A 59,627-nucleotide genomic window follows, 5' to 3' on the forward strand; every position below is an offset into this window, starting at 1 on the left:
TAAAATAGCTGAAAAACTATAGAAAGTCTTCCGAATTCATAATCAAGTTCATAAGACTACAAGATACAATTCTTTCATTTTATTTAAAATAAATCTATATTGATTCAGAATGATACTTATTGTTGTTAAAAAAACGAAGAGATCTATTCTAATGTTACTAACAAAATGTACTTGCTGGCTATTAGAAAACTCTGCCGGCTATCCTAAGGTGATCGATTGGTAGAACCAACTCTGATCTGCAGCAATCCTGATATATTGAAAATTATTTTATAAATTAATATTAAATCGACTATATATTTTATAACGTTAAATTTTAGTGCAAATTGTAGCTTTGATTAATGTTTTTATGAATTGTCAAAGTCTTAATAATATGTAAGTAATTAGGGATTGTTGTTGTAATTTCTGGTGTTTTAGAATATAATACAATATTATATTTTTCTACTGAATTGAGAAAGTTGGAACCTTGGAAAATGAATATTTGAATTCCAAAGCTTCAAATAAAACATAATTTATAATCAATTTATATCTACATTCTTAATATTACTATTAAAATAATTATTTTCGATGATTAAACTAAGGCTATTCTGAAAAGGAATTGTTTTTTGTTTTATTAATAAATATATGGTTGATTTATTATTGATTTATCAAATAATGTCATTATGTTAAGGTTGCTGTAGGTCAGAGTCGGCGCTACCAACCACCTACAGGTGGTTCGCCATATTATGATTAGCCAATAAGTATTTGTTTCTAAATAAAAAATATTTTTCTAAGGAAATTGATCAAAAATATAGATCTATTGATTGTATAAACTTGACTAATAACTACTTTTTTTCGAGATCAAGAAAGAAAAAGAAAAGAAATGTTTGAATACTTCTTATATTACTATGTTATAAAGTCTTAATACAAAAAAATACTATTATAATGTAAAAAGAATAAGAATTTCATAAACTCGATAAATCTTCCTAAAAGTTAAAAAGAACATTCAATTCTTTTCATTACTAGGTATTGTTGAAGGAACACAGATTTATCATCAGAGCATCTCTGAGATTTTTTATGATGAAGATATAAGTAAATTCGAAAGGATCTCGTTTCATTTATCAAAATAGTCAAGATTTACATTTGTATGATTGCGTTCCTTCTGATTTCAAATTAAAAAATTTAAAAAAATTAAAAATTGACTATTTGCATAATTGAAATGATTGAACGTTAGGTCTGGAAAAAGATTGGATTTTAGATTCAAATTTTGTTTACAACAATTAACAACAAGTTCTAGATTGTAGAGTTCTGGAACCTACTCGCCACACTCCTTCTATTTTTCAACCCTTTTATTATAAAATTAATAATTATTTAATATTACATTATTTATCAAGAAAAATTTAATATCCTATTAATAAATAAAATTGGTTCTTATATTTAAATGATATCCTCTGATTTAAATATTGATCTTTTGATAAAAAATCTAAACTCCATCAGATTTATCTTTTTTTAGAATATTGGTGATTTATATTTCAATTTTCGAATAGAAATAAATATAAACGATAGTTTTTTTGGGTTCTTCTTTATCTATTATCATAATTTGTCAATTGGATTGAGATTTGGAGAAAAGGGAGGTTAATTGAAACCTTATATAAAACACTCTAATTGAACTAGTTTAGTATACTTAAAATGAGTTTTCAATTTATTTCTTATGAAAATAAAAAAGGGATCTGATTCATTGAATAATAGAAAAACAATAATTTTAAATATTTGATTATAATATATTGAACTTATAATACCCTTCATATTTGATTCTTTTCTTAGAAAAACTAATAAGGATTTATAGTTTTAATTGATTAAATTCTACATTATAATAAATGTTTTTTTAATCAATATATTGATTTAATATAAAAGAAATAGCTCTTTTTCTTTATTTTTCTTATAATTCCAATTCTTTTAATTCTTTTTTATTCAAAGAAGTTTTTACTTAATTATATAATCTTTTTTAATTTCTTTTTTTAGCCTAATAATGATAATATTATCAATTTCTTATTATTAATAGATATATACAAAATCTAATCTATTTTTTATTTACTGCCTCGAAATAAAAGACTTACAATATACTGTATAATATTTATAATTATATTAATACAATTTTCAATAAGTGGTATATGTCAACGTTTTCATTTTTAATATATTTCAAATCTATTTAAAAATCTTTTTTTTTTTTTTTCAATTTTTATTTAAATGTCTTGTAATATATTGTATCTTTTTGGTTTTTATTGAAAACAATCAATGTATTTTCATTTTGAATGTAATTCTATAATTCAGGTTTAATTATACCTTTTATTATATTTCAAAATATATCTGAATATTTTTTTATTCAATTTTAGGATGTTCCAATATTATATATTTAAAATATTCTACTTTGATAAAGAGTATTCCAATTTTGATATAATATCTGAGAATCATTTTTCTTATTGGATTAAACTAACATTGTGGAGCTGATTTGGAAAAATAATGATTTCTAAATTTTTGATTGAATATTCATAATAATATATCGAATATAAGGTGGCTGGGAAGACCTCCCTTAAATTTTTGGTGACAAGCTTTCAGAACTCTTATAGTAAATGAATCTCATACTATTGAAAGTCTAAAATACTGTTTCTACATTATCAAAATCATCTTTAATTGCCATATATATTATTCAGATTTTAACTTCTAAATATAGATTGTAGTTTTCCAATATCAATCCTAGCTTTATAGTAAGAACCCAGCTTTCGAATTTTATGAATTCTAATTCTAAAAATCAAAAATTTTAATCTTACAATCATAGAGTCTAAATACAAAAGTAATTTTAGAATAATATCAGTAGCACGAAAATAAACAAATTGTCTTTTAATAGCGTTAAAATATTTTCCTATGGATTATATTCAAGTAATAAAACTTATTTGCTATATCTTTAATACTATTAATAAAAGATTAAGAACTAAATCTAAAAGTTGGATATAGTACATAATATATTCATATCAACAAATAATTAGAATATCAATTAATACTAGTCCAGGAACTTTTATCAATATGTTTTATAATATGAGGGTTAGTCATTGGAAAAAGAATTCGGAGTTGATGAAATTGTAGAAATTTAAAATATTTTAATAGTTGATAATAAAAAAGAAATTCTGTGAAACTGTAGTTTGAAAAAAAAAAGAATCCTCGATGAGTATTATTCAATCAAGAAAAGATTGTGGATTTTTGAAGTATTTATATTAGAATGGAAAGAATTCTTTTACTAATTATATTTGAATAAATTAAATTACATACAGGTGCTTTATATTCAGAATAATATTAAGTCTTTATGAATGAGTTTGATATATATAATATTTTTGTTTAAAATTAATATAGTAGCTAATGAAATTTATTAAAAAAAGTTTACAGTAATGAATGTAATAAAGTGTATTAATATGATTATGGATATAGAATTATTGTAACTAATAAAAAGAAAGATATATAAAGTGTAGCTCATTATTGATTAAACATAGACTTTTCTTATACCTATTATCTGTTCCTTCATTTCTCAAAATTATTGAATTAATAATATGTCATCTCTAGTTTCATTGATAGTTATTATATCACCTGTATGTTACTATTGATACTACAAAGAAATCAGTTAACATTTACATTAAATTGAATTAGACTTATATTATAAAATTCTTGATTTCCTTTTTCTCCTTACCTACATTCTTTTTATTAAAACTATTTTAAAGGAACAAATAGGAATCCGGTATAGTACCCCTATAGTATACAATACTATACAGTACTCAATCAGGATATAACGTTTGAGCTATACTTCTGTCTAAATATAGTATATATACTTTTGATATAATAGAAATATTATTAAAGTATAATTTATTAATTCCCATAGTTAGTTTCTGTGGATTATAAAATAATAATCTCAAACCTTTATAGCTATACCTCATTCATTCTATAATCTAAATTTAGAAGAAAATTAAAAAAGGTTTATGAATTCAAAGTGAAGAATGATTAGTAATCTTTTAAAATGAATTCTATAAAAAAAAGCTATTATTATAAAAAAAACAAAAAACAAAATTAAAAAGTCAAATAAAATCATACTACTATTTAAACATTATATTATACGGGAATATAATATACCAAGACTTTATTGGACATACAATAAATTTATAAATTCGAAATCATTATAAAAATATGTTTTCACAATTATATATATTTTAATCTTCGAAATGTCTAGAAATATATATTAATCTTTGAAAAAATATCATAAACCAAATTGCAGGGGTATAAAATGATTCTGAAACAAAACATGATCTTTTCTATTTTTCGATTGATATTATAAGATATATAACGTTTTAATAATATAATTGCTTTAAAACATACATTATATTATGTACTTTACCAAATTCGAATTGAAATAGACTTTTATAAAAATCTTTTTTCCTTTAAGTTCCTGATTGAGTATAGTACTAGTACTATACAGGGGTCCAAGTATCATTCAGGATTTCGAATACCATAAAAATACCACTCCATTAGTACTAGTACCGTACTTCCACCATTTTGTATCCCTATTTGTTCCGTTCAGATATCTTGATTTTAATGATAACTCGATAAATAACAATTGATGAATTACTTCATAAAATAATAAAATGAATTATTAAAATAAAAATAACAATAAATCAATTAAATATAACATAGCAGAAAGACTTTCCATTATCCTTCATAAAATATAAAAGTCTCATATTTTATAACTATTTGTAAGCTAATGTTGATCTGAAGTAAATTCGAAGGACTAACACATGTCTCCTTTAGCTCTACGCAATTCGAATGTGACAATTAGCTATTAGATTCTTTCACGAGAATTTTATCTAATGTTATAGGATATCTAAATATCTAGATATCAATTTCAATTATTATTATAAATAAAACGAAATCTTTCTCTATATTATTAATCCTATCAAATCTTAAAGATTCTGTAATGAATAGTTATGTTGATTATCTATTTATTTGATTATTAATATGAAAGACATCGAATACTTTTTATAGTTGTTAGAAAAGATTTTGAAATTTATAAAATTTCTTTCTTTGACTAGTTTTTGTGTTAATATTCACCTCTGATGTTTAGCATACTCGATATATCTCCTGTCTATTTGTTTCTCTTCTTCTTCTAATATTTTAATTAAATATTTTTTCTGATTATTTATACTAAAGATTTTTAGATTGAATATGTTTATTGATTTTTGATTTCAGTTTATTTTTTACAAGGTATACATTTTTAGCTGGGAATATCTTATTAGCTGGGAATTCTGAATAGTACCCCCTTTCTACTCTTATACTATATGGTTTTCAATCAGAATACAATATCTGAGCTGTATTCTCAGTCAAATATTATATATTTCCTTAATATAATGAAAGTATTGTTAAAATATAGCTAATCAGTTTCTATAGCTATATTCTATACATCCTAAAATCTTAAACGTAGCTCTTTATAGTTAACTCTTATGATTAGTTTCTATAAGCTCTATAATATAAGCTTTGAAAAATATCTAGAGGCTTATAATATATAATGATTAGTAATATATCAAAGTAGTTCAATCAAAAAACCCTATTATTTAAATTCCAAAATTATGTTTGGAAAATCTTAAGAAATCGAAATGTTAATTAAGTTTTATACAATATTACCACATGTTATATCAGGACTCTAATGAAAATATAATGAATTTGATAAATCTGAAGTTATTATATGAGTAATGTTTTATCAATATATAATTTGTAGTATTTTACCAACTTGAATCGTATATATTAATTCCTGAGATAATCTTGTAAATCGAATCACAGGGGTACAAAATCATCAAATACTATATTACAATTTTTTTAAAAATTTCGACTAATATCATAAGATTTAAAATATTATAATTATATCAAAGCTTTAATTCTCTCTAATACTATTTGAATATAATATTATAAAGAGCTTTTTTTCTCAGTTCTTGAGTGGATACAGTATCAGTATTATATAGGGGTTCGGGAATCATAGAAATCTTACTCCATTAGTATAAGTACTACTAGAATCATCAAAATACTACTCTACCATCACTAGTATTGTACTTCCACATCTTTATATCCCTGCTTGTCCCGTTAAGGTAATTAATCTCTTAATTATCTGTTTTTTTAATGAATATAAGTATTGTTCTACAATTATGTATATCCATTTCAGATAAAATAGAAAGGTTGTACTTGAGGAGTTGTAGATAGATTTTTTATGAATTAGAGATTATAGTACTATAATAGTACTAGGCTATTTATTATTTGACGACTGGAATTCACTCAAAGTTTATTTTCAATCATTTTAATATATATTTAATTAGTAAATCAATCTTTTAGCACTTTTACTTTGAACTTAGATGTGATCGAAATATTAGTATGCCTCTCAATATACATGAAATCTGTTCAGGTATATATTATAACTTAATCCTGTGATATTCAATATGCTAGTTCTCTGTTGTAATAAAAATCTTAATTTCATGCTTTATATTAACTTTCAAATTCATAAATGATTTGTTACTTGATATATCCTAAACTATTTGTAAAACACTTTTTAATCTTTACTTAATATAATTCAATCAACTTTTATTTATAATAATATCAAAAACCATTTCAAAAATGATTGTTTTTGAATACTCTTATAGATATGTAGATACTTTATAAAACGAACATCAGAATTTTAAGAAAATTAAAAATGAATTGAAGAAGTAACTTACAATGAAGGTTATTATAGTATCTTCTTCATCGGAGAAAATGAAAACATTCTGCCATATAAATTAATACCTCCTGTTCAATTATTTTTATAAAACAAACTATTTCATTATTGAAAATCTCAAAATAAGAATTAATACTCTGTTAAACAATTTCATTCTCGAAATGTCTATCTATCATATATAATTTGTCTCTTCTGATATTATAAAATCTTTTTATATTATAGATAGTTTTTATATTCTTATATATGGAATAGATTTCAACCATTTCCTATTTCCATATCCAAGCTAAAATATACAATACCCATTCCTACTTTTTTTCCCTTTGTTTTACAAAGCATTTGTTCAATCAAAAAATTAAGCTTCATTCTTTCCTTATTTCTTTCCTTTAATTCATGTTTCAAACTAGCCTTTTAATGACGTATTCTCCATAAATTTGATTTTCTCCTTGGACTTTCTAATCAATTATACTATACCACTCAAAAAATCTTTTTAACAATTGTAACACTAAATTCAAAGCTATACACTTTAATAATTCTTTTATAAATAGATTTCGAAAACTGTCCAACATAATATAACAAGTATTATTTATCTTATTCAATATATAATCTCTTTTGCACTTTATGTACTAAAAACTTATTATCATTATGCATTTAATTTTATTAAAAAAAAGTACAATAAAATAGAGAATTTCCAAATTCCCGCAATTAATAGAATTTTTAACATCCCTTCTTACATTCCTACTATTTTTCAAAAATTATATATACTGAAATAATTCCCAAATACATCTTTATACATAATTTACCTGCAGGAGAAATAATTTCAATTTATATTCAAAATTATAATAATAAGAATGTAAAAAGAAACTATGTCCTTCTTTTACAGAAACATGTTTTGATTAACATAAATGCACGGTTACTATACTTAATTATTAAAAACCTTTGGTTGAATATATCCCGGTTTCTTTTATTTACCCGGAGATTACAGGATACAGATCTTTAATCTATACCCACAAGATGAAAATCAGTATTATTATTGTTACTATTGTTACTAGATCAATCAAACTTGATAATATTCGTTATAAATATCTAATATGTTATAAGAGATTGTGAGACATCTAGTCATTGGGTCTATAACTCATAATATATCAATAATTCAAAATTTGTTCTTACTACGAAGAAAACGATGATTAGATTTCAGAAAACAAAAATAAAAATTAATATCTTTTTTGACAGTTTATAAGTAGTTGATCAAGTTTTTATTTGCAGTTCAACTCTCATTACTTAAAGTCTTATTGATGAGATTTGTTAGATTTATTGAATCTGTTAAATTTATTACATTTACTGGATTTGTTAGATTTATTAGATTTTTTAGATTCGTTAGATTATTGGATTTATTGAATTTGAACGATTTGTTGGATTTGAAAAGGTTATTTCTCAAATAACGATAATTGTGATATATATTTCTACTAATTCAATTGAAGATTATTTAAACTTTCTGTTTTTGAATTGAGTCAGTTTGATTAGAATTAATATGAGCTTTTTTTCTCATAAAAATGTTAGTTTTTTAATTGTTCTTGAAGGTGTTTGATATGCAAAAGTTCATCAAAAGATATACTATAAATTAGAACAAATATTTTGAACATTACTTTTTATAAAGAGACGAATAGCTATCTTTAAATAGTGAATAAATAAGACTATATATATCATAACGGGATAAGCAGGAATATGAAACGGTGGAAGTACCGTACTAGTACTAATAGAGTGGTGTTTCTACAGTACCCGAACCCCTAAGCGGTATTTAAACTCCTATATAGTATTAATACTATATCCAATTAGGAACTTAGAGAAAAAAAAAGCTTTTTTAAATTATATTTAAATTAATATTTAATCAATTATTTAATAGAATATATATTTTAGAGCTTTTGTATTATTAATATATTATATGTTTTATAATATTATAAAAAATATATAAAAAACTATACTTTATTTAATAATAATTTTATATCCTTATAATTTGAATTATAATATTATTTTAGGAATTGATGTATAATTTGGATTTTTTAAATACTATAAATTATATATTTATAAGATTATACTTCTATAATAATTTTGAATTTATAAAATTTATGATATTTGAAATAAATTTTAATATAAAGAATAAGAATATAATATAAAGCTTAATTTTTAATTAAAATTTATCTCAAATTTTTGATATAATAATTCTTTTTTTTATTATAACTCTTTTTTTATTAAAATTTATTTGAAAAGATAAGTAATTAATTTACATTCTAGTTTTTTTAAATTGGATAATATAAATCTTAAAGAAATTAGTTAAAGAGCTTAAAGGAATTAGCTATAGAAGTCTAAACCTATTATTTCAGGGTTTATAAAAACTGATTATAGGGGTTGATTAGTTGTACTTTGATAATGCTTTTATTATACTAGGAGTGTGTATATCATATTCAATCAAGAGTATAGTTTATATACTATATCCCGATTGGGTATTGTATAGTGTGGGGTACTGTATGGGTACTGTATAGAATTCCCACTTGTCCCCTTAAGGTATCAATCGGGAGTATACTGTTATACTTTTATCACGTGTAGTTACTAATTAGCTTAGCTCAGATTAGCTAATCTTGGGCCAATATCTTAGCCCTGAGTACTATTCTAATTCTATATCCTTTATTCTATGTATAAACTTTACAAATGATAGCAAATTCCGTTTTAAATATAAAAATAGATTATTAATATTTATATTAGGTTATTTTCTTTTTTTATATTATTTTTTTTATAATCAAATTTTTATTTAAATCTTTTTTAAATTATTAAAAAAAGAACTTATTTATAGTATTTGATTGAATATGTTTATAATAATAATACTACTTAATAATTTAATTACTAAATTGAAAATTTAATGAAATATATTTTTTATTAAAATTATTACAAAAGCGAAACTACTCGATTGTTGTTTTATTTAATGGCTCAAAGTTTATAATAAACTATCGATTCAATAATAAAATATAATCATTTGGTTTCTATTAAATGTAAATCTAAATCATTAAATAATATTTGTTTTTTTATAAGAATCCTTATTAAACAATATCTTTTTATTATCCAATAATCTTTAATAAATAATTTATATATCTACTAATTAGTTTGATAACTATAGTTAAATGATTGAGGTAATTTAAGATATTATTGATCTTTTATTTATTCTATAGATTTTAAAACAAGATTACTCTTTTATAATATCTAATATATTTCTATTAATATAATCTTTATTTATGATCTATAGAATAAATAATATTATAATAGATAAGATGAGATTTTTAATTGCAATTTTTATTATAAAACAATTTTAATAGTTATTATGTATTATATAGATTTCTATATAATAAAACCTAATATTAATAGTTATTTTATATTTCCGCTTTCAAAATCTGAATTATTTTTAATTAAATAATGAAAGAGGTATGTTTATTAGAATTATAAATAATATCTCTATTTTCTATAATATATATTTATTCATTATTCATATAAAAATCAAGTTTTTAAATATTATTAAAAAATTATTTGTTATTTATCTTATTGTTTTCTAATTTAATTAATATTTATAAATAAAAAACTATAATATCTCAACAAAATATCTAATACGATACAAATTGAATTAAAAACTAAACTTGAGAATTAATATATTAAAATTAAAACTTGTTTTTGTATACTATTAAATATAGTTCTTTAAGAAATTTGAAAAACTCAAATATATTATTAGAAATGTATACTGATATAAGAATTTCAAGAAATTTATTTAAAATATTATAATATTTAATTAGAATATAGGTATTATTAAATCTAAATATATTCAAATACTAATTGCTTATCAATACTTAGCTATAAAGCTTTATATTTATATATCTGTTTTTATAATAGAAATAAATCTATTAACCTTTATAAAACAAATTGATTAAAAGAAAAATAATTAATTTGATATTTACTATTTCAATTTCTTAGATAATCATTTATTTAATCAATATAATAATAAGCGTTTTTCTTCTAATAAACTATAATATTAAAATAATTGTAGATTTATTTATTTTTCTTTATTTTCTAAGAGTTCTTTTGATTTTTATAAAAAATATAATATTAATAAAATAAAAATTAATATTAAATAAGATATTTTCTTATTGAATAGAAAACTATATTAAAAACAAAATTCCAAACAGAATTAAAAGATTGGTAAAGCAAGAATTTATAATATTAAAAAGAATTTAAAAGAAGCTATTAATATGAATAAAGGAATAAAAAAGTATAAAAATTGTATATATAATTAAATTTATTATTAAGAATTGAAAAGTTATTATAAGAATTCGAATTCCAATTCTGATATCAATAATGAGGAAATAAAATAAAATATATTCATTTGATGTAAAACCTTATTCTAATTCCATTTAAATTTTTATATTCTTATATATTAATTAATATAAAATCCAAAACTATATATTAAAAGATATTCAAGGTTTTTGTTTTAGTAAAAGAAATCAAAAATCAAGGCTTATCCTTTTGAATTCTAATTTCAAATATATACATTAAGTAATATTAGAGTATTTCAAGATATTAGAATTTATAAAATTAAACATTAATATTATAATTTTCAAAGAGTTCTTTAAAAAAATTCTAAATTTCTTAAAGAATAATTTCAATCAATTACAAATATATAAGCAAAATATAGTAATTTAAATAAAGATTTCTATAATTTCCATAAAACAGACTTTATAATAGAAATTATATATATAATAATAATTATTATTAATATTAAGAAATATAATAAAAACAAATTAATATAATCAAATAATCAGGAATAAACTTTAATAATAATATATGGAAATAAAAAGAATAAAACTATTCACTTATTTCTAATAATTTAAAAATAGATACATTTTTTTAATTGATATATCAGAATTAATCTTTTTATAAACTAAGTTATTCAATCTATATCAAATAAATAGATAAATAATAAAACAAGTTTAAAATAATTAAAATATTTCAATAAATAATATAATTTATCAGTGGATCGATTATATCTGTTGGTTCGAGTAGGATACGAAAGACGTAGCACCCACGTGTTCGTAGGTCCTGTATATCTAATTGTATTCTATCTAAAGAGCTAGTTATATAGGAAAGTAGTAGGCCTTATATAAATATTATTAAAAAAGCTAATCTCTTTTGCATTTATTTAATTCCTTTAATGTCACGGGAGAATTAAGCCTATATAAACCTAATTAGCCTAAGGCTATTGGTGGCATCACTTTTAGTGTGATAGTTATGAGCCTAATATACGTTTATAACGCAATAATACAATTCTTTACTTTATTGTACTCTTTTATAGAGTTTAATAGATTTATTTATAAGAGAGTATTTTAATAGACCTATATTAGTTATCTAATTTTAGTTTATTAGAATTAATATAAGGATTCTGCTCTATTGCCCCGCTATATCCACACAATCTATTAAAATCTAGTTGTATCCAAAAAGAGAACCTAGATTTGGCAGTACAAGAATATAGTAAAGATTTGCGTATATATGATTCAATGAGGTTAGTATAAAGAGATTACTATCTATAACCAGCTAATCAGTAATCTCGGGGGTGTGTCACGGGGAGAATTAAGCCTATATAAACCCAATTAGCCTAAGGCTATTGGTGGCGTCACTTTAACGTGACATTAATATAATAGTTATTATATAAAGTCATTTCTTTGAATCATTTCTTTAAAGTGAATATTCTTATTTATATATTCAAACTCTTTTTTATAATCTTTAATATATATAATTAAAAAGAAATTTATAAAGTTATAAAAATTCTTTGTTTATTAATTAAAATCCCTAATCTTTTATTAATAAAATTATTCCCTTCCTTAATCCTTTTTTATTTATTTTATTACTGTAATATCAATTTTATTCATATTAATTAAATCAATAAAAACTTAATATAACTTTCCCTTTATTATTATGTTGATTAAATCAGTTAAAACCATCAATCTATATAATTTCAATAATCTCTCCTTTTTATAAAATTAATATAATATTATGATATCAATTATTAATTCTTTTTTATTAATTATATCTAATTTAATAAGTAAATTATATAATAATTTTAAATTAATATATAAAACTAATAAAATCTCCTTATTAGGAATAATATTAAATATAGAAATAATCACTATTTTGATATTAAATCCTTAAATTAATTTGTATAATTCTGAAGCTAGAATATTATATATAATTCTTTTATATTTAATAAATAATCAATAAATAATATTAATATTATTATATTTATTTATTATAACAATTATATATTCTATTTAAAATAAATAATCTTTATTATTTATAAAAGAAACATTAGCAAAAATAATAATCTTAAATAAATTCAAATTCAATAATATATAATTAAATTCTTTAATAAAACTTTCTTTTTGCTATTTGATATATTTATTTAATATTATAATATTGTTCTTATTAGATTATATTATTTATATTATTATAAATAAATTAAAAGATACTTTTGATTAATATATAATCATAATATATACTCTATAAACTCATTATATAATATATTGATTATATATAAAAATATACTTTCGGACTCTGTTATATATTTTATAAATATTTATAGATTCTATAAAAACAAATTGTAAATTTTTATATCACTTTTATTAATTAAAATAAATATTATTTCCTTTGAATATAAAAATAATACTATTAAACTTTAATAAATGATTAAAAGTTAATTCCTTTTGATTTTTAATTATAAAATCAGTTTACTTAAATTACTTATTTTTAATCTATATGAATATACTATTCCTAATAATAAGCATATTATTTATTTATAGTTTTATAATATTAAATTCAGTTTTTTTATTATTAATATACAAAAAATAAGGGTTATATATAAATTATTATATTTTAAGCTTTTTATAATAATAAATATAATATATTCTAAATCAATGATTTCCTGTTTTAATAATATTATATAATAATTTAATAACAAATAAAATCATATTAATTAGCAAATCCATTTCTTCTGAATTATAGATATAAAAAGTGTAATATAAATTTGATATAGATTAAATATATATCTAAATAATATTTTGAATATATATATTTATATTATTTTTTCAAGCATTTGTAGTTAATAAAACTAAAATATATTAATATAATTATTAAATTATTAATAATTATATTAAAACAATTGTTCTATTGATATTATTATATATTTGAATAATTAATCTTGATTAATAAAACTTAATATTTATATCTTTATTCTTGATTTCATCAATGAATTATAATTTAAAAATATATATTCTTAAAAAAATATTTAATAGCAATATAATCTTAAATATATCTTAATTATTAATTTATTAATCTTTCTTTTTCTAAATCTTTTATATAAAATCAGATTCTTAAAATTAATAATAAAATAATCAGAATATTGATTTTATATATATACTTGAATTTGAGATATAATTATTTATAAAAAAGATATTGATATAAACGTCTAACCATTTTTCAATAAATCTAAAAAGAGCTTTTTAGAGTTTATAACATATATAATAAATATATCAAAAACAAATAATTTTATTTTATTAGATTTTAGCAGAATTACCTTATATCTATTAGAATGATCTAGAATATAATCAATTTGGTCAATTTGATCAATTTAAATAATTTGATGAATTTAATTGATCTAATAATAAAGTTTTATTAATATAAATCTGAATTTTATAGATCTATAAGATAAATCAAGTATATAAATCATATTATTTATATTGAATAATGAAAATGGTCCTTTTTATTTATTAGAAGTTGTTCTATTGCTCTTTTTCTAAATCAAAACAATATTATTTGATAGCAAATTATAAAATGTAGTTGTAAAAGAGTTATTATATATATTCAGAACTTCTTATATTTATATAAAGCTATGGAGTTTATAAACTTTTATTATAGCTTTAGAGATTATAGCAATTCGTTATTGAATAATAAATATTAAAGGGCTGTTTTCAATGATATAAGGGAATATACCAAAAACAAGTAATATAAATATTGAACTATCAGATTTAGTAATATTATTAATAGTATTTATAGTTATTTAAAATATAACTACTTTATTAATATCTAAATTATGAACTTTATTATAAATAATTTCATAAAATCTTTATAATAATGAATAAAATCTCTTAATAATATTAATAGAATAATATATTTTCACAAAAACTGTTTTTGTTTAAATAAATATTAATATAATATACTATTGAAATTATTTTTTGATAAAATTGATATCAATATTGTAAATAATATATTCTAATAGTCTAATATATATATCAATCCAGTATTCATAGAACTTGTTATATATATATTTCATAAATACATTATTTAATTATCAAATAATTTGAAAATATATTATTTTATTAATAATATACAAAATAGAATCATTTTTGATATAAAGTATATCAATGAATATTGTATAATTGAATTTAAAGTCCTTATTAGATAAAAAGAACTTAAATCTATTAAATGATTTATTATAAATTTAAAAATGGTAATAGAACTTAATAAATTATTCCATTACCTTAAAGTCTTTATTATATTCAAAACACTTAAACACTTAAATACTTTATAGAATTTATAAATAAATAGATAATCGAATGAATAATGGATTTGTTATAGCTAGATTTTAATAAAATAGTATTTTTTATTATTAATAGAATAATTAATCAAATTTTGAGTATCAATATTCTATAAAAAAAATATATAACTAAATTATCAATATACAAAATGAATGTTTTTAAATATAATAATATTATAAAGATTATTATATTTAAACTTAAGTCTATCTATATTTATTAAACAAGATAAAAATAGAATATTGGTTTTTATAATATTTTATTTTATATTTTCAAATAGAAATTTTATATAGAATAAACTAATCGAAATAATTGCTCCAATATTATACTAAACTATTATTTGATTAATAATAGCTTTATTGTATTTAATGTTCTTAATCTTTTTTTATATTATATATTGATTATATTTAATAATCAATTTTTGAACTATATCTATATTAATTATAATATTAAAGAATTTATTATTATTATATCATTTATTATTTATAGTAAATACCTTAACTGTTAATATATAAATATTTATAGTATCATTGAAATCAATTATTATTAAAATATTATTATAAATATTTATTGATATAAAGAATATCCTGAATATCTCTTCGAAACTATTTATATCAATAAAATATTAATTAATGAAGTAATTATTATTAATATTATTATTCCGATTACTTTTTTATTCAATATTAATAAAAAACTAATCATATCATTTTATAAAACTTTTATTATTGAGATTATTATACTTAGTATAATAATTTGTTTTGAGTTAGTTTATTTTATTTTATATATACTTATAATATCTACAACTCTTTTTTTTATAATTAGGGGAATAATAATCATTATTATTCTTATTAAATAATATAAAAAAAGGTTATTTACTAACAAATTTATTATAAGTTTTTCGAAAAAAGGAATTTAAAGATTTCAAAGATTTATTATTATAAAAATATTGATGTATAAGAAATGTTTTAATCAATATTTTTTATTTTAAAAATGTTCTTTGATAAAAATCAATAATCTATTTAATCTGATTAATTAGATTTGAAATATTCAAATAAAAATTATTTATTATAGAATAGTATTTTTGGAATATTATTATATATAAATAAAATCTTGATGTAATATAATTAATGATTATATATAATTATAAAAATTATATACTAAAGGAAATATAAATTTATAATTATTGTATTGAATATTTCTTAAAGATTTATATTCAAATTCTTTTTGATATAGATTTTAAAAATAATATTATTCTATTTGAAAAATATATTTTATTGATATTCAGATTCTTTGAAATTATTAACTATTATTTTATATAAATCTTGATATAAATCAAAGAGATTATTTAAATTTATTTAATAATATTTTTTTAATTACACCTAAAAATATAATCAGAGAGATTATTATAATTATTTTAGATAATATAAATATTTTGCAATAGTATTTCTCAAATATAGAAATCTTCAAATCAAAAGAATTATTAATATTTTTATATTTGTTATTATTTCTGTAGACTTTTGAGAGATTAATAAAATAATGGTTTTAATTATATTAATTATTATTTTGATTATTCTTGTAATTAGAATAATCAGAATAATCATAATTCCTATTATTCTTATTATTATTATCACTTTTATTATTCTTATTATTTTTATTATTATTCTAATTATTTTTATTATTAGAATTATTCAGATTGTTATTATTATTATTAAAAAATCTTATAAAAACATTTATTAATAGATCTTTATTAAATTTTAATAAAACTATATATAGAATTCGATTATCTCTAATATTATAAAATAAAAATAATTTTTTATATATATTAAAAGAAGTAATTGGGTTATTTATAATTTTATTAGATTTCAATAAAGTTAGATAATCAATTATATCATTATTTAAAAATTTGATAGAAGAGTTAATAAAAAGTTTGATTTAAATCTTTATATTAAATTTAATAGAAAGATTAATCTATTTTTGAATATAAATAATTAGATTTTATTAATTTAATATTGCAAAAATTATTCTTCAATTTAATAATAATATTTATTACAGAAAAACATTTCGATAAAAGTATTATTGATATTTATATTAATATCAATATATATTCTGTGATATTATAAAATCTCATAAAAGTTATATAATATTAATTTATTAATATTTTTAAATAATAATTATCAAATAAAATCGAAGTTAAATATAAGTATATTCTTAAAAAATTAATCAATGATTCCTGTTTTTGAATATATAATTGTTTTAAAAAGAAAATATTTATTAACCTAATATTCAATTTCAATTTTAAATATATTTTTTTAAAAAAACTACCTAGTTTTATTGAAATCTTTTAAAAAGAAATAATTTTATGATTCTTTTTTAAATTTTAAATCCCTAATAGTTTCCTAAGCTTTTCTACTATTAATTAATGTTTTATTAAAAGGAATGTAGAGATTAATAGGAATAGGAAAATAAGAAAAAGTATTAGTTATATTATTATATAAAAAATTCTTATAATTCTATTATAAAGAGTTAATGTTATTAATTATATTATTATAAGTTTTTATACTAATAAATTGATTGGATTTTTTGCTAAATTGTTTAAAGTTAATATTTACCTGGGATATTATAGTATTAATAATAGGAATAAAAGATGTAAGAGTAAAAAGATATTTTGAATAATTAGTTTGAAGTAATTTATAATATTATTAATTAATATTGATTCAAATAGGATATAAAAGATATAGTATCTATATATTTCTAGATTCTATATATTTGATTATATTCTATTTAAAAAGCTAGTTATATAGGAAAGTAGTAGGTCTTATATAGATATTATTGAAAGAACTAGTCTGTTTTGTATTCGCTTACTCCCTTTGATATAGTAGTCATTGTATTGAAGTCATTCCTTTGAAGTGAATACTCTTGTTTATACAATATCAGTAGATCAGTTACTTTTACCTCGAATTATTACTTCAAAGCTATATTATTCAATAATAACTAAATCAATTAATTAAAACTATAAAGATGCTAATAATCTAGGATTTATTATTTTATTTTAATAAATCCTTATATTATACTTTATCTTTTCATATTTATTATAATATCAATTAAAAAATGATTTTTTATTAGAATCTCTTCCTTTTTAATATTTATTGTATTAAATCTAAATATCAATCTTTTATTAAAATAATATATCAAAAGTCTTTTATTCAATAAATACTTCTTTTTAATATAATGAAGTTTTTTTTTATATTAATATTTATTTAATATCTTATTTGCTTTTCAAAATATATAAATCTTTATATTCAAAAATATAATTTTATAAATTAATCTCTTTATATTTTTAATTAAAATTAATATAATCTTAAATAAAAATATAAAAAAGCTTAATTGATAATAATTTATTTAAGATTTAATTAATATTGATTAAGAAAAAGCTTTAATTAGATTATAAGGAATTTAAGAGATTTATTAATCTAAATTGAAAAAGAAGGGGGGGGGGGGGGATAAATATATAAATTCGAATATCTAACTTGGAAAATATAGTTTTAGAATTAAATAATATTAAATCTATTCTTTGAAATTCTGATTTTATATTTTGAGAAATAATTGATTTATTATATATAGCTTTCAAAACTATAAAGAATTCAATTTTCGAAATATAATTAATATATATCTTAATAAATCTATTAATTTGAATACTATATAAACATTTCAGATTACTAAAACAAACTATATCAAATAATTAAATTAAATAACTTAGATATAATAATAAATATATACATTTAATATCATTCTCCTTATAATAATTTTAAAATAATATTGATTTATAACTTTTATATCTATCTAATATCAATATTCAATATTTACTCTTTCTTTAATTCTTAATATATTTATTAAAATATTTCAATTATTCTAAACCAATTTTATTATTTATTTATTCATTAAATATAGATTTAATAATCTATTCTATAAGAAAATCGATTTTGATATATCAATCAAAAATATAAATTTATTCTTGAATTATTAGAAATAAAGAAATAATTTTATTCTCTTTATTTCCATATATTATTATTATAATTTATTTTCAATTACCTAATTATATTGATTTATTTTTATTATATTTCTTAATATTAATAATTATTATTATTATGCTTATAATCCCTATTATAAAGTTTATTTTATTAAAATTATAGAAATCTTTATTCAAAATATTATATTTCATTTATATATTTGCAATCAATCGAAATCAGTTTTCAATAAGCTTAAAGTCTTTGCAAAAAGCTTTTTGAAACTTATAAATATAATTAAAATATATTTTTAATTCAATTCAATACTTTATAAATCAATATACTCAAAGCTTTTCAATACATTTTGTATTTTTTGATTCAAAAATATAATTTGCTATATCTTCTATATTCTTGATTTTAAATAAAAATCCTTTCAAATCTATATTACATATATATTCAATAATAATATTCTTTTCTAATTCCAAAAGATTATAAGATTTATATTGATATTTTAGCAATCTTTTGAATACTTAGTTTTTCGTTTTTTTGAATAATTTCGATAGTAAGGAGTATATAGACTTCTTGGTTATTCGAATTTATTATAAATTGTTAATAAAATGTATATTGAAAAAGAAAAGTATGAATTGAGATAAAAGTGGCCTATATGCTGATATAGCCTATATGCTGATAAATTACATTATCTAATCTATTCTAGATTAGAAGCTATAGAAACTACAGTGATATATGAAGTAACTTATATTATATCGCTTTCAACTTACTATTATATTAATATGATCGTTCTGCTTGTAGAGACTGATTACAGCTAATGTAGGCGATATAATATAACTTACGACAAATTACTCTCATACCCTTCAAAAGCGATTTAATTGCTCTGACATTCTAAAATTGGAAGCTAATTTACTTTTATGCTTTTTTGATTCTATAATGGATTTTATAGAAGAGAAATAGATTTTATAGAAGAAAGCTAAAATTTATAAGAGGAGAATAGATTTCATAAAAGGAGGATAGACTTCATCAGAGGAGGACAGACTCTATAAACATATTTCCTTTGAATCTTTTTATGAATTTTCCAAAAAAAAAGATTACATATAAATTCTATATAGAATATATGCTATAAAATCTAAAGGATACAAAAATAGTTCACCTCTTGATTTTAGAGCAGAAAAGTAATGGAATGGATTTTGAGGAGTATGAGAGTATTTTATCATATAACTCATTCTACATATCGTTATAGATATAATACGCTCGTGCTCTAGTATACTGGTGTGTATGTGCTTACTCATATCGCAATAACTATATTGACGTGAAAAACTTAGTAATTCAAGAAGAGATAAGATGTTCGGCTTACGTTGAGAGAATGCTTAACAGTCCTACTAGTAAACTTTAGATATAAATAATTTCATCTCGATTTCACGATGACGCGACTAAGAGCAATAAAGCTTCTATTTCGAAATCGTTTGAAGTAATTATTATAATTGAGATAAAAAAATGTTCTTTTATGAGAATTAGTTAAATGTAAGAATACTATAATTGATTAATTAAAAATCCAAGAAATCTAAAGAATCTAAGAAATCTAATAAGCTATCTACAGATGTAATCAATATATACCTGGTTATTATTGTTTTTTTTAAATATTGATCAAACTATCTGATACTACTATAACATTAAGAAAATCAATTCTTATGACAAAATAATAAAAATTTGAATAATATAAGAAAAGATTTATATATTCTTTATAATTTTTATATTTTTTATATCAGAGAAAATATTATTATGAAGTAGAATAGAGAATCCTTTATTCAAAAGGAAATCCTTTATTAGATTTTAATTCGAGATTATAATTTAAGATTTTGAAAAATTAGAAAAATCATATAAAACTATTCCAAATAAGAAGTGATAAATATATTAATGATTTTTTATCATTATAATACTGATTTGAACTCAATAAAGACGGTTGTTTCAAATTAAAGTTGATTTCAATTTAGATTTATAATGTATGTTATTTATATATTATTAGTTATACAAGGGGTGGGAAGAAGCATAAATGAGTGATTTTGATTTTTATATCGAAATCTCATTCTAATACGTACTTTTCTATATGCTAAATATTATTTATCAATGGATAAATTGAATATCAAATCAAGCTTTTCATATTAACGATTCTATACATATACATTCTGTAGCCTAAACTTCTTATATAGTATTATTACAATACCATCCCCAATCGAGCTTAGTTTCTTCTCCGCTAAGCGCATAACCTGTAATAGTTATCACAAATCTTATAAATTTTGTTCAACTTCTTTTGACAACTTTTTTTGTATATTTTTGATATGGATTTTTTGAAAAATTACAGGTTTTATAATTTTGTACTCTGTTTGATTCCCATGAATATTAATATTCTTTTTATATCCCTCAAACTTTTTGTTCAATTCTCAAATCTCTATGAAAAAAACAAGATTTGATAGCATAAACAATTCTAGAAATATCGTGTTTTTTGGTAAAAGTTGAACTATATTATTTGAAAAAATTCTCATAATCTTATGTTAAATCAAAGTTTTATTTCCATTCTACATCAAATATTAAAATTAGAAATTAGTTATTAAATATAAGGCTCCTTTTTTGGAATATTCTAAATTTATTTTCCAATGAAAATTTATAAAGATTATTGAAAGCCTTTTTTTATTAATGTTCTAAATTTAATATTTATATCCATGAATTAGATTCTTATTTTTATGATCAATGAAAGATTTTATGGATGTTAGAAATCATATCATTAATTACAAGCTTTTTCCCGGCCCTTAATAGCTAAAAATAACAACAACCTCACTAGCACTCTCCATAATTATCTATGATATTATTTAAAACCCATCTCTACAGTTATACTATATATCTTTGAGAATTCTAAAATTAATAAGATTTATATTCCTAGATTTTATGGAAATAAAAGTTTTAAGGTTATTCTGTCACGGTGTGAAAACACGTGGCCGCATGACAGGCCCTATCGGGTTAGCTTAGGTGTGAAAACTCTGTATACCTTCAATTTGTAAGATTTTGTATTGTAGCTCTTCGAGCTACGTCACAATCTATATCCTGTACCTACTATTCTAGAGTAATTCATAATACTACCTCATCCTGCGGGCCTGCACCATAATGTATCCTCATTCTTCTCTTTTTCTTTACCAAGCGCTCCACTTTTTCTATATCTTATTAAATAGTGGTCAGGGATGTAATAGGGATCTCTTTTTTTCTATGTAAATACATTAATTTTTTGGCTGTTTATATAAATAATTGTTTTTATAATATATATTTATCTATTTTTTGAAACTATATTTAGCTTTTCAGAATCTTTGAATATTGTTGGCTTTATTTTCATTAGTGCAAGAGGAGTTATTCAAATAGATTTTCTAATTCTTATATATATGATTTGCTTTTCATAATATTATCTGAAATCTATAGTTTAGTATATCCTTATAACTTTCGGGAAGTTCCCAGGGTCAGGCTTATATCAGCTTGCTAAATATTAAATAATACTATTATTATTATTGTTACTACTACTATTGTGATGTATTGAGAGATTTTTAATTTTTAAAAAGTAGTTTGTGCATTAGTTCAAATGAAAGAAAATCTGATGAAAACTTTCACTCATAAATCTAATAATAGTAAATCTAATAATAATAAATCTAACAATAATAGATCCAATACTACCACATAGATCCAGTCCTGAGTGCCTTTCTAGATTCTCAAGGTTCGATGACTTCTAACAAATCTCTCTCTGATTCCCTTTCTAGTTCCCCTGACCTGAAAGTCTATGATTCTTTATTTCTTTTATTATATTCTCAACATTTTGAACAACTAAAAATATTTATTGAAATATTCAAAAGCCTCAAAAGTTTGATTTAATTCCTTAATCTAATTTTTGAATTAATTTTTTTTTTTAAAAAATAGGTATATAAATCTTAAAATATTTCCTTTATACTAAATCCTTCAAAGTAGTATCGACAAGTGTATTACTAGGATTATTTCATATTATTTTATTTATTGAAATAATCCGAACTTTTGTATTATTGAATATTAATGACTCTTTGAGATCTTTGAAAGAGAAATATGTTATATCTAGATATATTTTGGAATTTAAAAAATGTTATGCTTCAATTCAATATAGATGGATTCTATTTTATATTTACTACAATATTGAAAAGAAAGGTGTATAAGTTTGATGAACATTAACTATGTCTATGTCATATTACCAAAACATGTTAATAATTAATTGTTTGAGGCTACTTATAATAAGCATTTCTTATCAAAAATGAGCATAAAGCTATTTATAAGATGAATAAAATCTAACACAGAGAAGTTAAATAGTTATCGATATTTTATAAATAATAATACCACCAGTGAATGCACAGACTCACAAAATAGTCTGTAACACTTCAGAAAATTCAAATTGAAATAATATTACAACTAAATAACTAACAACTACTATAACATCAATTATATACATCTTCTATTAATTTTATACATAATTCTATATCTATTATAAAATTCCTTATATCTTCTATTATTTTTTTTGAAATGTATTATCTTGAAATATTCCAAATATCTTTTATTAAATTCAGATTGAATAAATCAAAGGAATAAAATACATTTTCGATATTATATATATCTTCAAATTTTTATACAAAACTATATTTAACGAATCTATAAGAACTATTATTATTTTTTATTAAAAAATTATTTATATATAAAATCTTTTATTTATAATATTTGAACAACTTCTATAGAAATAAAAATAATTATTCAATATGGTATTTCTATATTATTATATATTACTTTCAAATTTGATGTTCTTAACATATAGCTTTTTAGTTTTTTATAAATAAAAAATACATTCTTTATATTTTTCAAGATCTTTATTTTCAAAATATTTTTTAAATTTAGATTTATTTATATATTCCTTTTTATTTTAATAAGATTTAAGTTTTTCAACCTTTTCTTCAAAAGAAATCTATATTCTATAATGAATTTTAATTTCTTTTAATAGAGAACATTCTATTATATTCTTTAATTAATATCAAATTTCAATTTTTCTTAGAATTTTTCCTTTTCGTATAGAAACAAAGTCTATATATATAATATATTCCCAAAATCTTTTTATAATATTATATTTATATATATTATCAAAAATGATAAAACTCCTATTATTTTAAGCAATAAAATATCTTTCCAAATAGAATTATACAAAGTATTATTTGATTTTTGATTTGGAATATTTAATTATGATTTTGTAAGATTCCATTTATAATCTATTTCGAAGAAGTAAAATAAGTATCTTGTAAATGTTTTCATTAAAAACTCTTTTAAGTTTTTTAAAAGCTTACAAATATATTCATAAGCTTTTTTTTAATAAATCCATTTTTTGAAGTTATTAATAAATGATAGAATTTGCTATATTAAACTCAATGGAAATAAAGTATAGATTTTTTTTCTATATAGTAATAATTGAATTCACCAAAAAATACGCTTTTTCAATGATTTATATTTTCTAATTCTTTATTAATAAAAATAATTTTATATTTAATTGATTATATATTAAATAACATTTGAAATTGAATTGATTATATACAATTTGAATAGTTTATTTTCAGGTTGTTTTCAAAAAACGTGTGTCCTGTGAGTCCGTGCACCCACTAGTGTACCTAATAATTCTATAGCTATAGGATCCTTCGAAAGATATAAAGACAACGAAATTATTGCTATATATAAATGAACAGAATCCTCTTTATATTTAGCCCTAACAGATGTAATACCTCAAGAATGATATATATTGTGTATTAATATTGATAAGTATAACATTCCGGATTTTATAATAGAGTCTATATTCAATGATTTAATAATGCAACCTTTAAGTTTACTATACTAAGAATAATAGAAGTATCTATATATATATATATATACAACAATTCTTATAATTTCTAATCTTCAGTAGATTGATGTTTTATATATCCAGAAACCTTGATTAACTGTTAATATACAAATACAAAATTATTCAGATAATGACTAATGTATCCTAATGAAGTTTTAAATTTAATAAATCTTGAAAATCTAGTCATTATAAGATTATAACATACATACCTATACAAACATAAATCTATACACAAAATTATGCTGATTAATTTGCTGTAGAAACCTTCTCAAAAGTAGAATAAATAAAATTATCACAATTGATTTTTATCATTTATCAAGCATTAACATAACAATGAATTATACATTACTTTTCTTTCTTAATGATGTCTGTCTAATAAGAAACAATTTTGATATTCGATATTATATATTGGAATTGAAAATCTAATTGCAATATGAAGATGTAGAATTCATATACTTGCTTACTAATAATAATATCAACTTTATAATCATTTTTACATAATGAATTTATCTCTCTACTCCTTTCTTTTCAAATGATCAAACAGTTATTGAAATCCATGTAATTGGTTTTATAATAAGGACAAAATCTACTATACATAAAGTTAGTAGATCTAAGAAATGAAATAGAAAGTAATCTTATAATAGATTGTTGAGTACCAGGAGATTTGCGAATATGATTTTCAAAGATATATTTCAAAAAAGGAAATTCTTTCGATGATCTAAATCTTATATATTATAACTCATTGAATGAAATATAATTTTTGACTGTATCCTGTAAATAAGATCAAAAACAATAGCAAGCTGCGTAGAATTATTAATTAAAATAAACTGAAAATTGATTTGAAACTATCATATCTAGGTAAACAAATACCACTTTACGAAAGATATTATAAAGAAAACTAGGATTTTATATGAGAGAATTCTTGTTTGCTCTATCATGCTAACAATCTTGGACGGAATCCATTTGAAAATTAAAATGGATCAAGTACTTTAGAATGATTACAATTTATTTCAAAAGAAATTCATAATATAATCAGGATCACTAATATCTTATTTGAAATGAATTGTATTGTAACATATAAATTCAAAACTTACTGATTAATGACCAAATACTCTATTTCTAGTTTGACTGATCGATATATCATGCTTAACTTATTTTTATCAATCTCGAACATTATTAATCTTACTATATTACTTAAAATTATTGAGAAGATCAAGTTTGCTGTTTGTTTTTAAGAAATTAAATATAACTATTTCTTATATTTCGAAAGTTTCAAAATGAAGTATAAGTTATCAACTGATATACTCCATGTTGATTGAAGGAATTCTTGATTTATAATATGATTTTTGTTGGATCAAATAAGCATAAATCCAATGATCTATTCTGTCTATAATATAAAGACTTTTCTTCTTTGAGAACTAAATAATGTGATAATTATTATAAACACCCAGAGAGCTTTTAATACCCTTTCAAAACAATGATTACTAGGTAAAAAGAAATTTGAATTAATTCAGTTACTAATCATTTCGAAATCAATAGGTTTCTTTCTCGCTAACTGATAAGTTTAAATAAAACCACAAAAATTGATTATCTCTTACATTGATATTAAGTATAAAGTAAAAGAATTTTGAAAATTTTAGACTTCAATATTTCTATTTTAATAATTAATATGAACAATCAATAATCATAGATGATACCTAGGTAAAGTTCTACATACTCTAACTGAACGAAACAAAGTTGTGTTGTAGTAGAACTATAGTTTTAGTATCACTAAAATAACGTCTCTACGGTTCCAATGATGCTAATATTGATATCTAGAATAGTATTCAAACAGTTCCTATACTCATATTCAGAATTGGTATGATTGAATTAGTACTTCTACAATTCCCAAATGACTAAACAATACCAATACTCTTATACAATACTAGCACCATACTCAGTCCAATAGGTAGAAGAAAGCTTTCAATGAAATTCTATCAAATCAAATATTGAATTGAATATGTAATGAAGATTTTGTGTGAACAGTCTTTAATACCAAAATCTTATAGACTATATAATGTTACAGAAAAAGATAAATCTATGATACCTTCTTTAAAAGTAGTTTCATACTTCTATAATTCAGTCAAAATTATGAGATCAAAATGATGGTGGTAATAATAATAAAGATTTTTATTTTCATTCAAAAAATCGGAATTCAAAACCTTCATTTTATAGCTTTTTAGAAAATACAGAAGTATTTTATTACCTAGACTAGAAGGTCTTTTGCAAGCAACACAATGATAAAAAGTACTTTTAATACATGATAAAATTGTTAGAACTATTCAGATACAATTCTCTTATTTCATTGAAAGTATGTTTTTATTGATCCAAAGTAATATTAATTTTTCATAAGAAACAATTGAAGATTTATCATAATTTAGTCAAAAACTGAAACCCTGAGAATTAGTTGCTTCTAATTATAATGTTGAGTTTTCTGAAACATGAATCATAAATCGAAACTGTTAACTGAATTGAATCAATCTCTTTATATAGATATTTGAGAGAAAGCCAGAGGCAATAGGGGGAAAGAACAAGAAAAGATCGAATATCTAAATAGTTAATATCTGGATGTGATATGTAACCTCATTAGAAATAAATTTTAAAGAGAGAGCCTAACAAGACTCGGAGATTTTATGAAATTGAACGATTTCTCGATTGATTATAAAAGAAGACTTTGTTTCGGTTCTAAAACTATCAAGAACAAATATCTGCATAAATAAACTTTCCATAATTTCAAATAGCATTCTTATAAAATAGTTTAATAATCAATAATCGATATAGTCAATATTTTAACTACTTGAGCTTGAAAGAACATTTAATTTTATGATTAAGACTTTGTCATTTTGAGTCTTACTTAAGTCATTAGGTAAGCTTACTAAATACTTTTATCAACCGTTTTTAACATATATATTTGTTATTATTCACAACAATTTGCAAATTGCTTTCGAAATCAAAAGTATTATATTAATATATCAATATTGATAAATATCAGTATAGTCCTATGCTTAATATTTGAATATTCTGTTAAATATCTGGTCTAGATATTACACATGTATATAGTGTCTAAGATAACATGGAATGTCTATTGAAAGAATTTCGACATAATATAATGTCGTAGATTATTGTAAGAGTTGAGGCCCTGGCTTATCGTATATTTAAATGAGATTAGGGTAGCCACCTAATTGTTCATATTTTATTTTAAAAATCTAATTATTATTCTAAAATTCATTATTTTCAATTCAAATTCAAAATGTATATTAAATGTAATTATTATAAATTTTATTAAAATTGATATATTTCCTAATACTTTAAAATAATTCAAATTAAAATTAATAAAAAATCCTAGGAATAAATTACCTCAAATTTGAATATACTGTATTCTATTACAAAAAGTATATTTAAATTTGATTTGATTAGGAGAATTTAGAAAAGAGAGATTATTAAAAGTCTACAATAATTATTAAAAAGATTTATTGAATTATAAAAATAATTACTAAAAATTGAAATGGAAAAAGAATAACTTTTAGATAAATAAAAAATGTAGTTAGTATTAAAACTTCGATATATATAATTCAAAAAGAATTATATTAATATGAATATAAAAAGTATATAATATATTCTAGAATTTTATTTTGAGAATATAAATAGAAAAGAGGTTAGATTTTGTAGACAGATATTACTAATAGAAAACTAGTAATATTGTTATTATTAGATTAGAAGGGAAGAATTAGGGATTAGTTATATAATCAAATAAAAACACTTTCGAATTAGGAAAAGCAAATAGAATATAGATTATTAAATAAATTAATGAAAAGAGGTATACTAATCATATTAAATCGATATATCAATTAGGAAAAGTATTAATAATAATATAAGATATAATTAGTTGGAATTATAAATCTCTATTAATCTTTTTGAAAAAACTTGAGAATAATAAAGATATCATTTCTAAAGTATATATAAAATAAGTTCTTAAACTTATTATATTCCCACTATTTAATGAATTAAAATCTAAATATATATTTATAAAAAAAATTTAAAATATATTTTGAATATATTTATAAAGCTCAATTAGAATATAATATATAAGACTTTAATTAGTTATTATCTTTTTTAAATTTTAATTTAATCGAAAAAGTATAATAATAAATAAAAAAGGAACTAAAAAAGTTATTATTTGTATTTGTTTTTATAAAAGGATTGAAATATAAATTACAAATTCTTTGGGATAGAATAAATCCCTTAGATTTCAAGTTATATATAAAAAAAATTGATTTATAAAATTAGAAATATAACTGAAATATAAGAATTAGTTATTATTTATTAATGTAATATTCAAATTTTATAAGATTATATTATATAACTGATTTATCATTAAATTTTAAAGAATTAGATTGAAAAAATAAATGGTGTGCGATAAGCCAGGGCTACAACTCTTACCTAGATAACTTTTGAATCTTCCAATGAACTGAATCATATATCTATGAGTTTATATGTATGTATATAATGGTTTCGATTTATGTTAGATTTTATAAACAGAAACTTGAATCTATAAGTAAAATATAGAATCTCTATTGAATAATTAGACTCTATAATTAAAAATCAGGATTTAGATTGATAGATTAGATTATAATAATTCTATATATTCTCAATCTTGGATTCTATATTTAGATTCTAAATATAAAAAGCTAGAATCTAAATAATATTCTAATAATTTTAATGGTGGAAGAGTAATATTTTGGACTTTTAGTAGAATGAGGATAATTTACCATTTTATTAAACTTTATGACTGAATGTATCTGTAGGGGATACTGATACTTTCCTCTTGATAAATAAGCTTTAAGTCAGTCATAAACTGCATTCTTAACTATGTATATTAGAATATGATATATTCAATCAGAAAGATAACTCAAATATCATATTCCAGTTGAATATTATATGGTAAAAAGATATAATGAAAATGTCACATGGATTTCTTATTTATCCCTTCAAGATATCTTGAAAGGATAAATATAATTATAGAACAGTACCTTTGTAGTATCCTCGTATATACAATATCCAATCGAAATATAGTATCCAAGCTGTACTTCAAATTCAGTAGATTTGGTATCTAGACTATAGAGATACAAGCATTATTTACTAGTTTATAAAACTATACTCTATAATCTCTATAATTATACCCTATGAGCTTTGCAATTGTATGCCTATGGATCGGAAATTGAAAACTTATATACTTATGATATTATAAGGGGTTCAAAAGTCTGTTGAAATAAATTCACTCAAGAAGGACTATTTTAATTCCATTTTCAACAATAGGAGGTCACATTTCAGAAGGTTTAATGTTTCCGGTTTTTTTTGAAATGATAATTTTGACTGTATAAAGTTTATATTATCATAATTATACTAAACTCTCACAAGATATTGTGTATTATACCGGATTCATGAAACTCTTATAAGAATAGGTAATGTTTTTGAATCCTCAATTCAATATATTGATATTACTATTCAGAGATTCTGAAACTATAGAAGTACTATTTTATGGTAACTGATAAAATATAGAGACTCAAATAACACAATCTTTTATATATCTTTATTGATATTACATTTTTCGAAAACATTATACCTAGGTAACGATATCATAAAAACACCATTTACGAGTACTAGAACTCTAGTTACATAATACTATATCCCTATCCGTTCTATTCAGACCTCAAAGTGCTTTTTTGATTGAAAAGTAATAATTATGAATACTGGTATTATATTGAACTTCAAATCCTGATACATATGACTTCCTCTATCTGTAGAATCCATAATTAATATATAATTAATCTTATCATCTTATATTATACCTTTTCTTGAGTTCTAAATCTACCTGGCCAAGATTCTATTGAAAAACTATTAGCTAGATTTTCTTCTGAGTCTATACAAAATTTTGTATCAACGTTTTATATTGTAACACATATAGTATAACCGGGTACTTATATACTATAAAGAATACGTAGAATATTCTAGAAAAGAAGTATTAAAAATGAAAGATTATAGAGTAACAGTCCTTCATTATCAACCAAATGTTTATAGATATTCGCATAAAATTTTATGATTTCTCAATCTTATGTAAAATCCCCCTAAAACCTAACTTAATTATTTGTAACATAGTATGGATTGTTATATATTCTTCGAAATTAAATGGATTTAATAATATTCTCTATCACATTTATATACAATGTCTTTTACTAAATATAAGAATATATAATTATAAATCTAATTGAATTCAGAAAATACATTGGGAGTTTTTCGATAATACTTTATGATGATCGATATGTTATCAGAAATAAAACTCAAATTTTTTTTAATGTCATTTTAAAATCGTTAGAAAGATACAATAAGATTTGAGAAAACTTGCCATTGAATATGATCAATATAATAAATCTTTAAATATAACAATTTTAGATTAATGATAAGAAGTAAGAAGTTACAATCATCATAAAACTATAATAGCTATAAGTATAATACAAAGAACCATTTTCCTTTAATTATAATACTTCAAATTAAATATAGAAAAAGTTTATTAAACGTTTAGATTTCTTTCTAAAGAATAAATGTATCACTTGGAATTATATGATTGGTTTAATTATTTAAATATAATCGAAAATTATTGTTATATAAGATTATAATAAAAAGATTTCTGGTAATATTCATTTCTGATTATTATTATTATTATTATTGTTATTGTTATTATTATTATTATTATTATTATTATTACTACCACTGGGGAAGGGTTGCATATATCACACTTCAGCCATAAAGAAATCACTACTTCAAAAAGTTTATAATCTCTAAAAGCTTCAAAATTTACATTCTGGTAAAATATAGGAATATAAATCTTATTCATTTCTAGAATTTAAAAGCTGTGTAGTACGAGTATAGGTATAAATCCTGAATAGCATTAAAAATAACTAGGGAGAGCGATAGCGAGGCTGTTATTATTGTCAGCTACGATGGGCCAAGAAAAAGCTCGTATGTTTATGTTATAGATATTCTTAATAACTTTAAAATAATTAATTAATAAGAGAGTTGTTTTTATATTTCTAATTTTTGAGACTTTTTTTAAAAGAATCTCAAATAACGAAATCCAAGAAATTTAAATATGAATCTTAAATTTTTTATATATATTTCTTTGTTAATATTATTTATAAAATACATTAATTCTACACGTTATAGATTCTTCTTTAAATACATGTTTATGAATATACTTATCAATGCTTATTATAGTATATAATCTCATATCAATAAAAACTTGTTCTTTATAAATAAATATGATTCATATGGAATTACATATAAAATATCTGTTTTAATCTTTTGCTTAAAGAATATTCCTACCTTTTAATCATCTAAAACAATCTATTTGATAAGAATAGCATAAGTATATATATTCTACTTTAAAAAGTATTTTTTAAAAATAATTGAAAGAAATTTTTGAAGTAAATGGAAACCACAATTCTTTTTTTAGCAAATATATACAGTACCCTAAAGGCATATACTTGATATGAATTAATAACTTCATATTCCTTACTGATGTAATTAATTTATTGATAAAATACAATTTCGTAAATAAAGGCTTAGTTAAAATAACTTTATACTTTGATTTAAACTCATTTTAAAGATCATCTATCAATTTAATATCAAGAAATGAATATATTTATAAAATCCTTGTTTTTAATATTCAATAGTTATAATATACCTAGAATACTCTTCAAAAAATTTACCTTCCAAATCCTCAACTAAAAATCAGCTTCAAATCAAAACATTCACTTGACAATATTAGATTGATTTTGAATGATTTGGCCTAATAAAAGCTATTCTTTAATTTTAAATCAATCAATATCATATATAAATACAATAATAAAAAACATCCATGGATCTTTTATATTACCAATACAATAAATAAATTTCATATTTTATTGATTTTGTGAATTTCTTTTTTGAATCATTAATTATAAGTTAAAATTAAGAATAATACTGAAATTATCATTGATTTATTAATATTATTAGATGTTTTTTTAATATACTTATAAATTTTTATATATAAATTATAATTATGATAATTCATATTATAATAATATAACTGAAATTCCTATAGATTTCTTCATTTATATAAACATTAATTATGAGTTTTAAATTACAGGAAAATGATTAAATAAAAACTAAATATTATTTAGTAACTCAAAGAAAAAAGCTGATGTCTTACATTTAGATTCTGATAATCCTATGGTATAGAGTTACATATTAGATGTCCTGTTAATTGTCTAGTTATAATTAGAGATTATATTAGTTAGTAAGATTTTAGTTAATTATTTCACTTTTACTATTGTTGGGTTCACTTTGGGGGGGGGAGGTCGATTCCGAATCACTGTATACAGCACTATAAAAAGCCTATATAAAATGAATAATATGAATTGAGATGATTTAGAATAAGGTATGATTCTTCCCACTATATATGGTGGAGAGAATCATGTGATTCGCTTAAGCACGTGATCGTACGTTCCGACAGCTATAATTATAGATAATTATTCTTTTGCAAAGTTAGATAATAAAAATTGAAATTATATATCTTCAAAGAAATCATTATATATATATATATTATAAAGATAATGATTTACAAAAACCAATATTATAATATTTAAGATGAAAAATTAAATACAACTTAGTACTACATTTGTTATAGGAAATAGAATATAATCTATCTAATATTAAATCTTAAACGAAGGATATATCTCTAACATTAAGAATTCTCTTAAAATTTGATTTATTTAAAATTAAACTTATACTATTTCATTCTTAATTCAATTAATATATCTTTATATACTTTATATCATTATTTTTAAAATATTATAATAATAATAAAATTTTTAAGAGGATTTATGATTCGAATATCCGATTGATAAATGATTTTTGATTAAATTCATAAACATGAAATAAATCTAATTATTTAGATTAGTAATGTCAAAGCTTATTATTATTAAAGAAAATTGTGTGAACAGGGGTATTCACTTCAAAGGAATGACTTCAATACAATGGCTACTGTATTAAAGGGATTAAACGAATACAAAAGAGACTAGCTGTTTCAATAGTGTCTATATAAGGCCTACTACTTCCATATATAGCTAGCTCTTTAAATAAAATACAATTAGGCATACAGGACCTATAATACGTGGGTGCTACATCTTTTGTATCCTTCTCGAACCAACAAAAATATATATTAGGGAATAAATAAATAAATAAGAAATAAACTTAGAAGTTATCGTAGGTCATAGGCTAGTAGTATAATATAGAAGCTAGTTCGGTTTAACAACTAAACTGGATTATATAAGCAGTATAACATATGATATTAAAGAATCTATATATCAATATTCAATAAGGAAAAAGACCTTATTTTATGCTTTTTCCTATTAATCTAGCTTTTCCACTTTCATTAATCTTTTACAGATCTCTTTCTAATCTGATTATTCTTTTGAAATAAAGCTTTTTTTCTTATTCTTTATTTTATAATCTGTTTTCGGATTTATAGTCGTTTTCGTATTTATAATTGTTTTTGTATTCTATAACTGTTTTCAGAAGCTTATAAGCGACGATCATGCGATTTGATTATATAATACACTCATATTAGGTTGAATGCTTTCAAAAGATATATATATATTATATTATTTTTATTAAAACAATAAAAGTATATATTGAAAATTGTTAATGAAGTAAATACTTATATCAAAATATTATAATTTGAATTGTTAATATGCTTTTGTCGGGACAGGGATCTTGTAACCGCACTAGCGCTAGTGCCTCGGCACTTTAGTATACACGTATTGTAGTCCCAGCTTTTAGAACCTCAAGTAATATTTCAATAGTGTGAACCATAGTACTATATTGCCTTCACTATCCCCATGGTGATACTAACAGCTTTTGATACAAAAAATTGATAAGATTATATAAATCAATTAGTAATTTAAATTTATGAATAACGTAGTTTATTAGTGCACTTACTATATTAGTGCGTATATCACTTTTACCTCAATTTACATTTTCAAATCTATATTATTTAATAATAATTAAATTAATTAATTAAAACCATTTATAATCTGATAACCTAAAATCTATTATATTATTTTGATAAATTCTTATTTTATAATCTGTTTTTCTATATTTATTATAATATCAAATTAAAAATACTTTCTTATTGAATTTACTCTCTTTTTAATATCTATTATATTAAATCTGAATATTGATTTTTTATTAAAATAATATATTAAAAGCTTTTTGTTTAATAAGTATTTCTTTTTAATATAATTGAATCTTTTATATATATTAATATTTACTTAACATTTTATTTGTTATTTGAAATATATGAATCTTTATATTCAAAAGTATAATTTTATAAGCTAATTATTCTATATTTTTAATGAAAATAAATATAGTTTCAAATATAGATATAAGAAAATTCAATTAATAATAAATTATTTCAGATTTAATTAATATTAATTAAAAAAAGAGCTTTAATTAGATTATAAGAAATTTGAAAGTTTTATTAATCTAAATCGAAAAAGAAAGGAATAAGTAACGTGATTTATTAGTGTACAGATTGTATTAGTATGCGGATTACTTTTATCTCAATTCACTCTCTTCTCTTTCAATACACATTTTTATTAATAATTTATGATAAATTCGAATAATCAAGAAGTCTATATACTCCTTATTATCAAAACTATTCAAAAAAACAAAAAAATAAGTATTTAAAAAATTATAAAGATATATAATATCTCGAATATAATATTATAATATAGAATTAATAATGTTATTTTTAATTCTAAATATCAATCTATATTTTATAATCTTTTAGAATTAAGAAAGAATATTATTTCTGAATAAATAATTAATATAAATATCAAAGGATTTTTATCTAAATTAAGAAATATAAATGATATAATGAATTATATTCTTATATTGAGAAATATAAAGTATATTAAAGAGTTTTAGATATATTGATTTGTAAAGTATCAAATCGAATTAAAAACATATTTTAATTATATTTATAACTTTTAAAGAATTCTCTATAAAGATTCTAAGTTTATTAAGAAATAGTTTCAATCATTTTCGAATATATAAGCAAAATATAATATTCTTAATTATAATTTCTATAATTTTAATGAAATAGGCTTTATAATGAATATAATATATCCTAGAATAATAATAACTAATATTAAACGAAATAGTAGAAATAAGATAATATAACTAGATAATAGAAAATGGGCTATAGTGATTGTATATAGTAATAAAAAGAGTGAAACTATATTTCTATTTTTAGTGATTTAAGAATAGATTTATCTTTCTAATTGATATACTAAAATCAATTTTTCTATAGATTGAGCTATTAAATTTATATCTAATAAATGAATAAATAATAAGATAGGTTTAGAATAATTGAAATATTTTAATAAGAATATTGAGAATTAAAAAAAGAATTAATATCAAATATTAGTATTAAATAAGCATAAAAATTATAAATTAAAAGCCTTTTAAGTATATTATAAAGAGAAAAATATTATATATTTATATTTATTATCATATTTAAATTATTTAATTTAATTATTTGATACAGATTGTTTTAATAATCTGAAATATTTATATAATAATCAAATTAATAAATTTATTAAGGTATATATTAATTATATTTCGAAGATTGAATTCTTTACAATTTTTAAAATTATATATAAAGAATCAATTACCTTTTAGAATATAAAATCAGGGTTTTGAAAAACAGATTTAATATTATTTAATTCTAAAGCTATATTTTCAAAATTAGACACTCGAATTTATATATCTATTCTTTCTTTTTTTGATTTAAATCAATAAATCTCTTAAATTTCCTATAATCTAATTAAAGCTGCTTTTTAATTAATTTTAATAAAACCACGAATAATCTAATATTAATCAAGTTTTTTTATATTTATATTTGAGAATATATTAATTCTAATTAAAGATATAAAAAGATTAGCTTATAAGAATATACTTTTAAATATAGAGATTTATATACTTCAGATAGGAAATAAAATATTAAATAAATATTAATATACAAAAAAAATCCAATCATATTAAAAAAATTATTTACTTAATAAAAAGCTTTTAATATATTATTTTAATAAGAGATTAATATTCAGATTTAATATAATAAATATTAAAAAAAAGGAATTATAATACAGAAATATTTTTAACTAATATTATAATAAATATAAAAAGATTGGATATAATATAAGAATCTATTAAAATAATATAATAGATCCTAGATTATTTTAATTTTTATAATTTTAATCAATTAATTTAAAAATTATTAAATAATATGAGTTTGAAAGAGTAAATTGAGGTGAAAGTAATTCGCATATTGATATAACCTGTATACTAATAAATCACATTATATGAATTTAATTTCGAAAATATAGTTTCAGAATTAAATAATATTAAATCTATTCTTTAGAATTCTGATTTTATATTTTGAGAAATAAATGATTTTTTATATATAATTTTTAAAATTATAAAAAATTCAATTTTTGAAATATAATTGATATATATTTTAATAAATCTATTAATTTGATTATTATATAAAGATTTCAGATTATTAAAATAATTAATATCAAATAATTGAATCAAATAATTTAAATATAATAATAATTATAAATATTTAATATTGTTTTTTTTTAATATATTTGAAAAACTATTGATTTATAGCTTCTATATTTATTTAATATTGATATTTGATATTTGTTTTTTCTTTGATTCTTAATATAATGTGATTTATTAGTGGATTAGCTATATCAATAGATCGGTCACTTTTACCTCGAATTATTATTTTATATTCAATATACGTTTTCTTCATAATCAATTATAAAAATTTAATCTAAAGAAGCATATATAATCTCAGTTATTCAAGCTATTGAATCAAATAAAAAATTATTAATTCAAAAGGTAGCTCAGTTTTATTATATATCTCAAACTATATTAGATAATAGAACTCAAAATAAATCTAATATGATTAAAAATCAATTAAAAAGTTATAATTTAATTGAATTAAAAGAGAAAATATTTATTTAATATATTCTCAATATAAATTTGAAAGGGTTTTTATTTAAATATAAGAATATAGAAAATATAATAAATCATATTCTTGAATTAAAGAATATGAAATATATTGAGAAGCTTTGGGCATATTGATTTATAAAATATTAAATCAAATTAAAGATATATTTTAATTATATTTATAACTTTTAAAAAGCTTTTTATAAGAATTCTAAATTTATTAAAATATAATTTCGATTAATTGCAAATATATTAAGAATTGAAGAAAGAATAAATATTGAATATTAATACTAAATAAATATAAAAATTATAAATCAATAGCTTTTTAAATATATTATAAAGAGAATAATATTATATATTTACATTTATTATTGTATTTAAATTATTTAATTCAATTATTTAATATTAAGTGTTTTAATAATCTAAAATATTTATATAATAATCAAATCAATGAATTTATTAAAATATATATCAATTATATTTCAAAAATTGAATTCTTTATAGCTTTTAAAACTATATATAATAAATCAATTATTTCTCAAAATATAAAATCAGAATTTCAAAGAATAGATTTAATATTATTTAATTCTAAAACTATATTTTCCAAGTTAGATATTCGAATTTATATATTTATCCCCCCCCCCCCCCCTTCTTTTTCAATTTAGATTAATAAATCTCTTAAATTCCTTATAATCTAATTAAAGCTTTTTCTTAATCAATATTAATTAAATCTTAAATAAATTATTATCAATTAAGCTTTTTTATATTTTTATTTAAGATTATATTAATTTTAATTAAAAATATAAAGAGATTAATTTATAAAATTATATTTTTGAATATAAAGATTTATATATTTTGAAAAGCAAATAAGATATTAAATAAATATTAATATAAAAAAAAACTTAATTATATTAAAAAGAAGTATTTATTGAATAAAAGATTTTTGATATATTATTTTAATAAAAGATTGATATTTAGATATAATAAAATAAATATTAAAATGAAAGGAATTCTAATAAGAGAGTATTTTCTAATAAATATTATAATAAATATTAAAAAACTAGATTATAATTCAAAAATCTATTAAAATAATATAATAGATCCTAAATTATTAGATCTTTAATAGTTTTAATTAATTAATATAATGATTATTGAATAATCTGTATTTGAAAGTGTAAATTGAGGTGAAAGTGGTTTATATACTGATATAGCCCACATGCTGATAAATTACGTTATAATAGGAATTAATATATTAAATATATCATTGAGACGTAGATCTGAAGTCTATTAATTATACTACTATTTATATAATCATTTATGTCAATCATTCAACCTTTTATTAATCAATTGATTTGTAGCTATAAATAGCATTTTGAAATATACAGATTAGAATCACATTCTCATTTTTATTAGAGGTACTTCAAGATAGAAATAATCAAAAGTAAAATTTATTATATTCAGAATTTGAAGTTAAATATTACATTGAAGTAATATCGAAACACTTTTGTAAGATTTTCGTCTTTTCTATATGATATTAAAGATATAATTACCAGCTCCGAACCATTAATAATATAGCTCTCCTATAAACGGAATCTGGAGGAGTAAACTATAATGACTAAATCAATTATTGTTGACATATAATACAGACAAAAGACTCCTCCATTTCAAGTTTATTCTTTGAACCATTTTTTCCAAAACATTGTTAAATTCGTTAGTATTAAACGTATCATTGTCTTCCACTGGCCAAGCAACGACGCTGTCAGGACGTACTAACAAGGCCCTCACACCGCATTTTGCCATTGCTCCCGCTCTGATAATATCTATTGTACTTGTGTACTTATCATCGATTGACTCATGGAGTGTTGCATTGTTCTTGAAATCCACCAGCAAACCTCGTCCACTTTGTAATTTCAAGCCTAAGCTCGAGCCGTCAGCCAGCCTAAAATCTGGAGCACTGGCCCCAACGAGTGAATTGGTATAACCATCCCCTTGTCCGAGAATGTATCGCTGTGATAAACCCCAGATACGGTCGAGAAACAGATTAGTTCCATCCTGAGTATCAATAAGGTCACGAATAAGAGTCTGAATAGCCGCTCCATACAGGTCAGGCTGTAACATGGCAACTTGCGCACGAGTCCACTCAAGAACCCAGGCCCTGACGTTTGTTTTCGTATGTGTTAAGTAGTGTAAGAACTACCGAATTTTTGTTGGATATTGCCTCCTGTCGAATCGTTGTCGCGAGTTTCCAACCTAGATTCATGGCATCACCGAGGCCGACATTTAAAGCTCGAGCTCCGAGTGGCGAGTGAATGTGAGCCGCGTCACCAGCGAGGAGAAATCGGCCCTTGCGGTAGCTTTTAGCCTGCTTCGATCGATCAGTGTACGAGGCTAGAAGGTGCACAGTTGTGATTTCCAAGTCTGTGATTCCTGTCACTCGGTTCATCACGTCCTGAAGGTGCTCTCTCGTAATTCCCTGCCTTCGATCAAATATAGCACCATCAAAACCCACAAGATGTAAACAGTTCATGCCTGCAACGATGTACACGCCAGTTTTGGTAAGATGGATCCAGGTCTCAGATTTTCTGAATGGTTGAAATCACATTTGAATGCATGACCTGTGAATCTGGTTTCTGTTCCAATGAAATCAAAATGCGCAGCCTTACTAACTGCTATGTCCACCATCTTACTCTATAAGCCATCTACTGCTATACGACGCATCATCACCGGTCTTGACCGTGATTCCGATTTCGCTTTGTGCTGCTATCTTGTTCACAGCTTTATCCCTAAGAATCGCAACTCCCAAGCTCTCTGCGCGCTCGATCATCATCGCTTCGATTTTTTTGATGGTCGTCGGGCCGGGTGTCAGAGATGGCCCAGGAAGGCGGTATTTCCAACGGTCGAGCTCAAGTTTGTTGGCATTGAGCATGATGCCACCGAAGTGTCCACCAAACTGGAATCCACAGATCTTCCGAATCGTCAACGGCTGATCCTCATCATCAAATAACTTATACAGCAACCCTCGCTGGTAAAATGCTTCAACAGGTGGTGTGTTTAGTCCTCACCGTCCTAATGGCTCAATTTCCAGGGTAGTTCTGATTTGGGGCTGCTCTCCAGTATCAAGACGGAGGTACCTCTTAATCCTAGCTCACATGCCAAGAATAATCCAACAGGTCCTCCACTAGCAATGATAACATCGTAAACCTTAGCCATCTTTTGTTGCACTCTTCTATGGGTGTGACCATTAACCGATATCCCTACTACGTGCACGACCCTACTATGTGCACACTTTTTTATATCAAAACAAAAATCAATTTAAAATTTAAAAATCATTATAATAATATAAAATTCAATTCAATAATTAACTAATATTATCAATTTGGATTTATAAGGATTTTGAATTATTAAATTAAGAATTGATTGAATAATTAAATAAAGAGAATATAGAATCTTGATATATAATTTCTCAATAAATAATATATTAGAATCTATTTATAGGATTATAATAAATTTTTATAGATTTTTTGATATCAATAATATTAAAAAAAAAAAAAAAATTAAAAAATAAAAAGAATTAAATTTAATATAGATTATCAGATTTTTTTAATTATTTATAATATTTTTAGAAAAGATAAAAATATTTTTTAAAATGAATTTAAATTTTATATTTAATATTAAAGATTTAAAAAATAAGTTTTTAAAAAAGGAATTATATTAAATATTAAAATATATAAAGTTTTGATTAATAAAAGAAAATTATTTAAAAAATATCTTTTATTTTTGAAATTTTATTTTTAAAATTATCTAAATCTTAATTCTATTATATATAATAAGATTCTAATTATATAAAAATTCTTTTAAATAAAATTCTTTAAAAAGAAGTTTTTTTTAATTCAAAATATCATTAATTCGTTTTTAAAAAAATTATTTTATACAAAAATTGATTTAATATTAATTAATAATTTAATTTTCAAAATTTAAATTTTTTATTAAATCAAAATCTGATCAATATAGTTTCATTCTTTAAAAATTGATTAAAAACCATATAACAGAAAAGTTTAAAATTGAAATTTTTAAAAAAAAATTAATAAATACTTATATTATATTTATTATTAGATTAAATCAAATTCTTAATAAGTTTTTATAAATCTTTATTTAAATATAATATTAATAAGTTATAGATCTTAAACAGTTATATTTATATTTTTTTAAAAGATTATTGTTATTATATAACTTAAAAATAGAATAAAATATTATAAATTCATTATTCTATTAATAATTAATTATTAAAATATTTTTTATAAAACATATTAGAATTTAATATTAATATAATTTCAAATTTTCGATAAAAAACTTTAGTTTTTTTTTTCAAATATCTTATATTATAATATATGGAATTTCATAATTTCATTAAAAAATACTTATATTTTTAATTATATTATAAAATATATTAATAAATAAATAATTTTTTTTATAAAAGTTGATATCTTATTTATCATTATTATTATTATAATTTTTGAGATTTTTAATTTTTTTATTTCAAAATATTATATAAGTTTATTTCAATTATCTCAATTTTGAATTTCAAATTATAATATCGCTTTTTCAACTTTTAATTCAATTTTCTATATAAATAATAAAAGCGTACACATAGTAGGGTCGTGCACGTAGCAGGGATATCGGTTAAGCGAGGAATAAATTCTTATTGATTCTTTGATACCTATGACCCAGGCTGATGTAAAGGATCGAAAGACACTGAAGAACATTATCAAAACGAACACCGAGTTCTATAGCGTACAGTTTTATTATACTTCTATCATTGGACTATCCTAACTTCCGAAAATAAGGGAACGTATACTCGACGACATCGGTTGCTCCCAGACGGGCATTTGAATAATCCGATCTTAGTTTTGTAACTATATTGCCCACCATTCGTTCCAAAAAGATCGATCCATCTGACAGTACTGGAGAATCCTTGAAGAATCGAATGCTTAGAAACGTTAAGTTAGCCATTGAGAAGTGCAAAACTTCGTCAAAAATAGCTTGCAAACCAAATTCTGGACGCTGCGTAATCAAATTTGGCAAAATATCTGTTACACACAAATAGATGACATGCTCCTAAGTATTTGACCTACGCAGGGATCGAACCTGCAATCTCTTGATATCAACTGTATAGAAGTTTTTCAGCCCCTACATGTATCGTAGTCAAGCGCCTTGCCATTGGGCCAGCAGGCCAGTACCTTTAGATAAATATACATCTGATGGAATCTATGACTGTTTGTAACAATTGATGACTTAAATATATATATTAAGCAATATATTAGCCATCCCGTAGCTCGAACTAAAGGTGGGTTGGAAGGAAAATTTTCCTTTCTTTTGTGGGCTGTTTGGCGGAGGGGCTCGAGAGGGGCAGAGAGGGGCAATTGATTAGGCAAATGCTTCGCTTTACGACATTGGATGAATTGAAGATTAAATCGAAGAATGTCAATGCAAAAAACACTATTTCCCCGAAGAACATCTGCTAATAATTTTATTTGTTGAATATTATTCTATATATTGAAAAGTTCAGAAGTTGACGAGGGTATCGTTGTTAGATATAAAATAGTACTCAGCACACACCCCATTAAAACCATTATTTGACCACCGAATGCATCCAAAAATTACTACCATTTATTATTCATACCTCCACCATGCAAAAAGCCACTGTTTTAGATGATTGATAAATCGAATGTTGGCGAATCAGGTGTAACCTCAATAATAGCTGGACCAGCAATGATGTTGGAATCAGTTAAGGTGCCAGAATTGTCATTGGTCAAGAAGGCATAACTCTGTCCCGAGATGTTCATTGGAACTGCAGTCATGATTAAACCGTCACTGCCGACTTGGCTCTCAACAGCGATAGTGTCGAGTCCGCTCGCAAAGGTAGTAAAGAACGTCCCGGAAGGAGCCGTCTCTGGTACAAGGGCAACATTGGCGCCTGGTGCAGTAGGCAAGCCGGACTTGAGGGCGAGGGATGGGTAGGCCATTACGGGCAAGGCAGCATTGGTAGATGGGCAAGAGACGATAAAGGATGACGCGATGGAGTAGACGGCGTTCAATCCAAGGGGTGTGGCGAAAGGATTGGCCATTGGAATTTCACCATTCGCGTTGCGTTCAGCAGATTGATGTAAAGCTTCAGTGGCAAGTATAGACGCAGCTGCGGTAAGGTAGGCCTTTGATGTGATGTCGGCTGCTGCTCCGAGGTAAGCGGAAACACCGACACCCTCAATGACGGAAGCGAGAGCAACGAATGATTTTGGATCCGTAAATGGAAATTTGTATTCACAAGCTTGAACAGGGGCAGCACCTGCAGCGGTGAGGCCACTTTGAAGATAGACAACATGTGCCTCTTCATCATGCGCAATGTACTTCAATTGATTGTAGAAGGAAGAGGTGAAATTTGCATCGAGCCACATTTGTTCTGGCATTTCACTGAGAGCCTTCTTGTAAAATGCGTTCTCTAGGTGTTCGAGCGTCAAGGCATATTGGAGAATGTCCGCATCGGTTGGCGCTGCTTGTCTTTTTGTTGGAAGAGCTGATGCAACACTTAAGATGCTAGCAATAGCGACGATGGTGGTGCTAGAGAATAGCATGGTGGTTGTGATTGATTGGGAGAGAGATTTGACTTAGGCAATTGTTGAAAGTAAGTAGTTTAATTGGAAAACGAAGAGGAAGGCAGAATTGTGTGTTGGTTAAGGACTGATAAAAGCAGGATAAACAAGCAATTATATAGTTAGCAATTGCCATGACGATTATAGACTTCTGTCCGGTCATTGCTCTTTCCGAATTATCCTTTGACTTTCTACTGCAATCCTCAATATCGACCTTGAAAATGACTCTATCAGGTAATAGATTCGACCGGCAATACGCCAGGCCGTGACACTGATCACTAGTTCCCGAACTCCAAAGGAACCAACATATGGGATGATGGCAAGGAGACATGGGGAATTGCAAGATGTCGATAGTGGGATTAGTCTCAAATAGCCAAGGGATCATCTGTCTTTGTTGAATGTTAGCTTGATGTAATTCCAGTCCAGCTAGCCTCGGGAAGAGTGTTAACCGGATGTTGAAAATTCCGGAATGATTCGAACCATACTGTATTCGTACTCAGTCACCAATATCAAAGTCACCAATATCAAAGTCACCAATATCAAAGTCACCTTGGAAAAATAATATTGATGACATTGCTGAAAATGGTGATATTGGTAGAAATGGTGATTTTGATGATGTTGGTGACATTGGTCATGGTATTGGTGATTTTTACGATATATTTGAGATTTGACAGAGGTATCTCGAATAACTTGCTACTTCATTGAATGATCAAAAACCGATTAGCAAAGTGACAACTGCAAGAGGTTGAATACGGATAAGCGTAAAAGGAGGTAAGGGTTCTGACACTACATCCATACCCAGCTCGCCTAGGTTGTTTACTATACTCGAGTATTGATCAGATGGTTAGCACAACAAATAGGGAGAGCTTGGCTTGCACCTTGCATCACTCCCCAAATTTTAAGCTCTAAGGTAGGCAAGCTGGAGGAGAGCCCCTTCCCGTTTGGGACTTGGTGTTATAAAGCAAGTGGCTTTAGATCACATTGTCTCTGTGGTACATATGTCGATCTTCAATGGTTCTTCGTTGGCAACGGCTGAATGAGTATGTTGGAGCGGCTTCAGTAGTTCCCGAAGTATTAGTGCATGGTATTTTACGTGTTCCTGTTCCTGTTCCTGTTCCTGTTGCTGTTGCTGTTGCTGTTCCTGGTCCTAATCCTAATCTTAATCATAGGAGGTGATTGAACTAGGTAGTGGCGATACCCTAAGTAGTTGAAATAACGAATGAGAACTCTCCAGTAATTAAGCTCAAGTGACGATCATTCCAAATGTTGGCATGTTGGCACCTGCAAGTTCAATGGGTGCTGCCGGCATATACCCATATACCGACCGGTACACGATAGATGATGCTATCATCGAAATTAACTTGCGCCTTCTTTCACAACAATAGTTAATCAGTAATTAGTAATCATCAACCATTACTCTCGTATCTTCTCCCACATACCAGAAAGCAGATACAATGAATCAATTTGAAGGTACCGACCTATTGATTGTTCGATGTTGATTTAGATATAGATGGAGTATAGATAGAACATTGCAAAGTATATGTCAAGACTCAAAGCGATTTCCTTTGATTGTCATTTGTAACCTTCCACCTTCCTATCTTGGTCATACTAGTTTCCGCCGGAAAGAACTCTATCCGATCTCTGGGGCAAAACTAACTAACTAGTCACGTGATATAAACCCACATCTGTACCTCTTCCTGCCCCTTTCACAAGAAATGTCATCACTTGCCGACAATTTACACGCTTACACGCTTACTAGGAAGGTTAATTATACTAACGTGACTAGGTAGGTATTAGTTTAGCTAATCAATATCATCTAGGTTCTCTATCCTCGCATGTTACTAGACACTTATGTACTTTCTTTTAACTTATTTATTAGTGACCGCTTGCGATCGGCTCTCAACGTTGTTTTCACGCCTGTTAGACTTTCTGTGAGCGTAGATGTGACATCTACCCTCTGATATCGCCTACATATAGATAGACCCAAGTTGATTAGGTCCTTATTTGAAAATCCTTTCTTCTCCAATGTTAGTATCATAATTATTTGTTGCATGTCTACAGCATATGCAGCTAATTCCTTCGTGGCTGTGGCACATAAGATATGGAGATTGTGCCAACTTGAGGGCGGCAATCAACAATGGAATCCAGAGAAATTAGACCTCTCTCTTTTTCGCGATTTGGCCCTCCAACCTTGGCAACTTTAAAAATGTGGTGATGGGGATATGACGATGGTGCCTGTTTACTTGATCTTGTTTCGTTGTTATCTTTTGTATAATGACGATTTATCACCCAAAGTTCTCATGTACAACCAATAATCATAAATGAATTTTCCATTAGATACTGCTCAAATCATATACCGCACCTTCCTTTGCCTGATAGTTAACCTTATTCAACAGTCCTAATCTAAAGATTGGCATGAGAGGAGAATGTGCTACGACGAAAGACCCCATATAGTGTCAGAACCTTGTTGTTGCTCTCGGATAGAGGATATAGTTATGTGGAGTTCTTTGCACTACCTCTCAGCTGCGAAATCTATTGATGAAGGACTGTACTTGGAATAAATTTTGCCCAATTTTCACCCTTTTGTACCGCTCAGGCCTTTCAGTACTTTCACTAGGATGAAATAGGCCCCTTTACTCTTAACTCATTTCATTTTCTCTGGGTTCTAAAATGGAACCACTGGCTTCGAGCCATTCAATTGTGAGATATTGCTCACAAGTTCCTTTTCCTACTTTCTCGATTCATCTTGAAGTGCGTCACTCACGATACTTACGGACTTCTTGAGATCCTTGCTCTCTTCCATACTCAACAGTTTATCCACGCTCAAGATTTTCTCCTTTTGACTCGAAACTCGTCTACTGGCTTCCTTGCAAATGAATCCGCCCCCATGCCGTCTCGACCACCATCCATTCCTCTCAGAGTGATTACCTGCCTTGACCTTTGACTTTTCACTATGCCGGGTGTGATTTGGTTCCAGCTATCAACATTGCTTCTCTATCTAACTCTTATCCTTGGGCTTTTAGATTCAATCGATCTTCGGAATTTGACAAGCAGCAATTTGACTACAAGACAGGGTGGTACTGAGAGGTACCGAAGAGTACCTGTGCGTTCATATGCATTTTTGGCGCGATGCTCAAAGTCGTTGTTTTGGGGCTTCACGCTTCCGAAACATGCTTTTCTTCTCTTCGGTGTATGGAACATGTGTAACTCGTTTTATTTAGCCGTACTTGATGTCCTCGGTGGAGAAGTTGGAGTGGCTTCGGGGTTGTCTTTTTCAGACAACCTCGACGATTTGCCTATGGTAGTGGCAAAAACTGGTGTCTGATGTTCCGATACATGTGCTTTTTGATGTGGATTTATAAGTTAAAGTTTCAGTTTAATTCTGGCTGGTCTTTTGAAAACCGCTTTATCAATCTCAGGATCAAAGCTAGGAGGATTGCTTAAATCGCGTCCCCCAGATATGATCCCATGCAACTACATGAAAGGGTCTACCGATTCTCCATCTCTTACCCTACTGTCACTCCCCCCCCCCGGCCTCGTGAGCGATTTTGTGAGGTTCCCTACCAGTCGAACGAAATGGATGTTCTCCGAGGCTAACTTCAGGAATATTACTCGAGACTTCCGCAGTGTATCTTGCAGTCTATTCCTGCAATCTCGAACCTTCCCTTCTCATCAATTCACAAATCACCTCTTTTGTCGGTTTCCGATTCACCGGTTGTCAAACTAATGATATTATTTCTCACAGCATGTTCACCTGCCAGAGTTCCTTCACTTGAACATTGCGAGGTGAAAATGGACCTTTTTCGTTATCACTGACTCTTGATTTGCAGTGATTCATAGGGCGACGCAGGCATTCACTTGTCAAGAGAGTACTGAAACTCGGGAAGAATTTCGAACACTGATTAAATCTAATGAAATGTCAGAATGGTGAATGAGAAGCGAAGCAATCCCCAGAGTTACTTTGATGAACAATTCAAGATAGAAGGTGATTCAAAAGTTAGTAACGAGCATGTCTCGTCAGTAGCGAATATCGAAGTGATTTGAAATGAACCACAATGAATAGCGGGGCGTAGAGAAAGCGTCGGGTGCCTCAAATATGCTCTTGCAATATTTGAAATCAACATGTACGCTCGCCAAAGACTAACATTTTGATGTTATGGCTGGTTGCGGAGAAATAAGTTACAGTTACAAGCATTGTAGACCCCACTGTTGCAAAGTACGATATCGAAGTGTTACCGCAGAAACCATCCCAGAATAAATATCCAATTTTTTGTGTAGCCTCACAGAGAATTTACTTGCCTCCTTGTAAGCTCACTTGAGCTTCGCAACTCATACATGGATGGATGCTATATTCACCATATATTCAATTCGAAAATGACAAAGCAATTTCAAAATTAGAGAAGTTCTCACTACCAACCAGGGCCGATCTGCTTTAATAGAATCTTTTGCACGTTGCTTGTGGAAGTCATTTCACCCGAGGCCTTTTAGTACAGAACCAAACAGATACGTTAGGAAAAAGAAAGTGCGATACACTAAATACTTGAACATACTCTAGGCATTGAACCACTGTTGTCTACTCCACATCTCGCTACTTATATGCAGTGTTCAAATAGCATATCAACAAGGAACGTTTTTAAGAACGGGGATTTGCCCATATTCTATGTCAACCAGTCGAATCGCAGTCTTCACACCTCAACGGAAATCCGAGGAGAATACTGCTAAACATACCCTGAAGCTAATGTGCGTGATACTTATAAGATCCACAGTAATATCTACCTACCTGTGTTGATCGAGAACCTTCATCCACTGAGTCTTCTCTAGGTAAACGCAGTAGAAGTAAACGCCTTTAATTTTGGTTTCGGTATAATGGCAACAGATAGATAAAGTGCCGTGCTACATGTCTTCCTTAAATATTTTAACTCCGTTGACCTGCTACACCATTTGCTGCGCCTAGTTTCCTCACCCGGCAGTAGTATTCCCTAGATAGTAGCATTAAGAAAAATATCACACCCACGCCATGCTACTAAGTCTGCAACGTGCCCATCACTTTCTCCCTTTCTCGCTCGAGGCAGGCGCAGGAGGTATCAGGGTTGGCATTTTCAAAACTTTGTAGGTTGTCGAAGATGCATACCATCCGCGAGAGCCCTGAAATCTCGCCACTATTGCGACATATACCTCTGACTTTTACCTCTAGGCTGTTATGTACGAAGCCTGGCAAATGGAAAAGTTATTGTCCGTTCGTCGATGCATATATCAATATTAATACCCTGTACAGTTGAGTCTCACGACAAATATGTGGTGGTGACTGATAATCGGTGGTTTGTAAATTGAATTTCATGCTTCCCGGTCACAGCAATGTAATTGTCGGGAATCCTTTCTAACATGCGTAATGCAGGGCGATTATAGGAAGCCTGATTCAGCCAACACCCTGTCATTCGTGTAAGTATAGGCCTCACATCGGTTTCATGCTCTGATAAATGATTGCTATCGAGAGTGTACAACGTACCTGACTATCTTTTCGTCCTCACGCTCTCTTGGTTCGACTGCTAAGCTCTTTTCATACATTTCGTGTACATCTCCCGCCGCTTGCATATTGGTTAATATATATTCCTGAAGTTCCGGGACTGGCTGCAAGCCGTACGGGACATTCTGATATTGCTGAATGTCGCGAATGACTTCAGCGGTCTTTGCTCGTTTGGCAAAGTTGATCAATGTAGTTTTCTTGATGATCGAAGGTATCCCATCCTCGATAAATGTAAGATCGGTAAGGTACACACCTAGATATGTTAGCTCGCCATAGTACATCAGATGAGCAATTAGAACCTACCGAAAAAGGGTATACATGGGGGATTGGCAAGATGCAAACTTTCTCTGTATTCTCCGAAATTCTTTGTGCTGCCCATCAGGCGACGCATGGATTCCAGTACTGCCAAAGTTTTGGCTGGCACTTGATCCCAGGTTCTTTTTAGGCGATGGATGGGTGCCGTGCCGAGCGCAGAGATGATAGAGGTGAGAGTTGAGTAATTGTTTAAAGCACGGCATTTCTAGAGTAAGTTAGGAAAAGTGAAGGTAGTCAGAAGAAAAATTACTTACATCGGCAACAAGAACGAAATGTTTGATGACGACAACGCGCTTTTTGACATCGAGTTGCGTGAGAATCATTTCAGCGACCCAATTCGTCAATTGATTAGAATGAAGGATCAGCGCCTTAACATTTGGTGCAGGCTCAGGGTCGTTTTCGCCAACTTTCTTCTGCCAAGTTTTGTTTAAGCATTCTGTGGGTTTGATCTTCCCATAAAGCTTTGACTCGACAATAGTCAGTTGACGTGCAAATTCTGTCACATCAATATCCAAGAATTTAAGCTTCTTCATGTTTTTGGGCATGATCGGTTGGGGCGTGGAGTGGTTTAAGGTCAAGACTAAACGTTTAGCTGTAGCTTCCTGTCCCCGTAACCGTTGTTCTAAGAGAGTCATCAATGAACCGGAACCTGGCGTCTCAGTAGCTTTTACAGTGTCTCGAGCAAAAGTGTAGACGTTGGCTATGAGAGCTTTGGTATCGTCACTTTGATCCTCCATCCAAAAGAGTTCAAACCATGATTTCAGAATGTTGACAACCCGAAATCTGATTGGCTTTTGTTTTCGGGATACCCATGTTTCATAGTCTCCTGGGAGCATACCTTCAGGGGGCTGCACCTGAAAGCGCTTCACCAAATGCTCGAATAATTCTCTCGCATTCGTAAAAGACCGATACGTGAGTAAAAAGGTGTTGTTGAAATCCGAGCTCAATTTGTCGTGGCGTGTAAGCTGCTCAACCAATGCTACAAGTGTACCGCCCTTCAAGATAGGAGGCTGTACTTTTGTATCGTAGGAAATATCATCTTCGTGGTCAAGCTTCAAGCAGTCTGGTGTCTCGTCTGGGGCATCTCTTCGAGTTGGCTCTTCGCCAAAGAACTTCCTGACTTTAGAGTTCTCCTTTCGGAATGGTGGAAGAACTGTATCACCTTCAGAGTAAGTTTGTGACTTACCAATATCTGCAAGGTTAGGACGGAGTGATGGGTTCCGGGAGTCCGATCGTTGATGGGGTCGCTCGTAGGGCGCGCTATCACCTCTCCTGAGACTTTTCGTCCTTTCTTCGAGAGGCAAAGCCTGCTGCATAGCTGTTTGAACAAGCTCACCAAGAAGCTGCAGTGAGAAGCCAATATGAGATGAGTTTGTTTCCAAAGATCTTGAACACGTGCGGACATAAATTAGTCGCCCTTCCAATGACTCCCCACGGACTTCCGCCCACTCATCACCTAAAGGCCCGGCTACAGCCTGACATCCTAGCAATAAATCTGATATGTTATCATATAAACTTTGCTTCTGTTTGGCGAAGTCAATAAGTTGAGGATTTTGGAATGCATCGCCAAGAGAAGACAAGTTGATAGATTCAACCGTAGACACCCAAGGCTTGAACATCTCGAGAACTTTTTGCGCGGCTGCACAGACATTATTACCAATCAGTTCGTGTCTGTAAGGGGTGATAATTTTGTCGGTGAGTACGAGATGCTCCTCCAATTTTCGAATGCTAGATGTTAGCATTCTCTTCAGATCATCGAGTCTCTCCATCAACTTTGCATCCAAAATCGCAGAAGGTTCAACGACATTCTCATCTTCGTCGAGAAAGTTGGGTGTGAGAGGGTCTCTAGATCCAAGCCCGTTATTTTGCCAACTACCACCAATAGTGCTACCAACGACAAAACCAGGGAGTAATCGTGGTATATCCTCGCCGCGCTGCTGGCGGGCGACCTCAACGTAGCTGAAAACGCCTAGAAGTACGCCATCCGCCTCCTGCAGACATTTTTGATACGACTCCGAATTGGGCCAGTCAGAAGCAGCAATGTGTGACGAAATAACTAATTTCGAGAATTTGGACATCATGTCCCGAAAGTGGGGATACAGGGCTTTGTTAGTAGAAATGATAGAAGGCTGACCAGAATGATTATCAGTAGTACCAGATCCAGCAGCCAGTAATAGTCGTAGGTGATCGGAAATATCTTCAGCTCGGCGAACGTACTCGGAACGATCATGGTTGTTGATTGCTTCGCGATAGCGATCCACAGCTTTCTTCATATTTGCGACGAGTCTATTCCATGTCAGTGGCGCAGCGGATCCATCATCAAAGAATGATCGAGGCAAAGTAGCAGCGTGTGGTGGGCCAAGAGCAGGAGTCGTGAAAGAAGTTGTAGACGGCCCCATTATCGGCATTGCTGTTAGGGATACATTCGGTGTGTTGAACGTGTCGGCTCGTGAGCGAGTGCCAGGAGATGTGCCGTTGATTGAGTCCATAGAGGTAGCTGGTGACACACCTTCAGACAATTGAGATCTGCGTTTCTTACGTGGCTAAGAGATGTTAGCAGGTACAATATGGCCATACTTAGTAGGCAACATACAAACGAGGATTTAGATGCGAGCATGATAGACTCTCCGTCGAGCTCAGACGCAGAATTTCCTTCCGATTCATCGTCTGTTTCATTTATATATCCTCGCGCCATCATTTCTGGTGGGGGCCTTGTTTTCTCCGGTATATTGACATTCATCCGATCTCTCGGTCCCATTTCCGTTGACGAAGATGGCGATTCCAACGGTAGCTCCATACTACTCTCGCCAGTCTCCGTGTTGAAATAGAACAATCTACCATCAGGAGTCGCTTGAGGTATCCAGAAATCTGCCCCTGATCTCCCATTGCTATTCACACCGGTTGCAGGCAAATGTGAAAAGTCGTCACGTTCTGATTCTTCGCCCTCATCATCGTACTGCTCTTCGTATTGTTCTTCGTCGTCTTCATCGTCGTCGACATCATCATCCATACCCATTCCAGCCCCATTCGGCTTGCCGTCCAGGACATCTTCAGGGCCCGATACAACCTGACAGTAATTACTGGGGAACCATCCCCTCACACCATTTATGACTCCATCCCACCAACCACTTTCTAATTGTGTGATCACTTGTATTATGTCCCCCTCGTGAAAACTAAGACTTGTTCGGTCGTCGGCCTCGTAGTCGTATAGCGCTCGCACATACATATTTGTCTGCGGAGCGTTTCCCAATAATCCATTCATAAGTGGCGATGGTTTGCGCGTTGTAGCGATTTAAGGTTTCTATATTCTCTCCAGGTAATATTGAACGTGGGAGTGGATTCTGCCGTTATAACGAAGTCGATCTCCCTATACAGTAGAATTGGTCGTATTACTCGAGTGGGAAGTTGCGAAGGTATTTCTTTCTGAATATGTTACCGAGACCACGGTCTGTGTCATTCATTAACATTTTCAACTCATGATTAGTCGTTCCAAGTAGGTGTACGCGCTTTTGAAAGTATAGATATATATTGGATATGGATGTTGCAGAGGAGGGGTATGGTTAGGTAGTTTGTCGGGTGTTGTCGATCAATTTCGATAATGATTGGAGAGACTTCGGGCGGTTATGGTTATAGTCAGTGGAACATCGATTAGCTGAAAGATAGATAGGATGTAGTTCGATTACCACACCATTCATGTGCCTGTGTGCATCTGTATGTGTGTGTGTGTGTGTATGTGCGTGTGCGTGTATGTGTGTATATATAGAGAGAGAGAATGTGTGTGATATTTGATATATGGTATATGTATGGTAAATGGGATTCAGATATATCCAAGTGAAGTCGAAAGGAATATTATAAAGGTGGGCGCTATTGAAGCAGGGCAGATTTGCCTCGTTATCGCCAAAATTCGCAAATCGCAGTAGTGGTTTTGGCGTTGAAGGGATTGTTTCAACGAGGTACACGCTTAGTACACTGGAGTTAAACTCGGAAAGGTGTAGTGGTATAGGGTAGGGAGTAAATAATAGTATGTGTATATACAAGGGTCCACCAGTCTTTTGATAGAAAAAAAATAAAAAATATTTTGATGTTCACAATCAACGATTTGGTTGGTACCTTAGGTATCTGGTAGGTGCTAGTAGTAGTAGTAGTAGTAGTAGTAGTAGTAGTAGTAGTAGTAGTAGTAGTAGTAGTAGTAGTAGTAGTAGTAGTAGTAGTAGTAATAGGAGTAGTAGTAGGATAGTAGTAATAGTAGTATATGTCTTGCTTTTCGTAAATATAACTGTAGCATATATTTTTCTTTACTTTTATTGTAAGTGATAGTGTCGATGTATGAAATGAATGAAGATGAGGTAGGTACTAGGTGCTACTCGAGTAGGGATACAAAGATATGATTTGTCAAGAGAACATATGGGTAAAGAATGGAAGAAATGATAAAATGAAGAGTGAAGAGTGAAGAGTGAAGAGTGAGGAATGAAGAATCAAGAATCAATAATGATAGAATGTTTTCTGAGAAAACTACACCAACTAGACCCAGGCAGATAGTAGGGCAGGTATAGGTATAGGTATAGTCAAGTAGATTGAATGCATTATTGATAATTGGGGAGAAGGGGGGAAGGGAGCATGTGGATATCGGCTCGGATATCCATTGGCGGAATTGAAACACAGAGGAAGGTAACCGACCTTGGTGGTGGGCAAGTCTTTACTTCATAGATAGATGCTCCGTAGGTATCGGACAGGTAAATAGAACATAATAATAAGCCATAACCAAATTGATGAGTGACTACCTAGGTCATAATCTATCTAGTACTTAGGGGTCTACAGAGCAGTCTCTTGGGTTTGTATCGAGGTCGAATAATATTATACATAGAACAGATTCATCATATAGTGTTCTTCATTCAACCTTAGAGGTTGGGGAGGTAAAGGAAAAGAGTGCTTTTATTGATGCCAATGATAACTTTGAGAGGAGCTCAGAGGGGAGCTCCAAGCAAGTAAGAGTGATTGCATATATCCTCCTTTGGTCCTCATCGGGAAACGTTTGATATCCAATAATCGAGAGACTGTTCAGGATCTCATGGTGTTGCTATGTACGGTGTTCTTCCTATCTACCTGCCTATCCAAAACGTCAATACTTATGAGTAACTACCATACAGGTTCGACAATGTATTTCACTACATCCTGCTGCGGTGTCATCAGTCCTGGTGCCATGTGGGAAGGAGGGCATTGCCACGAGGCAAGCCATCACGACTTATATCAGTCACTGCGAATCTATGTAATCAGGAATTTTCTTCAACCACCACCAAGCACTACCTAGAAGGACAATCTCTATTCAAGGCAACCGTCATCAACTACACTTACCCAAATTCGTTCTGGCTCTTCCGGGAATTATCAAGTACGACTGTGCAAACGGTACTTGCTGCGACACTTAGGTACCCTCTTTTGGCACATTCCTTTACCCTAAAATGAAGACTGCCCCTCGCATCCCTTGATCTGCGAGGAAAATTTGTCTTTTCTCCTCTCAAGCCGTAGAGATAAAATGAGGGTTCTATTTGGAAGTCAGGAGGAACCTCGCCCATTACCAGGAATGTTTCTCGATTTCGATCTAGTGCATGGGATCCATGACAGTGCAGTAAACCAACCGCAAGTAGAACAAATTAGATATTATGTGCCCAAACCCACCCTAGACTCGCTTTCCACCCGATCTTGCGGGTCGGTATCGCATCTCATCACGTGAGATACAATCCCAAGCGTTCTCTACTCTGATGCAAAGCTGGTGGAACACTTGACAGATCAGATGAACCGATGAGAGGTTTTGACAAAGCCACGGCTAAGTGCGCAGGATTTCATGGCACTTGGCCGTTTCTCCATTGCTCTCAACTTTGACAAGATATTGCGCCTCTCATGTACATAAGGAGATTTCGGGCTGACCGAGGATTCCCGCTGTTGACTGTAAGATTCGGTGGCTGTTGATTCACCGTATTTGATATGTCTATTGGTCTTCTATTAACAAGATGATCATCGTTTTGTTTTTGTCCTTCACAAAGTCATCAGGCGTATACTGAGGGGCAGACCTTTGCTCGTGTGCTTACATTTCTTTAAAACCCCCCTGCTCCTCCTTTGAATCTATTTCTAATCATCGACTTCCTCGCTAGTAAGCATTGCAACCCTTTGTGCTTCCCGCCCGCACAATCGAATTAATGAGTTACGCATCTATCGTGTGAGATGTAGTCACACCTAAAGAAGGCAAACAATGCAATTCGCGTTCACTAGTGTCAAAGTGATACTGTTGCAAATATCAAGGTTTTAGCTTTCGAGTTCAGGTGGGGGGCATCCATCACCGTTTTTGCTTCTAGAATGATTCTAGAAGGAGGGGTGGAATAAACGATGGAAGATAGGAATAAGGAGATCAAGACCTTCTGTTTTAGGAGTGGGGGGTGGAAGTGCGAAAGTGCTTGTAGTTTTCATCTGGCTAGGGGCCTGGAGGGGTTTGCGATAAGGTGAGATTGTAAAGGCATGATGTGAGGGGAGTACGAAAGACCATTTACTGGTACCTACGTGATATATGGTACTGGCCTGCTAAAATTTCGAGATCGCAGTTCATGCGAGGATGATTTGTTCCCGTGCTTGTTCAATTTCTGAAGTTCTGAAATCAGGTCGTAACGCCCGAGGTACAAGAGTAAGTATTTCACAAAGTCTGCTTAGCTAAGATCGTGTTGCACAAGTAAATATGCGACCGGGTCTTCTCAAGATGAGACTTTTTTCGATATTTTTGGGAACTTGACAATACTGTAGTACATATTATAGCCAGCGATTTGTACTTTCGTATTAGCTCGTAGTGTTCATCCGAGTCCAATTTTCGGACATCGGAAACTTGGGTTGAACCGAACACCCTTGAAACACACGCTTCGCAAGAGGAAGAACAAAATGTTTGAATAACCAAGCACGACCACGTTGAAATGCAGAGATAGGAAAGTAAAACGAGGTGTAGTACTTGAAGAGGGGGTTCAATACCAAGTAACCAGTTGTCTAGGGTAACAATCTCAGCGGTGAAGTTTCCTTCAAGTATCTGCGATATCAGTAGAGTTTGTCGTGCATAAGTTAGATTGATGATGTCTTGTTGTGTGAAACTGTAACATTTGTGCCATCTTGCTAATCAATTTTTGTGATACCGCACTAGCGGTGTCGTGGGTGCATAGATTCCCATGTCGAAGTCGAGTTCTGGATTTCTTCCCAAACTAATCGGTGAAGGGGGTGCCACGTGAGCCGCCTGCTAGAACTCAACGTGATAGAATACCGTAACGAATAGCAGGTCTAGGTTCACACAAACATTGCTGTAAAAGTCTGAGGTGGCTCCTTGCTATGGATGATCTTATTCATTCTAGATGTTACCGGATAGCCTCCCCCGAAATTGGCGGAATGAAAACACATGGACCCAGAAATCCGTCTCCTGGATTTTTTAGTACCCGTTTCTGCCGTTGAAAGGTTGGTCTCATTTCATCAAGTTTTAATTGGATGTCAGTGCCTCGAAATAATCAAGGCGGATGATGAGGGACATGGCAGATTTATACCATCCCTGAATATTCCACTCACGAAATGTGAAAAGAGACACCAGAATTGATTATTCATTGCGTTTCTTTGCATAGGGAATCCACTGTCTCGGAGGGCATTGACCGGTGAAGGATGATTTCGGCATTGGGTCCAGATTAAGTTAAGTAGGCCCGTGGATTTGATTGGGTAGAATGCTGGTATAGTCTGGTAGAAGTCATGGAAGGTTATCAAGACGGCTTCTATGCTTTCGATATGAGGGGCAGAAGGAGCCACACCTAGGTTGGGATCTGTATGTTTCTGCAGGAAGAACTTTTCTAAGTTTTGCTTCAATGAGCTTCTTCACCGTTGGTTTGTAACAACATGGTCCAATGCCGCGACTTTGTTGAATCAGTTTTTATGAGCATGATTAATTTTGATAGGTCATTACGAGCCGTCCCGACTCGGGTGCTTTGTTGCTGTATGGTGCAATGGTGCCCTCACCACTGATTCACTGACCGGGTTGTGAAATTGTGCATCCAAATCACACAGGAGACTCGGTGGGTCCGGGGAAGCGTTCCTAGAACTAGGACCAAATTAGAAAGGATTTCAATGCGAGTGGATGCTGATGATGGTTTATTCGCGTACCTGGCATATCGTTTGTCCTCTAATCGCATAACGGGATCATCCATCAGACTAATGTCTATATGTTGATCACAAATTGTGATTTAACTTGGATGGACCGTCGAGCATGAAATCATGATTGAATTAATTGGAAATGAAGGTCGACGAACACAGCCCACGAAAGAATAGAAAATAAAGAGGCAGTAGCTACAGTAACGGATGTGTATATTCTGAACCAATGGGAATCAGCCAAATATTGGAAACGCAATATTGATTATCATGTACGTTGCAATCAAAAGCAGCGAGGGTTCGTGAAATGGGTATCATGGCGGTGAGATCAAAAGCATAAATAAAATACAAGAAAGGCAATAACATCGAGTTTACGGCGAAGAAGATGATAGTGGGCTGACAACGATTGAAGTTCTGCGTTGTTCCTTACCAACATTCCC

General features: G+C 26.7%; 4 protein-coding genes across 4 annotated transcripts; all 4 read right to left on the reverse strand.

Annotated features, from left to right (window-relative positions):
- Positions 1 to 40,170: 40,170 nt before the first annotated feature.
- Positions 40,171 to 40,668, reverse strand: EAE97_010809 (uncharacterized protein; the record flags this gene model as incomplete). The annotated part of the gene is made up of 1 exon (XM_038881324.1): positions 40,171 to 40,668. One exon carries the CDS (start codon positions 40,666 to 40,668, stop codon positions 40,171 to 40,173), a length of 498 nt encoding a protein of 165 aa, XP_038727942.1.
- Positions 40,669 to 40,690: 22 nt separating this feature from the next.
- EAE97_010810 (uncharacterized protein) lies at positions 40,691 to 41,476 on the reverse strand (the record flags this gene model as incomplete). The annotated part of the gene is made up of 2 exons (XM_038881325.1): positions 40,691 to 41,132; positions 41,238 to 41,476. 2 exons carry the CDS (start codon positions 41,474 to 41,476, stop codon positions 40,691 to 40,693), a joined length of 681 nt encoding a protein of 226 aa, XP_038727943.1.
- Positions 41,477 to 44,255: 2,779 nt separating this feature from the next.
- EAE97_010811 (uncharacterized protein) lies at positions 44,256 to 45,179 on the reverse strand (the record flags this gene model as incomplete). The annotated part of the gene is made up of 1 exon (XM_038881326.1): positions 44,256 to 45,179. The coding sequence occupies one exon, from the start codon at positions 45,177 to 45,179 to the stop codon at positions 44,256 to 44,258; it is 924 nt and encodes a 307-aa protein (XP_038727944.1).
- A 5,418-nt stretch (positions 45,180 to 50,597) lies between these two features.
- EAE97_010812 (uncharacterized protein) lies at positions 50,598 to 54,262 on the reverse strand (the record flags this gene model as incomplete). Its single annotated transcript, XM_038881327.1, has 5 exons — positions 50,598 to 50,625; positions 50,704 to 50,974; positions 51,025 to 51,241; positions 51,291 to 53,579; positions 53,630 to 54,262. 5 exons carry the CDS (start codon positions 54,260 to 54,262, stop codon positions 50,598 to 50,600), a joined length of 3,438 nt encoding a protein of 1,145 aa, XP_038727945.1.
- Positions 54,263 to 59,627: the final 5,365 nt, after the last annotated feature.

Source organism: Botrytis byssoidea (assembly GCF_014898295.1).
Source record: "Botrytis byssoidea strain MUCL 94 chromosome Unknown BBYS_030, whole genome shotgun sequence".
Lineage (NCBI taxonomy): Eukaryota > Fungi > Ascomycota > Leotiomycetes > Helotiales > Sclerotiniaceae > Botrytis > Botrytis byssoidea.